Source organism: Pungitius pungitius, chromosome 18 (genome assembly GCF_949316345.1).
Source record: "Pungitius pungitius chromosome 18, fPunPun2.1, whole genome shotgun sequence".
Taxonomy (NCBI): domain Eukaryota; kingdom Metazoa; phylum Chordata; class Actinopteri; order Perciformes; family Gasterosteidae; genus Pungitius; species Pungitius pungitius.
The window spans coordinates 7,986,332-8,038,733 of NC_084917.1; the positions used below are offsets into that span (position 1 = coordinate 7,986,332).

A 52,402-nucleotide genomic window follows, 5' to 3' on the forward strand; every position below is an offset into this window, starting at 1 on the left:
CAGGGGCCTGCGGTTGGGGGGGCAGATGTGTTTTCTCGGTCCAGTGGGCCCGGTCAGCGACAGGTTCAGGAGTAAATAGATAATCAGATATATAAATATTATATAAGACATAATGAGGTTTGAAACCAGCAACCCACTGAGAGAAAGTACCATATTTCCCACCAATGAAAGGTTCAGAAGTCATCATTAGGCATCATTAGTGCTTCAGAGACAGTTGATAGAAAACAGAAAATATACAATTAAACTGGCACATTTGCAGGAAAAACTCTTAAGCACTGGTCTCCGCAGTGGTGACTATTTATAGATCAAGGACGTTTTGAGCAGGTTTTTAACATGCTCTACTTGTCCTAAAATACAAAGCAGACTCAAAGAACTAAGTGGATTTTAAATACTTGTTCGTTTGGAACAAAGCTTCACCCGCAAGTGACTATGGTTGATTGAGAACCTTTTATGTGACCATAATGAAGTTTTAAATTCAGAATAGACTTGTCACAGTCCAAGCGGGTTGTCAAGGAGATTATGAAGAAAGAGCTCTGAGACATTGGTTAAACGAGAGAGGTTTTGGGCTGACTAATCTCTCGTGAATGTCGTGCCTTTCTTGTTTTGTTATTTATCCTATAGGGAGTTTGTACAGCAAGCATGTGACCAATCCGTGGTTGTTTTTAAAAGGCGGGACAAAGCGGTGACAAAAGCGAGGCAGCCATGTTGCTTTCAGTCAAACAGACGAGAGGGGTTCAATTCTGGAAGATGTACTGTTTTTTATACGTTATATATGTGACATGCAGGTTTTTTTTTTTTTTTACAGCACAACAAGCCTGGAGTCGTTAAAATAGATCCACATTGATGGCACTGAGCTTCATACTCTCAGCTGGAAGCTGTCTACTAGAAGCAGTCTGCTGGTCACTGAGCAGCTCAACAAGGGCGCCTCAGTGGTGGTAATGAGGGAGGGGTAAGTGCTGCTTTTCATTTTCCAACTAAATTCCATCCGGTCCGGGGGATGGCAATGACGGTCACAGTGGTAAAATTGAAGATTTGTTTGGAACATACCGATCACAGAGATAGAGTTCATTGGGTTTAATACATTTATTTTCTGTGATTGCATTTCTCCTCAAGAGAGGAAGTTATAGTCTACGCCACCTACCAAGGTAAGCGGAAGGAATTTAAGTGGTTTCCTTAATGCATCTGTAAATCATGATCCGATCTTGTGCTTTCTTCCCCCCCCCCCTTTCCAATGTTGTGATGTAGCACAGTGGGTACGCGGGTACCACATTCACACTACATAAAACGTTTGTCTTTTTGTTAGGAGGTGATGTATTTTGTATGTTGTTTGATCACATGTGCAAACAACAAATTGACAGCATTCAGGCACTGCAGAGACACACACACACACACAAATCTGTGGTTTCCGAAACCACAACACTTACTCCAGGGCTAATCCCAAGTCTGTATGTTGTGTTTTGTCATGTTTACAGTCTCCAGTAATGATAGGGCCATTAGACATGAGACTTGGTCTCACATAAAAGGAGTCATCACGCTTCATCATCACAACGCTCTGTTGCCTGTGATGAGGACAGTGAGGCCTGGCTTCCCCGTGTTTAGCAGCTGACGTCTCGACTCATCGGTTCCTGGTTGAGCCGCACATTTCCCCATTGAAGATAAATCCCGCTATACTTTATGCCAGTGGTCCTCAACCTGAGGGGTGAGGACTCCCACACGGGACCACAGGTCTGACAACCCGCCCCCCCTCCCCAAAAAAATCATGTTTCTGCCACTCAAGTGTTTTTTTCAGGCTTGCATCTAATCTTTGTTTCCGTGATTCTGACTTTCTACCCGTTACTCTTTGAATAGACCACGTCAATCCTCACACTTGGACTATTCATTTTGAGCCGAGGCGACGTCTTGCATGTGTGAAGCTATCAGACTGACCCCTAAACGTTAAAAACACTCGACAAAGTACCGACACAGTGAAGGCTTGAACGAGTACAGAGTGTAGCTCGCTCCGTCACAGACCACGTCGGCCATCGTCCACAACAGAGAACAAAGCGTCCGCATTCAGATCTGCACATTCTCTTTCAGATAGGACACTGACCTCCAGTATTTGGAGCTCCGACAATTCGTTTTGTATTTCACATGGTGGCCAGTGCAACTGGCATGTTGACCACTATGTCATCAGCATGTCAGCTTTGAGCCAAGTTCCTCACATGGAAGCAAAACAAAAAGCATGCTCCTCTCTCAGCGGGCAACTTACTCTTTTCTGGAGTAATGCGCACACGTTACTCGTGACTATACAATACTCTTTTATTATAAAATAAAGTTAAAGGAGTGTCTGCTTTCTGCCAACTCTGCCTTTTTAGGGAGTTGACCAGAACTGTTTTGGATGAAGACCCAACTGAGTCCACATGTTTCCCGTGTAAATGAATAATGGCTAATAGAACAGAGAAAGATATACAAGCACCGCCAAAACAAAGGTCATGAACTTCATTCACAACAAAAAAACATGCCACATTTGTTTGTAAAGCTGTTTTGATTATTAATCATGCCTGAAATGTTTAGGAGTGATGAGGCAACATGGGAGCTTCCAGGGAGAAAAGAAACGCAGTGTTTGTACATTACCACTCGCATGTGTGTGTTACATCAGAAAATCACCACTGAGCTATGGCCTACTTGCTCACACCAGTGATACATTACCTAACACCTGCAAGTCATTTTAAGGAAACAAAAAGTACAAAGATTACAAATCTTTGCTAGGTTACAATATTTTTTATACAGTATAATAACAAATACTCTCCCAATCCTTATCCGCGTTATTCAGTTATTTGTCCTTGCCAAATTTTTTTTTCTGTTCTCCAAAAAAACGTGCGCATCGTTTTAATTAATATATTTAGGTTTCTAAATAAAAGAGTTGGCGTTCAAACAAACTCTCTCGTTAATGAAGCCGGTCCATCGACTGGGTGCCTGTGAGCCGGCTCACGGGTGAAAAAGTTGAATCGGGCTCATCTGTTGCTGCATGGCCTCACATACGGACATGCAAGCACGCAAAGGCAAAGCATTTTCTACCCCTTGATCACCGTGATGAAAGGTTACATAGTCTCTGCCATGATTACTTCAGAACGTCCTGTGTGAGCATCAGAGTACTATCTGATAAGCCTTTAAATACACGGTATCCTCTAGACTTCACAAAAGCTGCCTCCGACACAGATGATAGAGATGGAGAAACACCACGCTGCTCCCTCGGCCTCCTACGTCAACTCAACACAATCTAGTGAGATGTGGCAGGGTAACAACAGATTGGACGCACTCAAGTCACGCGGAGCAAGTAAGGCCGGCGTGGCATGTCTAACGCGCTAGCTTTAGCTTAGCATCACTGTTAAAGATGACAAATGAGCATGGTGAACCCGTGTCATCTGAGCCCCGTTAACTTGCTGCGGTCCTTTCTTCAACAGCAAGCCAAGCAGAAGTGGTTTCCTTCTCCCTTTGCCTTACGTTTTCACACAGTTGGCCTCGGTTTAACAGGTCAGATCAAGTGCATTTCAAGTGCTTCAAAGTATTTTCAAAACATTTTGTTGTTGTATCATCTAATGAATGTCATTGTCTTCTCTGTATGGACTCTTTTCCTTGCATGTCAAGACAGAATGCATTTCGTGGGGCTTTGAGTTGGCGGCTATTGTCTACCTGTGTACCTGGGGATGGTCGGGTGACTTCACCACATCACAGGGCTTTGTCTGCCTGAGTTTGTTCTCTCATCAGAGACCAGACATTATCGCCTTTCAACCCCCTTCGCCCTCTCTTCTCTTCTCTGATGTGTTGTGCGGGGAAGCTGGAACGTCTCTACCTGTCGGTATGTGGAGGGTGAAGCCCTGGTGGTCACCTGCTAACTGAGCCCGTGCAGAGAGGTTAGGAAAGGGGCGGGTGGGGGTTGTTCGGGTGCACGGGAATCTGATACCTGAAATTCAACCTCAGGACACGTGTCGGGTTCCAATGGCTTCAAGAGCCTTGTGAATTTTGGAAAGACCTGCCGGAACGTCCGATGTCTCAATCTTTCCTCTTGCCTCTCACCCGCATGTGGCATTGATGCAAATGTGTGTGTGTGTGTGAACATGTACGTGTGTATATGTTTATGTGTCAGCAAACGTGTAAGGTTGGAGCTGTGTGCATTTGCGGCAGCGTCAAGGTCAAGGGAGAGAGAGCGCTGAAAATTATCTTTAAAACTAAGCCGACTGTCGCCTTGTGAAGTCTAAAGCAGGCTTTCTGTGCTTGAAAGGTCTGGGAGCATTTTGGCATAAAAACTCTCATACACACACACACACACACACACACACACACACACACACACACACACACACACACACACACACACACACACACACACACACACACACACACACACACACACACACACACACACACACACGCACACACACGCACACACACGCACACACACACACACACACACACACACGCACACACACCTGGCCTCTATTTTAACTCCTGCGTGACGCAATTTAGCACGTCATGGCAACCACTCCATAGATGTGTCCCCTTCAAAAAGAGCTTACTGTGTTGCATGGGGCCACTGAAGAGACACACATCATGGCACTGGATGTAAAGCTGGGACAATTTTACAATTAATCTAGAACTGTTTTCATCTATTTGAATTATTTTTCAGACGGAAACTGAAAATATTTTGAGGGGGGAGGGGGGGTTGGACAAAAAAAAAGAAAAGAAAAGCTATATGAATACAGTGCCACCATTTTCAACATGTCTGCCTCTCGCTTGTTCCGTGTTTTAGGGAACCGGCATCTGATTGGTTCTGGCACTGCTCCCACCTCTAATGACGGCCATTGATCGGTCCCAGGCCTACTCTGCTTTCAACCTCCCGCCTGGTGAAATAAACAAGAAAGCCACGAGACACATCAGTCATCAAAGACGATTTCCCCCTCGTTCCCTTTATTTCTCCCGCTTCCCCTCCTCCGCCCCCCCCCCCCGACTGACTCATGCTGTATACCTTAATGCAGTCGCTCTTTAGCCGTGTCTGGCGTGTGACGGATGTGCCAGTTTATGCTAAATGTCAAACTTCATTATGGTCACGTAAAAGGTGCTCACTTAAGACTCTCAACTGTAACGTAGCAAAACATCTCGGCCAGATCTACGTGCACATCAACAACAACACTTTGGAGAGCGTGTGTTGAAATTTAAAAAAAAGTATCCATTTATGTGGTTTCTGTGTTATTCAAGTTTCCTCTTTTTGCCTTTAACTGTTTCTAGAAGATGTTTAGTGGATGGAAGTCGCTATATCAATCATTAACTTACCCATCCGGTCACTTTCTCTGAAACCAGAACTAATCCACCTGCTGCATTATTGACTTGGAACAGACACTCCTAGTCCTCACATCAATATTTCATTGAAGATCATGAACCTCCACTAGGCAGCATGGAGAAGTAGTTGTTGGTGTCAGTGGTGGAAAAAAGGTTTTGCCCACAGGAGTTTTGGTCTGAAATGAGCAGGGTGGAGACCAGTAGGTTTGGTTCTCCCTATTCAGCATTTAGTTGCAGCAATATTCAATCATTTGATACGTTATTTATCGAAAACCACACGTTGCCTTTATGGACATACATTTTTGAATGTTTAAATGTTTAAAGTTGAGCTGGGAGTGTATCTGCAGCCTCATTATCTGGCCGACCGGTTGAGTTTCTTCCCCATTATTCTCTTTGGAAAAGACATTACCAGGAAAAGAAAGTGAAGAACTCTAGAAATGATTGATTTAGGAATCATTTGCGTCAAAGAGTCTTCGGGTCAGTGAGTTTATTTCATTGGTGTTCAGGTCTTTGTTGCGAGTCAAGCTTAACAGCAGACACCTCATTTGTTAAATGCATCTTTAGAATTAGCATTCCAGTGGCAATTTTGTTTAGTATTTCAGTTTTTTTTTTAAGTCTCTGGGAACACGGTGATTACTTCCATGTTGCTTTCTTCCCAGTTATTCAAATATGGAAGCCATCTCGGCTTGAAGGAGCACTAATATAAAAAGCTGTCAGCAGAGCACCGGGCTGCATTTCAAAACTTTAGTTTACGTTTCAAAATGTAAACTCTGCGGTACAAGCGGCACCCATCTGATATGAGGAAATGCAGTTTGTAACTAAAGTTGCAGGTTGACAGATCAAGTATGAAACTCGCTGCAGTTGGATTCGATGACGTTGTAATGAGGGGTTGATGTGATTCCAATCTTCTTCTTTATTTATTATAATTGTGGGTGTGTTCGTGTAACAATGGTTTGTGTGTGTGTGTGTGTGTGTGTGTGTGTGTGGTTTGGGTCTCTGAACATGTACGATATTGACAATGAAACTCTGGTGACTTTGTCCTACCTGCAGACTCCCTCGCCCACCTACTGCAGCAACAACAACTCAGGACAACCGGCACATGAGTTACAGGCGTGCCCACAACAAGGGCTCTGATTGGCTGATTCTCCCAATAACGACAAGTAAAGTCTTTCATTACAAAGTTTTCTGACGTCAGACATTGAACCGGTCTGACTATATTCAATTGGGCCACAAAAAACTTTCCATTCCCACCATTTGAACTCCCTTGTTCACACGAGAGGAATTATTTATCCTAAACCATACCCAGCATTAGTGACGTATGCCAGAATGTGCCAACTTATGTATATATATATTATTATAGAATGTACATGTACATAGCCACCACCCTAAAGAAGAAACAAATACTTAAAATGGATGAGGTGGACGGACATTAATCAAATCAACACCTGCTGCACACACTGGTTTGACCCAATAGCTCATTATGGCATCAGTACTGTTGGTGATATATCTGCAGAGCAGATGTCGCGGTTATGTGTGTTTCGCAGACGTAAGGCTTGGTGTCTAAAAAACTAAAATATGGCAGCACTTTTCTTTGAATGTACAATTAGCTGCATTATGACTTCATATCAAGTCATCATTGTCGTAGCCCAGAGAAACAAACCATTGCTTCTCACTGTCGAATAGAGGACGGTGGTGGATGAAGAACAACAGCCGTTGCTTGTTTCCATTGGTAACCACCCTTTGGTTCTCGGACATACACAGGTATTTGAGATGGATAAGATGGAACATATTTTAAAATGCACTCAATCTCATCCATCTGGATCAGCCCCATAAGAGGAGAAAATAATCACATGTGGCTCATTTGGTGTTGGATGATTTCTAAACAATAAAAGGGTCAGAAAATGACAGAAACCAGACAGTCAAGTCTCTAATTCATTCTGCGTGACAACAGTGCTGCCTTTATGTGTCATTTGCAGCTTTGGGGAGAGACATGTTCATAATAATTATAAACACGGGTAGATCAAATCCAGCATTCTCATTGGTTGAGAGTGAGTCACAGGGGATGAATTATTAAAGAAATAAGGTACGAGGGGTAACAGTTCGAAGGTGTAGTTACAGATATATTATTGAAGAAAAAGTACTGTCTCAAGTACCTTATTTAGTCCACCTCAATTGTCCGGTTGCAAAAGCTCGCATTGCCTCAAAACGATAATTTCTGGGATTTTCGGGGGGTTTTCGACGATCGCCACGAGCTAAAAGCTAAAATGTCAACTAACGGTCCCTCAAAACCTAACCTGTTACTTTGATGTTGCAGTGATATGAAACGCTCGGCTCAATGTGAAAAGCAACTGTACTGATTATCGCTGATTATAACCTGGTCGTCTTTTTTTAATCACTATCAGAAGTACAGCGGCGTCTTAATCATGAAGAAAACCTTAAACCAAAGCACCAGTCTCATTATTTTATTACACCGTGAGAGAACATCTTTGTTTAAGATGGTTGTGTCTTTTCTTTCAGGAGTCTGGCATTCCTTCTGAGGCTGTTGGAGAGAGGTGTTTACTTTTGTTCCTCTTATTGATGCAGTTAACACGCTGATCCAAGTTTGTTTCCAATTCAATTGCAAATACATTCCAATGAAATGAGAAAAAAAACAGCACGAGGGACAGCAACGCACAGCTTTAAAAGAACTATTCTGATCCATTTCAAATCATGACATTAAATTGATATGATTGTTCAGAACAGATCTCATTCCAAGTGGCCCTGCATTATGAAGATTGTCACTGACGTTTTGCTTTCACTGAGAATCATCTGTTCAGCTGCTTGACCGTAACTGTAATGCATCCGTACGTTATCGCAAGACCCCCTTTTAGTCCGTAAGTGCTTTAATGTGTTTGTAATTAAAGTTAACTGCCAGGGACATTTCTGCAGAGTCGGTTTGAGGACTTTAATGCATTCAAAGCCACCAGCTCCACCGCAATGAAACAATTAGAACCACTGAGCCGAACTGCGCCTAATGCCCCTAATGGCGTTCTCCTCCTAGGCATCAGCAATCAGGCTTTTCCAAGGCATGGCCAGCGGAGCCAGAGGGGACACTGTGTCAGATCATCTGGAACCCGCTGACATTTACTGATCTGAAATCCGCCCCGCTTTTAAGGAACTTACAAGATTATTTGCCATTTGGTTTAGCTGCAGACCCCAGATCAGCGCTTCCACTGCCTTTGAAGTTTGCCCTTAGATTGCAATTCCAGTTTAAGGGGAATAGCACAATGAGATTAACTCATTTCTTTCTTATGGTGGGAAAAAGTAAAAAAAAAAAAAAAAAAAAGATATATATATATACATATACATAAACACACAAACATACAAGGAAAGAAACTTAAAAATCGGTTTTGCCGTGTTACCTATTTTCAAGCAAACAACATTTGAATTCCAACAGAGGGAAGCCCCATCAGCCTTTTTTAAAAGTTCAGGGGGAAAAAGACAAATATCCGGCGCTTCGCTGCATCCAACAAATTGGTTTCTGGTGTGACGAAAGATTTCTGTCCCTCGCGGACAACTGACTTCCAACATCTGAGTCTTGTTAGGACTGTTACACCGAACAACAAGACTGCGGGGCGAGGCAACGAAGAGTTCAGTCAGTAAATGATCGGCAGATGATAATTAGTTCAATAGTGATTCCTGCTAGAACAGTTTTGAATATTTCAAATCAGTGAAAGATGGCTCAGAGACATTCCATGTGTTTTTGTGTTTGTCCATGTATACTTGCGTGTTTTGTGTGTACAAGCAGCTACAGAGATTTCAACAAACTGTTCTTTCTCACTTTCACTTCATCTCTGTCTGTTTATCACTCGTTTGTTCTTTCACTTTTAATGCTTCACAAGTCCCCATTTATTTCTAAATCGTTTTGCCTTTAAATCAACAGTCATTCACTTTTGCGATCAGTGTCTATAATCACGAACCACCTAGAAATATATATTTCCCAGAAACCCCACCCCAAAAATGTAGGTTGACAATTCAAGACTTTTCAATCTTAAAATGTTCCTTTAAGTGAATGCCAGCTGAGTCCCTATTGACATTGGCCTACTAATGAAAGCAGTACCCACTAATACAATTTGCAGTATTACAAACTGGCTTTGTAACTTTCTTGGAAAAAGTGCAGTAGTATTTCTTTATTGTCAACACGCAAGCATGGTGGTGGCTTTTCTACCCGAGTCACAGTGTAAAAACACTTTGCTATTTTCTTCTTCAGGTATAATGAAGATGAACAGTCAATCCCGCCCCAAAAAAGTACCAAGGAAAATTAACGAGTTGTTCAATTACATCCGACATGATGAACTACATCGTCAAGTGCTGTCCGTGGTGCTGAACTTTGTCTGCAGGTGTATATGACAAATTGATAGCGTTTAATAATATTTCTAATTGAAGGGTCTAAACGAAGGAAGAAACCAGCAGAAAGGGATAACCCAAACCTATTCGTTGCATTTCTCGGATAGTCAGATTTTCCAGTAATAACTCAGAACGTATGTGCAGAGAAGAGAAAGCAGGTGGAAAGGTGGAAATACGGCTGTTGTCTGACAATGTGAAAAGGAAATTAAACAATACTGAAACCAGACAGCCGACCTGGATTCTTGAAAGGCAAAACACAGCAACACACGTAAGATACAACTCTCTTTTATCCAAACAAAGAGCAATGTTTACCTTCAAAATTAAGATCAGAGTTAAGAAGTCACTTCACAGTATCCTTCAAAATACCCAAAAGGGACGTGACTCAACTCAAAACTCATCTGCACTTCATCACATGGGGCACATTTTGGGAAATTGCCAGCCAAAGGGAACTGTGGGTCACGGAGAGTTGTTTTTTTTTTTAACATCGTCACAAACACCACATCGGGTAGTTTCACTAACCTGTGTCCACTACCCTGGGGAATCTGCTGAATGAAGGGTGGAGTGGTGCGGGGGGGGGGAGTAATAGTGTGAGGTGTCATGTTAATAATAGCCACACACCTGCAAGAATACTTTTGGATGTACGTACGCAAGTCGACTGGAGGCCGCAGAGCTGAGAACCAGCCTGGGATCGTGAAGCTTGAATAAAGCAGCTGGCACCAATCAGCCAGTGAACTAACCTTCCACTTCATCTCTTATGTATAGTTGAACTTTGAACTACTGTAATTTATTTACGTAACGTAATATAAACTGATAACGAGTGGAGACTAAATGCAAATGGGGACAGCTTTTTCTTTTATTGTTGCACAAGTACACAATGGAAATTATCGTCAGCATTTAACCCAGTAGGAGCAAAGTTGTGACAGACTTAACCACTGCCACCCTAATGCAAACAACCATATGCAAGATATGATGAAGCTTATTATTGTTTTGGATTAACTAATATAGTTCCCAGCTAGGCCCAGAGAATGAACAGAAAATGTCGGAAGGCGTCTTTGTACGGATGCTGACGTTTCGAATATTCAAATTAACTCTGCCATTTTAACACTAAACACTTGTGTTTAGGAAGCATTCTTGTGATACATAGTTATTTAATAGCCCTGGCTTCATGTGAAGCAGAGGACTTCGTAAACAAACATGCATATTTATGTGAATGAGGGCTATTTTGGTTTCGCAACTACCAAGATGAATATTAAAACAAAGTTAGTGCTGAACCAAAACTAACAATACTAATAAAGAGGAAGGAAATGAGAGACGCATTGATCAAGAGCCCTGTGAAAGCAGGGCGATATGAAGAATAGTTTTCTTTTGGACTTGCTCTGCTAATCGGTTGGGATTTAGTCTGTTAAGGGGAGGAGACAGAAAAGAGAGGGAGAGGGAGGGAAAGAGAAAACTGGGTGGGACAGACCCCCCCCACACACACACACACGCACGCACACACATGCACGCACACACAAAACACATGTAGGTGTGCAGACAAACATGCACACACACACACACACACAGCTCTTCAAAGCCAAGTGGTTTTCATAGACATCCAATTACACTAAGAGATAACATCTGGTGACCGGCAGCCGATAAATAAGGTGAAAGGAAAGACAAGATTCAGTCACCTCAGAGTAACTCCAGATAAGCAGAGAGCGCACCGCTGATAGAGAGAGAGGAGAGGCCAAGAAAAGAGGGAGGGGGCCAAAGGAGAGAGAGGGAGAGAGAGACACACACACACACACACACACACACACAGGAGGAAAGAGAGGCACCACACTGCTCCAGTGCTCAGACTCCCAGAACACAGAGCAGGGATAGAGAGCTCAGCTCACTGACAAGACGCACAACAAGAGACGGGGAGAAAGACGAGAGCTCCCGGGATCAGTTACACACTCAAGTAACTTCAGACCGGCTTTGACTATTCCAGAGAAACAAAGACAGGAACGAAAAGGAGGAAGGAACAAAGTCTGGATTCTGTGACTCTTCTTGATGTGGCGCGCCTTGCATGGATTTCTTGGGACATTTAATGAGAAGCAGCATTAATCCTTGATTTTACTATTTCTTTTTTCTTTTTTTCTTTTTTTTACTTTGGTTCAAGTTGTTCAGAGCAATTTGGCATCTTTTATCCAGACACCTCATCTGCCTTACGATTATATAGAGTGGAGCAAAAAAGCGGTTTATATACATTTATTGGGCCTTTTCGTATTTGGATGTGAGACTTAAAAGTGTCCATTGAAACTTTAATTGTGTGTGTGTGTGTGTGTGTGTGGGAGAGGCGGTAGTGAGCGCTCTTAGGGGGCGAACCGTTGCTTTTGTGAGGTGATCTGAGTTATGGACGTTGACGCATTCCTGCGGCGGCGCTGAGGAATAAACGGCACCGCAGACCGCGGCCCGAGGTCGGCCACAGCGCCGCAGGCTTCCCCACCACAAGCCGCCGCGACACCATCAACCATTACTGATAACGCGAGACCACGTCCACCGAGGCCGGCCATTCTGACACCTTCAGCCCCAACGAGGTCGTGGGCCCCCAAAGAGAGGAGGCGCAGTGGGTCAGTAAGGGGGAGTTGCTCCCGCTCTCGCTCCCTCTCCCTGCACCCTGCTCAGCATGCCCCAGCCCCTGAGCACCTCCACAGCTCTCCCAGCTCCACTACCATGTGTAGATGGACAGTGACACAAGGTGCACCGGTCGCCTGGTTCTCCGCCTGCCCCTGCTACAGACCCCCTTCGCTCCTCCTCTCCCTCGTCTTCCTCGCCCTGCTTCTCCTGCTGGAGCCCTCCGCGTCCTCGCCCGTGTCCGCCTCCTGGCCGGACTCTGAGAAGAACCACAATGCACCCCGAGGGACGCCCCCTCGCATCTTCATCTCGCACCGGCCGCCTCCCTCGTCGCCCTCACCGCCGCACGCATCCTCTGCGAGGTTGCCGAGGGCGACCAACGTGTCATCGTCCTCCGCGACTGTGGTCGGGCGCCACGTGCGGAGCAGCTACAACCATCTGCAGGGAGACGTGCGCAGGAGGAAACTGTTCTCCTTCCAGAAATTCTTCCTTCGCATTGATAAGAAAGGAAAAGTTAATGGCACCAAAACTGAGGATGATCCATACAGTAAGTCAACTTTTGCTTCACTTCTAAATGTGTTTTAGCACTTAAAAGAGCTAAAAAGGAAGGGCACAGTTGGATGTTTGCTATTGGCCGGGCCAAATGATGGACTGGTTTTCACCCACTTCATCTGGGCTTTTTATCTGCGCAGAGCAACGTTTCTGGTTTTCCTCCCACATTAAGACAGGTGACTCGGCAGAGGAACAAATAACAGAGCTGCATGCTTTTCAGCCTTTTCACCATGTAGAGGCAGGCCAGAGATAAAAGGAAACGGACAGAACGAGAGTGAGAAAGGGAAAAAACAAATGAGTAAGCAAGGAAGATGAAAGAAAAGAGAGAAGATCCACTGGAACAAATTAGAAACTGCCCGAGAGATTTCTTTTTTTCTTTTGAGGAAATATTTAAAACAGCTATTACCAAACCCCCGGGGAGAATGACAAGAACACTTACTCCTTGCTGCAGCTATATTGGTGGTGGGCATATGTAAAGTATGAGGTTGTAAGGACTCAGATGTAAAGTATTAACCATGCAATTTCTGCTCCTTTTGATGATTTTACATTTTGAGGGCTAAATAGGGCTGAAATATGATTTGAACCTTTGTGTATCCTGAGAAGGGTCACTGAGCACACATGCGCTTTTGTCAGCACCACCAAGTCTCAAATTCCCAGTTAAAGTTCTTCTCTTTCACACGGAGCAGACTCCCAGCACTCGGTCCTCCACTGAGGAACTCAACTAGTGCCTTTATTTCACCTTGAGAGGACTTCTCTTCAGTACGACATTTTGTGAAATTCCTTGTAAGTTAGTGGGAAAGAAGATAGATGTTGGATTACAATATACAATTCAGGTAAAATCTTTGTTTTCAGTTATTTAAAAACCATATGAATGATATGGCAGCAACAGAGGATCGATTCTTTACAACAGTAATATGAATATTTGTAATGACTTGTAAGGGGGTAAGGGCCATCATAGTAATTTAGGACCCACGGAGAGCCGAAAATCAACTGTTATTATTCTGAAGTCCACAACCTCATCTTTTAGTCAAACACATGTGGAATTTCCTGAGCAGTGCCACAGTCTTCTGGTAGCTGCATGGCCTCAGGGCACATTGACAGTAGTTGTTAAGGGAAACAGAACATTACTCCAAAATTCATCTGCCCACAGTTTCCCTCCCAGCTCATTGAATTAAATGAGAGACGTCCAAAACACAAGTTTATTTCTTCAAGCTTGTACAACCGGTTCATGATGCATTGAGTCTACTGTGTGTGTTTGGAATCGTGTGTGTGTGACTGCAATAATCTGCATAACTGGATCTTTGTCACGCTTCATGTACATGCCATGGGTTTGTATGCATCTGTCTGTGGGTCTGTGGTGCAGTCCAAGCCTCTCCTGCTAAGAGCACATACACTTGAGCACAGAGAGGCCAGTCTTGCACATGGCCTCCATATGGCAAAGCCCACTTTTATTAGGGCCAGGGCCAGCGTGAATATATGTGTGTGTGTGTGTGTGTGTGTGTGTGTGTGTGGGTGCCACTCAGACACCAAGGCTCTGCCAGACATGGTTGAAGGAATTTCAATTAGCGTCTCTTCCTCCCTCCCATTGCCTGCAGTCCTCTCTGACACACTCGCACACATGTGCACACACATGCACATAAAGAGCTCGGCCATTAGGGTGCAACGTGTCACTAGCTATAATGGCATCATGTCATGGAATTAGAAGCGCCATCAATCAATTTCAACAGCTATTGCCACTTGATTGTGGCGGGACGTAGAGAATGAGAGTAAGGAATGGGAAAATCGAAAAAATGAAAACTTGGGCATGAAGGCCGAATCTTTCAGGTTACATTTAGTCTTTATTTGTATATTTTGAGGACACTCCATGTCCAGATGTTTAACATGCTTTAGATTAAAATAATATGAGCGGAATATTGGAGATGAATCAGGGAGGTTTGCCTGTACTGGAACAACGATCAGATAATTAGTTGGTCTACAAAATATGTTTTATGTTCTATTATTCATTTTATGTATTTTCATCCACGCACAAGCTTGCATGTGGAGCAGTGTGTACGCTCATGTGCCACTTCCTGCTACTTTGTGCTCTAAAGTCTGCAGAGGATAAATTGTACCTTTCAAACTAAAACAAACCCCCCTAAAGTCAAACAGGGATAGGGTAATTGATTATATATATATATATATATAATTTAGTCAGTGTTTTTGCATGACCATTCCCACAGAGACAGAGTCTCTATGTACTTTAGCGCAAGTGTGTATCTTACAGCTTGTAACATTAATGATTTATACTTTGTACATTATTTAAGAGCCAGAAAACCAAAACAACCGCCTCAAAGCTGTTCAGACTTTTGGAGTAATTGGCTATTTAATGCAGTTTTCTGGACTTCATGTGCTCCTTAAGCACACATGGCTTTTTTGAGATGCAAAAATCAATGTAAAATGCTCTACATATAACATACTATATTATATCATAGACCTATGTAACGCAATGGAGACGGTCCACATTTCATAGCAAACTCCATTGTTGCAACAACTAGAATTTGACCCATGGTCATAATTGTCAAAACTCTCTCTACTCTCTTCGGAAAAAACATTACATGGAACGCTGGCGAGGGGGCAGTTGTTAGTGTCGTTATCGTGGTCTAGTAGTCTGGTAATGTTCAGGAGGTCAGATTGCAAATGACGGTCATTAGATGGTGTCAGAGGTGATGAAGTTTTAGCTTCAGCTTCGGGGTCGAGCCTTTCTAATCATCTGGCCAAAGCTCGGCGCAGTACACCATTCGTTCTTCAGGGCCCTGGATGCTCACTGGTGCGTGTCCCTGTTTGTGTATTTCTGCTCACGTGATGCCATTTCATCCATATCACCCCATAAGGCCGTCAAAACAAAGGCGCTCCCAGTCCAAATATAGACATCCAGGCAGAGCGTCGTGTGATCAGCATTCATCCTGCTGCAGGTTTGCCATCTCCAGGCTAATTACACAGGTCCGCCACCTCTGGTTTGACCTCTGGCTATTGACCCAAGTCAGGAAGCTTTGTTAACGATGAGGTCAACGCTACACATAGTGCATCACTCTGGGCCGTTCTGTTACTCTGCCACTGTTGGGTATGTGGCGTAGCTGGGGGATGCAAATCCCACATTGCTTTTACAAGACTAAGATACATTTATATTTCCAATGATAGCTTTAGATACATACATTGTTCTGGAGAAATGTATATGCCTAGTGCATATTCTCCATCATACAAAGCCATTTAGTATAATATGCTAAAATTTACAAAAACAATAAAAAATGTTTACTGAAATGTAGATTTTTTTTTTGCAACTGTGGTCAATGCCACAAAATCAGCACCAAGAGACTTATTGGGCATCTCTTTGCCTTTTAAAACACGCAGAATGAAAATGTGTGTCCTCTGATCTCCTAAACCTCAGGCACTTTGTAATACTTCTCCTCCGGATCCATAAACCTCCAACGTCTCGCAAGATGTATGAGGACAGAAAATGTGTCAATTGCTTGCCCTCCACGACCACCTTGAAATGAGTTCCAGCTTTCTCCCCTTTTTTCGGTCCCTGCGTGTCTTCGTTTGGCCGCCTTCCTCTCGCTGTTCCTCTCTGCTCTCTGTTTGATGAGCGTGTTTAGGGTTCTCATGGGAAAAGGTAACAGTGTGGCCAATAAAAGAGAGTTACGAGGAGGTCCTGGATGTACCAGAGTTTAGTGTCAGCATTGCGTTTCATTCAAAGAAACTTTGACATCTTCATGGACTCTTCTTTTCCAACAGTCGTAAATCAAAGTTAAGCCCAACGTCACCGCACAAGCTTGTTCTGGAAACCATGAAACATCACGCAGCGCTGCGCGTTTAAAATCAACAATTAACTTCAGCTGGGCTCCGAAAAACGTACAACAAACATATACTGGCTGCTCACGCCCTCGGATCCTCCTTCCGCTGGAATAAATAGGAAGCGCTCCCCACGGGCTGTAAATCAAAGTCATGAAGAAAACCATTCAAGGCGACAAGTAAAACTAGGCTCCTTTACTTAGAACCTCGTAACATCTTATGAGCAGCAATCTGCTGGTTTGGGGCGAACACATCATCAATTCATTTTCACGTGCCACTCTTCATAATGATGCTTTGTCATCAAATAATAGCAGTTTGGATTGATACGTTTTTTTTTACTGGAATCCACAGCGCAAAGTATATGTTATATAATAGCAATAATGAAACCAAGCATTGATAACATTGTTGTAGACCTTTGAGATTATTAAGCTGTTAACGGGTAACAAATTATTGCACAATCTCTGACTCCCGGAGTCTAAGTGGTTCAGTTTATCTCACACTTAATAAATGTCTCAGAAATCAGGCCATCAATAACTTAAACAGGAGAAGATAAGGAAAAATAAATGACTATTATGAAAGTACTACTAGGCGTCTCCCACACGGGGGTGAATGTGAAGGTCCAGCGATCCAGATGTACGAGTGCCTTTTGACCCTGAAACCACCCAACCCAAAGTTAATTTATGGACCATGTGTGTCTTGATGCTTTGGATGTCTTTGAAAGAAACATGAAATGCTGAAAATGATCAGATCATCTCTTCAGAGTAAATGAAAGTTTTCCGAGCAAGATGTAGATGAAGTGCAGTTGTTACACTTCTGACAGCATCCGTCTCGTGTCTGCGTCACTTTTCTATCAACGCTGCTTGACATTTACCCATCAACTTGCTGCCAACAAAACAGAAAAGAAAGATTCAAAACCTCAACCACCACCTTAAAAAAAACAGCAAGTCATGTTTCTGTAAGACCTTTCGGCTCTGAGTAGAAAATAGTTCCAAACATATGAGCGGATTATCATCCACCAATAAATTAAATCGGACACCCTCGTTTTGATGGACCGCCTTTTTTAATGTTTATGTTTTGTGGAGGATTGATGCAGAATACAAGGTGATAATATATTTGAGAGACTGCGATAATGAAAGAGGAACAGGGTGAGTACCGTGACTTGCAGGTAGTTCTCTCCCTAATCAGCCATTTAGTGTGAAACATCACCTCCATGTAGCTGCTATGTGCTAAATGAGTAAATGTGTAATAATATGGAATTTGTGTGGAAGTGTTGGAAGCATCTGGGGGAAATCTTTGAAGTTTTACATGCAGCCCAATGGGTCGGTTTCATTATCTTAGAAATGTTACCATATTTTTCACAGCTTCTCTTTTTTTCCCCCTATGGATCGATGATTTTAGCTGTAGTTTTAGCAAACTTGGAGCCGGTAATACTTTGTTTCTAGAAAGGATTTTATTACGAGGACAAATAAGAAAACTCCACCAACATCAATGTAAAATGAAAATTTCACATTGATTTTGCAGTTTGCAGTGGAAACGTTGTGTTGTTTAATTATTTAATCTGCTGTATAGTCGGATGTCCATCATCCTTGATACTGTGAAGAGGGCTGAACAGTGACCTCTTGTAGCAGGAGCCAGAATAACTCTGACGCAAAATAATAAGTAATCGATTGGCTGATGGACAGAAATGAATTAATTCAAGAAAATATTTTTAACTTTACAATATGATAATTCTGACTCAAAACATTTTTTAGCTGCAGCCTACGTCCTCAACAAACTTTGTTTAGGAAACCCCAAACCATCCCAAGGCTTTAAATGCATTGACAGGTTTCTACCAACAACTGTGCTACAAAAACGCAAAGAACGCCTTATACTAAAAGTGTCATTGTCTGCCTGCAGAATGCATGGCCTGTAAAGCAGCGGGAGGTGTAGAATAGCACCTGTGACAGATGACATCCAGAGCTGCTGCCATATACCCACCATATGCTCCAAGAAAAGCCCCACCCCTCCACCAAAAACACACATGTACTCGTCATGTTCCTGCCCCTACAAGCTCCCTCACTAACCCCTAGCCTGCTACACACATGCATGCATGCACACGCACACGCACGCACACACAGCATGAAAGTGAGGCTCTCAATGGAGTCATCAAAGGTAGAGCTGAGACCAGGGGGGCATCTGGACAGCCTGGCCGTTTGAACAGAGCAGCCAGGAATGCCAGCTAATTATGCTGCATTTGTGTGTGTGTGAGAATGAGAACTCTATGTGAGAGCAGAGACAAAGGCATTATGCACAAAGCAAAGACGGAAAACCGCATGTGTCACACCGAATAATATTTGTTGTTATTTCTTTATTGTAAAATATCAAGATTTTTGAAGCTAAATGTCCAACGCCATAAACTCCGACCACAAAGGGTTGGGCAATATCTCAGCGCGAGGTCTGTAACATGTTACGCTAAACTGGCCGCTTTGGCCCTTTCGCATGTCAGAAAGTCAGCTGTGTTCAAGGAATCACAATCCAAGGTGGATTTATTATTATTTTTTATACCATGAACATCACTACGAATTACGCTTGGTTTCCTCCAAGCGGCTCTTAAACCCGTGTGACATAACCTGCTGCGGTGGTGCTGTGGCGGGTAAAGCGATCTGAAGTGACGCAGCGGCAAAGACTAGATACCTGACGCCGTCTGCTGGCCGCGTGTTTACGCTCAGGTGATCCCGTTGGCTCGCTTTTGGAATTACCTGGGTTTGTTTTTCTTTTCGTTCCCCCGCCAGTTTTGAAATCACATACAGCTTGAAGAACAGTGTGTGGTTTCGGCTATTTCTGTCCAAAAAAAAAAAAAAAACACAGTGATGTGAGTGTTCTAGTCAGGAGAGGAAATAAAACCATGATGGGGGCGAGAATAAGATGAAAAAAAACGCACCGAGTGGAGGTCAAATCAACCCTGATAATGAAAAACATACATTGAACCCCATTCTACGCGGTGCAAAAGGTGTTCGATGTGAAACGGATGCATGATGTTTGTTTAATTCATTTATAAACCAGAAATGTAAAACAACTAGCGCTCATTTAAAAAGATGTGGTCCTTATTTTTGCTGATAAAATGAGACACAGGCCCCTGTTTATTAAGTGTTGGTCGTAACCGTCGGCCAGGCCGTCTTTGATGTTGCCACTTAGCGCAGGTCGATGCCGTTGTCCACCACACCAGTCCAAACCAAGACCTCAACGCATAACATACAGCAGTTCGCACTCCCAACACAATATCATCACCAAACAATCTGCACAACGGAGAATTGTTTGAATCTTGTAAAAGAAAAGACAACATATATAGACATACGTAAGCAGCAGAGGAGGCCATTGGCTGGTTGGTGGTTCATTCTTTTCCTATTTCAAAACTCTTTATTCTTTTCTATTGTATCTTTTGTATCTTTTTCTTGTAAACTCGTATTGTTATTTCCGGTGTAACAAGAGCCGTAATCAGAACCCTGATCCTGTCAAAATAAACACAAGACATAATTAGTCGCTCTCATGCAAGAGTTTTTTTTACCTCAAACAATGGAAAACAGATATTAACTCTTGAACAATATGTGCGGCGTGTTTGCTTCATGATGTTGTTGTTTTTGTTGTTCCTCGGACGAAGGATACCTTGTCAAGGTCAGATTGTGAACAAAAGTAGTATAATCTACAAAACAGTTTCCTGGATAAACAGTGGAAACATTTTCCTAACCCCCCCTCTTAACCTTTAGGTTCAGCTGGAGTCTCAACAAGTGTTTCTGCAAGGGGAGGGAAGGAGGAGGGGGGGGGGGTGCATTTGTTTGTGCATCTGTGACCATGTTATGTGTCGGACAAATGAGAATACCCTCTCAATCAGGTATTACACGAATAACTGGGTGAGGGTGAACCAGACCTTCTGTTGCAGTGAACACCACGAAGCGAGTGGGAAACGTATACTTAAAAGGTCAAACGTACAGGAAACAGTGACTGAGGACTGAAGGAGGTTAAGGAGCGAGACGACCAGACCTAAACAAAAAATGGATTTAACGTTAAAAACAGTCAATCTGTCGTTGCTACCCTGCAATAAATCAAACATCGCCTGTGTGTTTGGCATTATAAAAAAGGACAATTTCCACTGAAGTTAATGGTTTGACAGGGTCACATTGGAGTTAAACATCACCACACGGTGATCTTCAAGAAGTGGTTAATGAACCGCTTCTTACCGTCAGGAGGCTGAAAGTTGTGTTTATTTGTACTCGGAGCTCCGTTAGTGTCACAGTTTGTGTTTGGCTGGCAACGACCCTTTTGGCTCGGTTTATGAAAGTCGCCGTGTTGCCCTGCTGCAAGCAGGTGTTTGCCCTTGGTAGTTAAACAAATAAATAAAGAATGTTGATAGGGGAAAATGCCCATGCCTTTTATATTAACGGAGCGCTGTGCTCTTTGTGCTTTCATTGGGGTGTTACAAAACTGTTTTTCTCTTCACTTAAAAACCTAAATTCATGATTGAGATGGGCTGATGTCCAGTGGTCATTAGAGGGGGAGATCTTACACCAGAGTTGTGTAAGTGTAAGTGCATGACTGCATGTGTGTGTGCGTGTGTGTGTGTGTGTGTGTGTGTTTTCACGCTTCGGTCCTGTTTTTCTCCGTCTCTTTGCCACAAACTGTGTTGTTGCAATCCGAGGCTTTTGTTGCAGACGTGCCTTTTAACTCTCAGGCAGACCGGCTGCTTCTGGTAACTGGCAAAGGGGACATAAAAGAGCCCTGTGCTTTTTTTTTTCTTTCCTTTTTTGTTTAAACCACATCAAACTGGAGGAGGGAAGAAAGGATCGAACAGGTGGAGATACCTTTAGCGCAGCAGGTCTCATTCTGAAGGGTCACAGCATTGTGGATGAAGTCAACACGATGAGTTACAGAAACCTAGTTGAGGTTTAGAGGTTTAACGAGCCTTTGTTGACCAAAAAAAAAAAAGAACCGTGGGGATGGATTGATGCCAAAGGTTACATTTACAAAAAGAAAATGAGGCCACAAACAATTTGCAACAACAGCAACACTCGTACAAAAGAACATTGCTTGTAACTGCTGAAGATCAGGTTCTTTTGATGCCAGTTTTCTACATTTTAAACCGCAAAATGGCCTCCCGCTGGATGATAATATGGAGACAACGGGGGGGGGGACAAGAGTTACATATTGAAGTAGCAATGAATGTCTCCATCAAGTGAAGACTTTTCTACATCTAGAGGTTCAGCGTTAGGAAAGAGGAGTATTTTATAGAGCTCACTGCTGTGTATCCAATTTACCCTTTAACGGAGCAACGCAAATTCAATGGATGTTTGGCATCACATCATAAGCTGGTCCATGAAACACGACTCGACAAGCGGTCGAAGCCTGTCACTTTAAAATTTCAAGAATTACACCTCAATTGCTGCTCTCTTTCCTCTCCTCCGTTTGGCTACTACTACTACTCCTGCGACCACGCTCCTCTCCTCAGCGGGCCCCTTCGGCTAATCCTCTCAAACCCCCGGTAGTTTTACGGCTCGGTGTAACTGGCTCGAGGAAGCGAGAAGAAAGGCCCGGCGACCACAGCTTAAACCGGTAATTGTTTAATGCTTGAAAACCGATATGGACGCCGCGACCTCTTGCCAGTCTGGCAGCCAGAGGCCTCTCTCTCCGTCCCGTCCGTGAGCCTCAGCTCCCCTGGTCAGAAAAACAAACACGGGACGGAGAAATGTTTTTTTCCTGGCTTACACCTCGGTCCCAAGGCACGCAGCCCACAAAGTAACCAGCGAATGAACTGCGGGCAGGAGGGCCGGTCTGAGGTCTGACTGTCACAGAGCGAGGGAAAAAAAAGGAGGGGGGGGGGGGGGGGAGAGGAGACTGGGGTTCACTTGTGCAAATGAAACTGAGATGATTACGGGTTCTCCTGCAGTATTTGCAGTGGCTGCAGGTATATGCTGTAGTTGTAAGCTATTTTACAGCATTACTGGACCTAATTAAGAGCGAAGCATGCAGACCTGAAACCATGTATTAAAAAATCCCCTTTTAACCTTCTGTGCCAATGCGGGAAACTTCTGTTTTCTTGATCTTCAAGCCCTCCGATGACTTTTCAGACTTTCTTGGTAGCACTTGAATAAGTGAATGAACGGCAGCAGTCGTGCTAAAGGGTTTAGTCAGTTAATCAAACGGCTGAAATATTTTTATTTGTTATGACACAGGATTTATTATACACTAATATCTGTATCTAAACATGACTGTTTGAGCTGCTGGTTAATATCAATGACTAATGAAAAACACAATGTACCACAATGTAAGGTTTGGTGGCCGCACAAAAGGTTTCAATCGTCCGTCTCTCTTTCCCCACCGCACTAGGTATGTTGGAGATCAAGTCAGTGGAAGTGGGAGTCGTGGCCATCAGGGGCCTCAGCAGCAACTTCTACCTGGCAATCAGCGAGAAGGGAGAGCTGTACGGAGCGGTGAGTAGCCGCCCCAGTACCCTTTCACCAGCATTTTGATCACTTCTTCAAGGCGTTCAGTGTCCAACACTAATGCAGTCTCATGAGTGTTCATTTTGATTGCAGCTACGACATGAAATGTGTGTGGATATTATTGAAACATCGGCTCGCAAAGCTCCTTTTAAACCGGTGACCCGGCAGCTTTTGACTTCTCTTGAAAGCTTTTTAAAACAATGGAGAAGACTGTCTATTCTAGAAATAGGAACCACGGTTAGTCAATGAGGGCTCTCCTCCCTGCTCCCTACCTTCTCCATTCAGAAACAGGAAACCCAATCCCTCCGTTCATCAATTCTCCTTCAGTCCCTTTGGGGAGGGCAGCCCTCGTTTCATCCGTTGTTTCCCCTCTCCCTTCTTTTCTTTATCTCATTCGCTTACTTTGAAAGAGCCAAACTTTCAGCGTGTCTCTCTGGGATCCACACCGCAGATGAAATGACACACGGTAGAACGAGACAAGGAAGCATTCTGTTGCGCGGCCTGAAACTGAATTCCCATGACGTCTTCTGCCCGCTGCAACACAAGCCCGGGTAGCGCGCTGGTGAGGGGCTGGCGTTGGATTACACTCCGTGGGTTTACACAGTGACTTCTTTATCCGCTGGTGATCAAATGAAATCCTTGTTTTAGTACAGCGACGGACACGCCGATTTACAAAAGGATGGATCAATTCATCGTGTGGTCCCTGAAAAATGATTCACGTTCAGTGGATATTTCTCTAATAAATGTAGAGGTGGCGTTTAGATTTGTCCAGTTAAACAAAATAGCAGAAGTTTCCATAAGCCATTACCATAATTTGATGTCACTCATTTTGTATCGACATTTAAAATCGTTTTAATTCAAAGGCAGCCGGCAAAACACACACACACAGAGAAAAACTGACTTATAGTGAGCATGTGTGTGTGTGTGTGTGTGTCGAGTACACTGTTTAAGCGACGTTAGCACGAGGGCAGCTTCCAGTAAACTGGCCAACGCTACTCTCTCAGATCATTTTCTCTTTATTTACCAGTGGGCGGTCACTGCAGCAACGAAAGCCACAAACACAGAGTCACGCAGCCCGAACCTTTGAGATGTCACATGTCCTGCTAACCTCTCTCTCCATCACCTACTCCACTGGCACACACACACACACACACACATCGTCACGCACAAAGAGTTTCATCGGTTTGATCACACCAAGAGTTGCGCAGAAGATTCTTGAGCAACGGCGTACCATTTGTTGGTATGAAATCAACAAATATGGACGTGCTCTCAAAAGCATCAACCCGCAACAAATGATTGATTAACGTGTCCTTCAGTTTGTTGTCAAAAAGATACTACATTTACTGTTGTACAAGAAAAATGAAAAGCACACTAGAAACTGGACATGGCAGTAATACTCTAATGGTTTCAGGTCTTTCAATCTGACATTTACACTCTTTGCCTCCCCCCCCCAGAGGGACTTTGGTCCGGACTGCCATCTGACTGAACGCATCGAGGAGAACAAGTACAACACCTACGCTTCGGCAACGTGGCGCAACAAGAAAAAGCACATGTTTGTGGGACTGAACGCCAACGGCAAGCCGATGAGGGGGAAGAAGACACGCAGGAAAAACACCGCCACTCACTTCCTGCCCATCGTGGTGCAACCGAGATGAATGGACGCGAGGGAGCTCTGCCACGCGCAGGGTGTTGGACTTTTGGGGATTTACGGCGACAGCTACATTGGACAGATCTGAATCAGATCTGAATGATGCACTGAGAAGGAACACAATGGAAACCTATGGACATATTTATCTCTGATGGATAAAGACATTTCTATTTTGAAAGAAAGAAATATGATATATTGCCTTACAATTATTTTCAGTTTTAAGTTATCAAGTACATTTTCACAGTAGAAAATATGGAAAGAGATCTGTGCCAAAATGTGATTAGTAACTCAAATTTCTAGATTTGTGTAGATGTAATTTGCTTGACAGGGATGAAACAAAATGACAGAAATATGTGGGATGAAAGGAAAAAGACAAGAGGAGGTATAGATCAAAAACTGACTGACAGAAAAGGAGAAAATAAAACAGCAGTAAATCAAAAGAATGAGAAAGAAGCACCATAACAGAAAGTCTAACACCATCATATTTTTTCTTTAAATTTATTTATTTAGTGTATTATTTAATGAATAAGAAAAAAAACACAAAAAAGGATGAACTCTGTCTTTTTTTTTTTTTACCATTTATGCTTATCTTATTGAATACTTATCATTTAAACCTGAATAAATATATAAAATATATTTGTCTTTAAGCTGTTTGACAGACTGAATCTTTTTTTCATTGACAGTTTCACATTTCAATTATTGGTTGATATTGTAATTACACAGTAAAGAGGTATAAATAAACTAAATTTTCTAGCTTTTTCTGAAGATTTTAACTGCATCTTATGGTTTTTATTGGCAGACGGACCGTTTGTCTTTCAGTCTTTCATCGGCATTTCATAAAAGTGAAGAAATGATCCGGGCTCAAATATTCTAATAATAATCGTCTATAAGAAAATCTGTTTACAACAAATACTTTTCCATAAGTGTAAGAAATGATACAAGTCCCCCGCGCAGACAACCTGGTTGATGAGTTCAGAGGTTTTCATTTTCTCGCCGCAAAGTCCTCTCCTCTTACAAGTCCACCTGGCAAACATGGCTTCCAGGAGGATAAACACTGTCTTTTATGTGATAACAACAAAGACAAAAAAGGCTTTAGAAACGGCTGACACGCACACAGGCGGCTGGGTAAAGCGATGTGCGCATCAGTGTGGTCCAACAGCTGGGAAAAGCCTCCTCCTTGACCTTACTTGTCTGAAACCTGTTGCTGTGCCCCCCCAGAGGCAGAAAGACACATGGAACAAGGCATGTGGTGTAACGTAAATATTACTCCCTTGTTTATCACCTGATTCTAATTAAATATGATGTCATGTTTTCTTTATTCTTCCCTCGCTTTCCCTCTTCTGTTCTTAAACTCCCTTTCTAGTGTCTTAGAAATGCACTTTCCTCCAGCGCTGCATTCCCTTATTCCCCCCCCTTGTTTTTCAAACTTTTGTCATGTCTCGGTAAAATTTAGATTTCAGCATTTAGCAAGAGCAGACCTAGAGTAAGGTTAACACACACACACACACACACACATACACACTCTCCAGGGCTTCACCAATTGTAATGTGTTCATTGCATCCATCACCTTCAACTCTCTGCCATCTGTCCCTGTGTGTGTGTGTGTGTGTGTGTGTGTGTGTGTGTGTGTGTGTGTGTGTGTGTGTGTGTGTGTGTGTGTGTGTGTGTGTGTGTGTGTGTGTGTGTAAAAGGTAATTTCTCAGCATGGTGGAGTCCTCAAGAGTCCGTCAATCCCGCTGTGTTTACTACAAAAAAGGTTCTCGATCCTCTTTTTGGGTCCCAGGAACCCTCAGTTCTTAACTCTCATGTCGAAACGAGTAAGTATGATGCATCAGGGGGAGATTTTAAATTTCCTTTCATCCGCCCAGGGCATCTAGTCCTTTGTTTATATGATTACTTGGGTGTTCTGTAAACGACATATCATGTACAATTACTTTGAAATGTTTTCAAGACACTGATCCCCCCCCCATCTACACACACACACACACACCTCCGCCCCCCCCACCCCACCCCATCTCCCTCCGTCATAGAGTTCAAGGCCTGGCATTCCTACCCTGACATTTCTTTATTATCTGGTGGTACAACTTCAGCGCTTGGGTCCTTTTATGAACTCGAGTATCTGGAATTATCTGGTTATCGAGACAAATTTGTTCATCCAGGGAACTTGGACTGAAGACTCCATACAGTAAACCACGTGTGTAGACCTCTTGGAATACCTTGATGTTTTTTTTATTGCGACTTTAACATGAGTTAATGTGCTCTTGCCTTTTAATAGCGGGGCATTCATCCAAGACAGATGTTTCACACTGATTATCTCCCCAGTGACATCTGAGTGAGTCTGCTCAGCGGCACCCAGCCAGGCATCATTTCTCCCGTTTCTGCAGTGTGCCCAACATGTTGCTAAAAGCTGTTTGCCAATGTCATTTTTTATTTTTTTTTTAGTGTTGTGCTTGGGTATGTTTGGTTGGTGTTTGGTTTGTTGAGGCATGTGGCGAGGCTCAGTATGCGGTTTCTGTTTTGACTACATCAGGATCTATCGGACCTGTGTCGGACCTCAAATGAAACGTACACCATTGGCTTCACACGTTCACAGCTCCTCTGTTTGCTCACAGAGTCTTGTGGCCGTGCGACCCGACCGCAGCGGCAGCTGTGAATATTTTACTTCCCGGGGAGAGGGGCGGAGGGGAGAAGAGGGGTAGGGGTGGGGGAGACGGGGGGGGGTTGCAAGCTCTGAATTAGAGAAAGACGTGTGGGTTTGGAGAAGAGGTGAATAACTGAAAGGACCATATAGTCCTGGGGGCATTTACGGCAGTCAAATGGGGGGGGGGGGGGGGTAGAAAGAAAGGGAGGAGGGGAGTTGTTTGCGAGAGGGCAGCAGTTTGGACGGGATGCCGAAGGCTGAAAGGAGGGGGGTGAGTGGTTGGGAGGAAGAAGGGGTGATGGGGGCTATTAAAGGAGTTGCCAGAAGTTTGGAGGGTTGGGGGGTGGTTTAAACGGGTATTTGCAGAGGTAAAGAGGGTCGGGGGGGCAAAGGGGCTCGGGGGTAATCATTGGAAGCAGACCAAGGGAGTTCCTGGAACCGAGGAGGTGAAGCAGGAGTCCTCCTCCTCCTTGTATGTCCAGCTCCTTTTACTGAATTTCCTTTTTTTTTTAAAGAATAATTTAGTCCTTTGCTGCTTAACGTTCTCGCTCCAATAACACATTTACCCCTAAACCCATGGAACATAATTGATAGGCGGCATCAAAACAATGAATCACTAAGCATTAACTATGAAGCTACAGTTATATCTTTTTTTAGATGTTGGTGGAGACCAAAACAGAGCCATGAGGGGGGTCAACCATGAGTTCGCTAGAAAACTGAATCCAACAGATGACATAATAAAACAGAAAAGCGCACAAATACCCACCCAAACCCGGGGAATGACAGAAGGATCCCTCTCATCACTTGAGTGATGATAGGGATGAGAAGGGGAGTATGAGTACAATTTGGGAAATGTTCTTGGGACTAGTAATTCAACTTTAAAAATTGTAACGGGAGAGAATAAAATGAGTAAAGCAGGGATAAACAAAAGAGCAAAATAAGTGTTTATCCATAAGCACAATGATTCTACTCACTCTGTTCAGTCATCAGCCAACAAGCACTTGTTTCAAATATAAAAATAATCCCAGCATCTCATTTGTAAATGGCTTATCTCTCAGTTTCTCTCTCAAACACACACACACACACACACAAACATTAACACACACAAACCCTCACATCAGGTGGTTCACCCCCCGCCTGTGCGTTGACACACACACACACACACACACTGTGTATTTTCCGTTGCCCTTTCTGTGCTGGTTGAGGGGCGACCTGGAGCGCGGCCTGAGCTCCAGCTCCATCTTCACATCTCCTGAGGGCTTCAAGTTTCCTACAACAGGTGGCTCAAACATTTGCCTTGGCCTGCACTGAGGTGAGGCCTCTGTTTATCGATTCAGAAAAAGAAGAGTTCGGAGGAGGACATTTAGGACGGGGAGGGCGAGACAGAAATAAAACGAAAGAGGAAAGAAAAAGAAAACAGAAGATGTAAAAGTTACCAGAGCCTGTAGTTGAATATGTTACATGTTCATTTGATTAATGAGAGCATGTACTTTGTAAAAAATATTTCAGGGATGATAAAACTATGAAACATTTTCCAGAGCCGGAGTCAGACAAAATTAGTCTCATCTCCTCCCTCTCTTCTCTTGATCCATGTTGGTTCCCCCTTCTCTCCTCAGCTTTGCTTTCCTCACCTTTCCTCTCCCGCAGCTTCCTTCACCCTCTTCTCCCGAGAGGAATATGGCTGCAGTCTAAATGAAAATATATTTGCTGTTGTCGTTGGCCCGCTCTCCTCCAACTGCACTGGCGTGATTGAGCTTCAGACCCGGGGTTGCTGGAAGCGGCTCCGGCAGCAGAAAGCTTCTATTAGTCCTTGATCACTGGCTGCCTGACAGCGGAGTCAACAAGCAGGGCATTACGGCCTGACGCGGGATCAAATAAAGGCTAATTTACTGGGTGTCTGCATACAGCAATACCACATTAACCTTTCCCTCCCGTGGTTTGGTTTTTCAATAACTAAAATTAGCTGTCAATTAAAGAACAAGTTCTATAATTCGATTTCAGCTCAAATGAAATATCATATAATGCTATTATCCGATCAAAATAGCTTCATTTAAAAAGGCAACATGACTGCCATCCACTTTTCTTTTTCCATTGGGAGGCGTGATTGCTGTTTTAAAAAAAAAGAGACTTTACTTAAAATGTCTTGTTTACATTGCAAGGTCAAGATCTTGATTTAAAGCACTACAAGCTGAGAAGAATACCTTCACCATCTGCTATTGGTTCATGTAGAAAAGTGTCATCAAACCTATTGAAATCAAACCATCACTCTCCCTGAGGGAACATTTAATTGCACAGACCTCCGAACGTGATGTGAAGGTGTTTGTCGGATGGATTAAATTTAGACATCACTGTTGTGAGCTAGAATTACCCAAAAAACTCAGAGATAAAGGTTACACAAGCTTTTACAAGGTCGCATATTTTCTAAACTGTCTCTGTTCTTCGTCACAAACCAAGTACTGTACCCCAGTATCAAATACACTCAGTGGATTTATTTTTCATTCTATACACAACCTTTTCTCTCACTTTTGTTCAACAAGTGCAACCTGTCATTTTGGTCTTTGTGGACTAATATTAGTAGTAAATATTTATTTTGTATGCCTCTTCATGCTGAATTACCCCAAGACACTTAGTTTCACTTAATGTCTCTGGTTAATACACAAGTGGTTCTTTTGTTTGATTTATTGTGGAGGAAAGTTAGTTTTACAGATTAGGTCATTAAATCAACAAATTGATTCGTTGACAAAGTAGTTTTTAGTTTATTAGACTGGGATTGTGCGGCCTTGGTGGACATGTGCCTTCTCTGAGCGTTTTTCCAGTTCTTGATGGTTTTCTTGGTTTTCTGACAACACGTGTAGTTGTGAATTATGGCTAACCGAGCCGGTTTTTCGGGTCAGAGCGTTGGTAATATGAGGGGTTGCAGCTGAGGTTGGTGGTTGGTGAGTTTTATGTGTGGTGGGAGTGTGTTTTAAAGCAAGAACAGACACGAGCAAAGGTGGCAAAGGGAGGGGAAGGGTTTTTTCCTGCGGCAGTGTGGGGAGATTGGTGAGGTATGGGCCTTTATCGGGGGGGGAGGGCGGGGCTGGTATGGATCAAGCTATTTTAGGGGGGGCTGCATGCGTTTGTGTGCTGAAGCTCACCAAGCACATGATTTAAAAAAGGAAAAATGTTAAATGCAATAGATAATAAGGGGAATATATTCTCTTTTAAACACAACCCTTTTTGAATGTTTACTTTTCACAGGAATAAAAATCTTAGTCTTGCTGAACCATGCTCGAATAAAATGTTATTAGTTACGGACCAAATACATTTGATATTTTCGTTTTTTTTGGCCCAAACTTATCATCATGATCTCGGAAATCTCTACTGCTCAATAATGTCTGTGTGAGTTACTAAAAAAGATGTATTTGTTCAGTCGGTGCTCGTTTACTCCCACTGGCTCTTACTACAATTGAGCTCATTCTTGGAGACTCTTGGACTACTTTGTGACACACAAGCCAAGAAAATCAACACATTTAAAAAAATAAATTAAAAAAAGGACACTCATTTGGCGAGTCTTGAAACCTTTCAATCATGATCATTGGCACGGACTCTTGGGCCCAAGCGTCCCTCCAATCCCGGAGTTCAGCTCGACGTTGGGAATCAGCGTGAAAGAAGACGGATGGTTACGCTTGTGTGGTGGCAAAAGGTTTTGTACCAAGCGGGGTCCGTGTGCCTGCACCACATCAGGGGGTACAAATATCAGATTGGATCCTACGGTCTGCAGGAACATCAGCTTTGGGGCTGTTTGCTCGCTGTGGATGACCGTGTTGTACAAGCAGCAAAGATCTTTCTCACCAATCACCTCGAACACAGTTTCACGAGGAAACCAGATTTACTGCAATGGGTGAACAGCGGTAGATACGCGCAGCGTCGTTTTTGTAGTATTGTATTAGGGCGGTGGGACAATTGTGTCAGCAGTGTCTTCAGAACGCAGCATTTCCGTTTGCTGGATACTTTGAGAAGGAGTAAAGTCCAGGCAACTATTTAATAAAAGACTCTTTAGTGTGACAGCCAACAATTGGCTTCCAGTCAAAGAGAGACGTTAGCATCATAGCCACAGCAACACATGGACTATTTGTTATTCTGTTTATAAGTTTCATTATTAGTAATTAATAGTAATTGAGTTGGAAAAATTTAAGACAAACAACGCAATATCAATACTGAGTCAAGATAACCTGCTTTGGAACCGACTTGTTGTGTAGTGACCCTGAATAAATAATCCATTTCAGCATGAAACACCTCGGTAAAACCAACAATGTCAGGTTCAACTCTCTCCTCTCGGCTTCAGACTAATGCAACGCCTTTTTCATTTTAAAAAGCCTTCTCCTTCTCCTTAGCTTCATTAAGGGGAAATCATGAAGAAGAGTCCTGTGCACGCACACACACACACAGTGAACCCCACCAGTACAGAGCCCACAGACACATTGATGAGGCTTTCATTGATGCACTTTGCCTTTCAGCACGGTACAAGACGTTCTATTGATGTCCTATTATGCAAGTGCCCCATGCCAGTGTCTCATCATGATTCAAATACATTATAATACAGGTTCAAGATGTTAAGAGAAACAGGGCGGGCCTTTATATGGCTCCAAATCAGTGATTTGTAAAGAATGTTTTGGATACTGGAGGACACTGAACTAGAATTGTGTACACAAATAGTCGAACCACAATCAAAGGCAGCAAAATACATTAACTCGATGAATTAAGATTGCATTTACTCCGTGTCAACATCTGATCCGCACTACTTCATAACGAGAGAAAGATGTCATTTAAAACTTAAATGTATTAATTTTCCCTTCTATTTTAAATATGAGTTTAACTAACAAATGATAGCAGAGCAGTAGAAGCAGTGTCATTGTGTCACAATGGAGCACCCTGATAGTACATATTGCTGTAAAAAGACATTCTCCTGCCAAATGTGAAACACATGTTGGCTCCATGCGAAAGCAATAAACAGCTTCTGGCCCCATGTCCCCAGTTCCAGCCGTCATACAGGCCGAGTGTAGATAATAGCATTGATGACTGCCCAAAACTCATTTATTGCATTTAATTATTTAGTACGGTGCTTTCAAGTCCGCGAGGGTATATACGAGACAGTCACTTGCTATTAATCATCCAGCTTGAAATCGTAATCATTGTCATGTGTGAAAAGCTTGGTGCATTTTAGTAATGAGTAGATGTTTGTATAAATAGATTGCCCGTAGTGGTAGATCGCCGTGATGGCATATTGCATATGGTGAAATGCTACATTTCAATAAAAAGTTCAATTGTATTTCTCTTTCAATGCGGGTGACTTGGTGACAATGTGTTGTGTGCGCGTGCTGCCATAGTGTGTCCTTAGGAGACACTGCAGCGCCCTGAGGGTGGACCCCCACTGTCTGGCAACCCGATTCACACAATGACACACACACACACACACATATCACCACTGATCCAGCTTTTACAAATAAAATGAAAGACAAGCACTTCCACAGCACATTCCTGCTCGTGTTTTTCCTAGACGTTGCGGACAATAGCATCAGGCGTTAGCTTCAAGCTTCAAACCAAGCGGAAAAAAACAACAGGAGAAGCCCTTCCTGAGAGATTTGGCTTTATTAGACTGTCAAAAGTGATGGCCGGCTATGAACCGCAGGTCTGTGGAGACTCTGTGGCCCGTCTTACAGTCAGTGCCTTCGACTGGCGGTCACGGCAAGGCGAGGCTGGGACAGGCGACCGCAACGTCACTCGCAAACCCCTGCTAGGACTAGCGTTCTCCGTCTGTACCCCCCGCTACAGATCCAGATGGGAGATAACTGGCAACCTACAGCGACTCTTTTGACGGGGGACCGCCAGCAGTTAAAAGTGTTTTCAGTTTGCAGCTGCTGAATTTGGCGGCTAGAGTTCTTCTTCTGGAATTAGTCAACCTGCATTGCACTAATGTGTCGAATTAGACTTTCTTGGGATTGTTTTTATAACTTGTCTGTGTGTGCGCGCGCCGCAGAAAGGATGTCAGACTCCTCTCATGAAGGGAACCAAGCCGTATGGGGCGGAGGAGAAAGATGCTTTCCTTCCCTCTGGTTACTGTCCAACATCCTTGGTGGGTGTGCGTATGTGTGTGCGCGTGCGAGGGTACTCCGTCTTCTGCGGAAGTCAAGTCCAGTCTGTTTGCAAATCTCCACACGGCGTGTGTTGATGATGTTTTGATTTTTTTCGTTTTGCACGAGATGGTTCGGATGGAGTTGATGACGACACCAGGTGGCAAATGCAGGCACGTGTACAGGATTCAAAAGAAGATACGGACACACAATTATCACTCACATGAGGCCAGACCTAGGGCCTAGACCAACCCCTTCCTGTGTCTCACTCCCATAATGCTCCACCAAGTTTTAGTCTGAATGGATTCACTGACCAGAGACTTTTCTTAACTGTTAAACTCACTCGGAGTTACCAGCTTTCCTGGTTTAACATTCTTGAGCAATCAAATTCAAAGTAGCAAATTGTACGTTGACCCTTCTCAGAGTACAAAGATCTTCTTTTCCCCTCCAAAGTAACCTTATTTTTGTTGGAGAGTATCCTGCCTAAGAAGTGGGGGTCTAAAACACTGGCTCACATTTCTATGTTTCTAGTTTTAATCACTCCTTCGTTCTTCATCCCGCCTCCTTGTGCTCATCTGCTCTCATCTTCTCGTCGCTTGCTCGCCCTGCCTTGCCCGTCGCTGTCCTCAACCAGACTTCCTCCCGGCACTCTCTCCTCCTGTGTCTCTGTCTCGTTGCTTTAGAGGTCTCCCTGACAGATGGACTCCATAGAAAGAGTTTAACTTACCTCCGCTTTAAAGCTCGGGTCCGCCACGTGATTAAAAAGAGTCAGGGACTGAGGGCAGACTTCAAAAGAAGGGATGAGGGACCCGCAGCAAGAGAAAGAGGGGTTTTTATGTGCGAATCCACCCCGGCCACTTAAACTGCTTGCCATCACCAAAGAGAAGAAAAAAAGTGAATGTCTCTTTGTTAATACAGAATATGATAGAAGGGCGAGTATTTATAAGAGCATACTCGGCTTTTAGTTTATTAAGTACGCTTAATCCACCAGTAGGTGAAAGGTCACCGTACAAAAAGCAAATCAGCACTGAACCAGTCCGGTCTATGCAACATTAAGATGTTATTCAGCACCCTGTCTGTTCACATCATCCCACCACAAACTGTCGTTGTGCAAATTGTCCATTAAACCAGTTTATAAACGGGTATTCCACAAAGGGTACCCTTGCTCCCTTTCAATTCTTACATGTATATGGTCACAAACATTGAGGTGTCTTTGAGTATTGAACAAAGGTGGGTGAATAAATGAAAGTCCCTACTCGGTGGGCATCTCTAATGCATGATTTGAGAAGCAGGCAGAATGGAAGCAAAGCGGATCATGGGGTAACTGGTCCGCTTTGTGCAGCGTGATGCCCCTGCACGCTGCTGTGAGGACTGTTGCAGCGTGGACTCATTGTATCTCAATCTTATGCTTTGGGTTGTGGAGACACTGAATGTGGCTATGCATTGGACACAGAGCTACTGGGAGGTTCATGCATTTTAACTGAAGTGAGAAGCAGTCTTCTCTTACAAATTTGACAAACGTCCAGTCAGAATTTAATGCGCGGGGACGACATGCTATATTTCAACAGGTCTCGAAGAAGGTGCTGCCACGAGCTAATGCAATTTCATAAGTGGATGGAGAGTTGTGCAGTTTGGCTTTTATTACCCCACTCTGTGTAGTGGATGGACTCACTAAACTTCAGCCTTTATTCATTCTATAAAACCAATAAAAGAAAAGAAGACAAAACATTGAAACTAAACATTAACCGTCTCTAAATGACCCTCATGAATCCTTATATATTTAAGATAGAAGGAAAATTGACATTTACTTGTATAGCTCCTTTCTTGTCTTTACTACCTAATGTCGTTCATCCAGGGACACAATTTGATTTACCAGTTTGGGTTAAGGCACTTTGGCATTGACTGCGGTAGGGGATCGATGCCGCTCCATGTTGAGTATAAAACCAAACTGCGGTCTCACAACAGCTGTGCGGCCGGGTGATTAATGAGGGCCGAGAGCCTGATAGCGAACCTAAAACCCAGATCCTCACTAATGCACCGAGTAATACAAACTGCAGCAGGTAAATAGAGAGGTTTCTTAGCTGAACACGACACACGTTACATGCAAACATCTGGCCAATGTCATGTTGGCTGGTGGAAGCCAAGAATATTTATTTTTGTGATGATGATGATTCCAGTCTGTTTGGATGTGCGTTCGGATGTGTGTCCAAGTACACCTTGATGTGTTCAAATGAATATGTATACCTGATATCAAGTAATGGATCAGTAAAAACAGGGTTTGGCAATAATACAAGATTATTAAAAATGAGGCAGGGTGAATGGAAATGTTGCAAGTCTTGCCATGCTGTTGTTGTGCTTGAGGGGACATCAAATGATTATAATAATATATTTTATGCTTAAAGAAAATCAAGTGTAGACACAAGCGTAAAGTGATCTGCTCCAAAATGACGCATCTTAAGTCAACGATATGCAGCTGGATTTTCAAATGCCTCTTTTCCCAGCAGCATCACAAAACTGCAGACCAAGTTCTCATTAGAATTAAATTCTAGACAGATGGAACACCTGGATAACCCAAAAGACCCAAACTTTGGGGTTCACCTTGGTTTTAAATCTACTGTGTCATGTGGCGTGTCCTGGCGCTGCTAAATTTATCAGAGCGAATAGAACTATTGTGATGACCAAGGAAAAGCAGCTAACCATCAAATTAGAGGTCATTTGATCTTTAAAAGATGTATGGTGAGGTGACATTAATGTTTAAGAATTGTTCGGTCAATCAAGTAACTGAATAATCAACCAGCTGTTTTTTCTTTCTGGCAGGAAACGGTTCTTTTTCAGAATCTTTGGTTGAGTGTTTGCTGCATTGCTTCGGCATTGTGGAAAAGATCTATTTGAAACAGTCAGAAAAGACAGATGTCACACTGACCTGAATTTGTGTTTGGGCTACTATTTCTTTCTTGAAACAATGATTCGTGGGAATAAATGTGAAACCCGTGGAAAGCCTGTTTATTTCCCTTTTAAACGGTTCCACATTTGTAAGGGACATGCGTTTGTGTGACGAGCGCCAGAGCGAAGTTTGTGGGTTGCGCCCATGAAAGATTTGTCAAATCTTCTTTGCCGTTCGTGTGCCTGACTGGATTATTGAAGTCTCAAGAAACAACTTATTTTGGCAATAAATGAATTTAACAATGTATTGATTTAACTAAACAGGAGCCGTAGCAGCGTTTGGAAGAACCACACAAAGCCACAACAGCCCCCGCCCCCCCCCCCCCACACAGGTCACCAGCCTGGTCACACCCTGCAGCGGGATGGCCTCGCATTCTCCCAAAAAGGCGCATTTATCCAGCCCTACGGCGCCCCCGCAGCATCATGCTGCCCCCACCAAAAGACTTTGACCCAACCGCGCCTTCCAAATGTGGCACCATTAAAGAGAGAATCAAACAGGCTTTAAAACGGTTTAAGTTTTATCGCCACAAAGACTTGCTGCGTGAAAGAAATAATCAACCAAACACAAATTCCCTTCCTTGTACATTAGCTTCATATCACGGCCGTAGGGTGGCGTTACGCCTTCTATACATCAGGCGGGACAAGTCGTCCAAGTGTGAAGCTTCTAGCTCGGTGCCTTAGACCTGCTCATCAAAGACAGAAGGGGAATTACACCGGCCTGGTGAACACACACACACTTGTACACCCATAAACAAAGGCACACAGACACACACATTCAGACAAACACAGACACAGGTCTAATGAGTGCCAGGTGTGAATGGTTGCGTGATACAGCAGGCCATGTTGACCTACTAAACAGAGCGAGAGACGCTGACAGGCAGATAGAAAGATGACGACAGCCTTTCGAGACGTTCGCACACTGAATGACTTACGACAGTACAAAGCGACAACCCTGTGTACCCGCTAACAGATTACAGACACTTTGCTGAGCACTGTGTCCGCCGAAAAATCAAGTGAATTACGGCACATGGTCTAATCCCTCGACAGCTGTTGGTGGGATGCAAAACATGTCATCTTCATCTCTGTTGAAAAGCCCCTTACTATAGAGAAAAGACTCTCTTAACAGAATCACCATGCGTTACTCAGGGAGCTCTTTGCACGCATTGTGAACAGGAAGATGTCTCTTGAAATCAGAGTAATTAAAAAAAGAACTCAAGGTCTAATGTTTGAACTTCACTTTGCATCCTTCATGTCACTGGGATGTTCCAGAGAATGGGCCCATATCCACATAAATATTTCCCTCTGTGCCGTCAGGGCCCTTGAAGTCCGTTTTTCATTATCTGTCCACCAAGGACCAACTGTTGTCTCTGTAAGTTAAAGTTTCTTGACTGAACATTAAATACAGCATGTTTTGGTCATGTCATTTTAGTGTGTTTAACCTAGAGAATCTAGAAAAGTCCAATTGGAGAAAAGCTTCCCAGGCTTGAGACACTTGGTGAGGGTCATACAACAATCGAGACGACTGGGCGCTCTCTCCTCATCCAAAGAGGCCCTTGTGTATTCATCTATAATTTTTTTTATCTGTCTATCAACAGATCATCATCAGATAACTACTTTTCTTATTATTCATTTTAGCAAAGAATCAAGTAATGGTACATAGTGATAGGGCTGCAACAACGAATGGATGAAATCGATTCGTTGTGTCGCGCGACTATAATGTTTGAGTATTAAAAAAAAGTTGCGCGCGCCGCGCAGAGCTGAGAAGAAAAAAAGTTGCGCGCTCGCGCAGCAGAACAGATAAGAAAAAAGCATTAGCATTGCTAAGAAAAATAAATAAAAAAGAGCAGAGCTGAGGTAGAGGACCCGTAAAACTGTTCTGAAACATGCAGAGGAAGAGCAACCAATGCGACCTAAATCCTCCCAGGTATGACAATATTTCACACTGAAATGGGGGGGGGGGGGGGGTGCTAGCGGTTTTCTTTGCAGTGCCAGTCGTTTTCTGTTCTAATCGCCGCGCTTGACTTCAAGGAGAAATTCGGGAGTCTCCCGGAAAAATCGGGAGGGTTGACATGTCTGATTGTAAGATATGCAAAAGCGACATGGCCTGGCACGGGAGCACCACGGCGATGATTCAGCACCTTAAATGGAAACATGTTGGAAAAATCGAATCTAAATATTTTTTGTGCCTAATATATTTAATTTGGCAGCTGTAAAGTATACATCATGCGATGTGTGTATGTTTTTTGTGTTAGTCCATTTTATTTGCTTACTTAGGGATGTTGAAGGAGCAATCTGTTTGTGCACTTTCTAAATATTTTTTGCACTGTCAGTTCTATTTTTCAATAAACGGTTGGAAATTAATGTTTTAAAATTTTTAATTTTTTTATCCAATTCATCGATTAATCGAACAAATAATCAGATTAATCGATTATTAAAATAATCGTTAGTTGCAGCTCTACATAGTGATTATATAAACTAAAAGAAAACACCATGTTTTGAAAGTCCACACAAGTTACGTGCCTAATAGATAGAGCCATTAAAAAGCCAGTCAAGCTGTGTGGGTGAATAAGGAAAACCACGTTTTCTGAAGTTCTGAAGTTGCCAGCAATGACTTGGTGACATCATTGTGCTCCTATAATGTGAAGGATGAACATCACACTGCCTGACTTTTTGACTTCACACGAAGGATTGGTCATCTTACATTTTGCTAAATACAAATACCAAGAGTATTAATAAGGTCTTTATGTACATTGATGTGGCGCTACCCTGCACCTGTCAATAGGTCAACACACAAGCTGGCTGAGATAAACACCTGCCACATTGCAACACTGTAAAACAACAAACAAATACAGTGATAATCACCTCCCCAGGAACATTTTAAGAGGTGAAGTCAACCACACCACAGCAGCTGGTCAAACCAGGTCAAAACACACACAGATATGTGTGATAAACACAAGCAGATATATAATAACTCTAATAGTTAGGCACTCAACACACACACACAGACACACAAAGACAATGAAGCTTTCTGACTTGGCCCTCCATCATTCATCCAGCTAATAGGCGCTGGATTTTTTTTTTTTTTTTTTTTTTTTTTATGTGTGGAGTAAATAGAGCTTTAAAAACAACAACAAGTCACTTGTGAAATATTTTACGTTTGCAGCAGCTCTGTGGACTAATAAACTTTGTATTAGCAGGTGACTTTATTAAGCCCTCGGGGGGGAAATGGGTGGAACAGTTTGCACGTGGAATACAACAGGGACCAGACAGCCATCGACCTGGGGAGCGTTACAAACACACACAGAGTCACAATCACGCCTCCTTATTGACATAAAGATTAACACAAAAAAGCGCCAGAATTTCATCACCTGATGCACTGAAAAATTTGAATCAATATGTAGGATGAGAGGCTGAGAACGTCATCCAGCAGAAGAACTGAAACCGCCTCAACTTTTGCAACCGCTATGGTGCAAAGTCAACCACAACGCGTGTCGAGTTGTTTTGAGTTTTTCTACTGCGGCTATCGCGATGGAAGAAACAGTTGTTGCTCAGATAACCAAGTCGTCTCATCGCATTATGAATCACTGCCGTTTAGACATCTGAGAAGCCTGAAAATGTTCCGGATGCATCAAACAAACCGGTCTTCCAGGATTATATTTGACTTTCAGCAAAAACAATAATTAAGCTCCTTAACTTGTTTTTTTTGTTTGACAAAAAAGCTCTCTGGCACACATTGTTAGAAATAAATATACAAAAAACACAAAAGTGCCTCTTTTTTAAACCATTTGAGCAACAAAGAAATTACTGTGATTTTTTGTGTTATAAAATTACATTATGAATGAATGAAACCCCAGATATTCATTAAATTTAAGTCTTGCTGTCTGCAAAGTTGTATTTAAAAATACAACAGTTCATACATTACTTGGATGATGGGTTGTCATGACATTTTGCATTAACAAAGACGACAATAAAATAGTTTTTAAAAAAGTGTAGTGGTTTAAAAGTGACAATGAATTTTGTGCATTGATTATATGAATATTGAATGTATTTTCTCAGTTTTAAATGTTATCTAAACTATATTAACCCCAATAAACAGACTCACACAGCAGTGTCCAGTTAACCCAGCTCAGCACAGTCTCCACAGACCGGGGTAGAGATGAAGTAATGTTCACACTGACTAAGAAAAAACACTCTCCATCCAAAGAATGAATAGCGAAAACAGGCAAGCAGCCAGCGAGGTGGAAAACAACTCCTCACACAAAGAATCAGCACAAAAGGGAGACTGCGGGATGTAGCCACAAAATCCCTGGCTCCCAAAACCACATAAAAAACAATAACTGTTGATCTTTTGCAGGCAAGAAAACTCTGCTCCAAATGGGTTTTAATGCAAAATGGTGAAATTAGAATGTCTGTCTTGGAATATCGGCCGTTTTTTTCTTAATCCGGGAGAGCAGCGCCAATATTAATACACCTCTTAGAGCACGGAGTCCATGTTATTTCATCTGGATGTTGAGTATGTGCACGCGTGTGTGTGCAAAATTACATCTAGGAATAGCTCAAGTGACCCCGAAAAGCAAAGTATAAAACACACACACACACACACACACACACACACACACCTGTACTATGCTTGTTTTGTTTTAATTCCAGACCCCCAGGACGAGGGCAGACAAGACAGTGGAACAGGAGCTGAACAAGGGCCAGACACCGAAAGAAAGGAGACCAAAGAGGTGCACTTTGTCCGTCATATTCAAAGCATTCTTACAGTCGCTTTGTGCAGAGCTTTCCTTTTAAGCCTAGTCTGCACTAAAGAAGGTTGTTTTAGAGTCTTCTCGCGGCAGAAGTGATAACATTTACAAATCGGTAACATTACAGAAACACACAATCTTTTACAGTCTATAATATTGTTTAAAATTCAAATTGGTTCATATACAAAAATGTGGGAGGGTTTGAAAACATTGGCACAATATTGTGGTTAAAATTGGAATATGAGAAAAAAAAAATCTATTCCATTGTGAAATAAAACGTTTTTTTTAAAACAAGGCCAGATGGCCTTGAAATGCCATGAACCGTACCGGTAAAAGTGGGAGACTGATTGGGAAAAAAGCCCTCAAATAGATATTTTGACCTTTACCTGAGCTAAGTAGCACTTGTTAGCGTGTATGATGGCACCTACTTATAGCACTTTGTAGCTTTTTCAATAAATTGTACTCTCTTTATTATGAATGTTCTGAGTCTGTACCCTATTGTTTGAATGCAGTTATTGTAAGTTGCTTTGGATAAAAAAAGTCTGCTAAATGAAAAATGTAATTGTCACAGCATGAAATGTCCAGGTCAATTGAAATGTCCCAGCCGGCCATAACATTGAGAGAGCATGTCAGGTCAGGACACTGAATCTCCAGCAGCCATCATTCATTTGATTTTTCACCTCGTAAAAAGAGAGAAGCTTGGCCAACCTGACCCTTGAGTAAGACATTCCTCACATCATGGCCTGATACGCACCACAAACAATTGCAATTATCCCGGACCAAGTTACACTTTGAAGATGATCAGAATTGATTGCACCTTCATGTGAAAGCCTGCTGAAAATCCTGCCAGATGCAGAAGGACAATTTAACCCCTCATCATTGCTTTTACAAAGTAGCAACCAGTGCAACTATTCGACTATAATTTGGATTTTATTTGTATTAACTTGTGTTGAGAAAGCTACATTCATGAGCTTGTTTTTTGGCCTTTATATCTATCAGCCGTTGAAGTTTTTCAGCTTGCGAATGGGGCTCCGTTTTGGACCTCAGTGGTTACAAGTCAACGCAACAAACTTTCATGTCATCTCCAGGGATAAATAACCCTAAGAGTTCTTTGGGTTTCTTTGGGCAGGGACCTTGAGCAGAGTCCTCTGCAAAACAACGCTGATTTTGAACAAAGCTTACTGATGGGAGGGCAGCAATCATCTGGGCTTCTCCACATCCAAACAGACAGGCAGGTAATTTTAGACCCTGGGAGAACAAATTGGCCCGTTTCACCCACTCAAGTCAATCAAGAGAGTGTGGGGGAAAGGAAGAAGAGACAGACAGAGAGGGTAAAACAAGAACAAGATACACAAAGATGTGTTGATGAGAAAATGATGGAATCAATGATGAAAACGGTAAAAAGGATGGGATTCAAAATGTGGAAGAAAAAAAAAAAAAAAAAGATGCCTGCATCCCCATCCTCCCACTGGTGGTCCATGTTCCCACCGGGGACTCTCCTGATTTAATTGCCCGGGTAGGAGTGAGATCAGAGCAGCAGTTCAGCACCAGGCTTTTATCGGAATTGAGAGGCAACAACAAATATGCAAATTAAAGACATGACAGAGAGAAAAAGGACAAGCTAGGAAAGACCAGAAACACGGTGAGGCACGATGAAAAGGCAGAAAATAGCTCAAAGTTTGAACACAGGGAGGAAGATTGAAGTGAAGAGACGTGAACGAAAGAAAGGGAGGGACAGAGCAGAGGAGAGCCGGTGGTCCATTTCCTTCTTTTTGGCAAATTTAATTACCCAAGTAGGAGTAAGTTCAGTAGATCAGTAGTAGGAGTAGCAGGCCCTCATCAAAGCAGCAGTCACTGCTTATTAGCATATTATTACAGAACAGCAGCAGGCAGCCAGTGGGCTGATTACTGACTGCGTCCGATGGGAGGCCTCATTTGACTGGAATGTATGGAGGCTGAAATGGAGAACAGGGATAAACACAGAAATACCATTTATAGAATAAGCGTTTTTATAAGCTTTTATTAACAAAAATTGTCCACAGGAGTGATACTAAAAAAAGAAAGTTTGTTTATATACACTGTAGGGGCTTTTTTTAAATGGCTTTTGACATTTCGTCCATCTTTTCCTCTACAAAAGTCCCCCCACAAAAAATAAAGCAGTGACCATCTTTGAAAGTTGCAGCAAAAATAGTCTGAAAAGTATCAAATTATTGGATATTTGAAATTGCTCAAATCTGCCGGTGATCAATGGTATTTTGGTCAGTTTGTGGCAGATGATTCCATAAATGTTGGTTCAACTTTATTGCAAGCTGTAACATACTTAGGAGGAAAACTACATCCAGCAGATAAAGAAAAGCCCTGAGTCACAATGCAAGACTCACGCCACTTCCATCGTGAAGGAATTGGATGAAAGTAATGATGAGTTTTTAAGTCATATCCACATTTTGCCACTTTGCATGTTTTTCCCCTCATACACATTTGTTTCAGGAGAACAGCATGCTGGGTAGTTAACATTACCAAGAGGAATTCAGATCTCATCTCCTCCAATCAGGGCCCACACTGAACTCAGGTTGATTAGTTGGTTATTAGCCAGAGCTGTTTCTTTATCCTCAGATCTGATATAGCTGGTTGGTACAGGCTCTGCAGAGTAACGCACACATGCACACAAACACACACACACATTACATCCCTTCCGAACGCACACCTAGTGTGGTCCAACCAACGACCACCGTGACAGAGAGCGGTACAAACACACAAACCACAAGCATCCAGTGGTTCCCGACGGAGAAAATGTCAAGGTGCATTTTGTACACTGCAGAAAGTGATTTACCCCAGTGGGAACTGCTATGTACTTGTACTCATCTATTTCACAGTTTTATGTTTGAATGTAATGGGAACGTAGTTAACGGAGTCTTTTTTTATAATCATGCTCTAAAAAAAAAAAAAAAAATGTTTTCAAAGTTTCATAAAACTAGGATCAAGCAAAAATATTTACATATATGACAAACTGACAGAAGGAGGAAATTTATTCTTTTTTTCCCCCCCAGACTTTTTGGAAGTACATAGTCCCAACTGCCTCGCCAAGTTGGATATCCACTATTTGGCTTGTTTGTACTAATACGACTTGGATCATAAGTTTAATTCCCATTCTCGCCAAAAACCACACCGTTGTCAGCCGGGTTGGTTTGCTGAATTTTTAGAGAATTATGTCTGGGATTTTCACTGTCCTGCTTTTACTCTCCGCAAAATAACAGTATGAAGCAAAAATGACAAATAAATTAAATGCAGCACTTCCAAGGAAATAAATCAACGTCCCCCTCTTTTTCTTTCTTTATCCATTTAGTACAAACACACACTGCATTATCAAGAAAACATACCCAAGATGAGCTGGCAGGGATTGTGAGAGTGTGTAGATGTGTGTGTGTGTGTGTGTGTGTGTTGTAGGCGTTGAGTGAGTCAAGGTTGGCCTAATTGGAGGTTGTTTGTATGTCTGGTAGAACGTGTAAATGATAGATGTAAGGGAATGAAGGAAATGGAGGGAGCAGGTGGCCTCTTTCATCTGGACCACAGCTGTACGCAGCATGACTCACGCACTCCTACCTTGACCAAAAGAGACACACACACACACATATATACCCTCACAAACACAAACATGTATGAAACACCTTTGCGCACATACATGCTCCAACACAAAAAGCCCTTGAGACCTCCGCGTCACTCTTTGACGCTTTGATGTGGCAGAAAACACACCGGATCAGTCATTTCATGACAACATGTACATTCTCGACGCAGCACTCGCCATTATGCAACAAGGCGTCTCTCACTAAGCTACAAAGTGTTTGTTAGGATCCGGGAGCTCTCGTCATTATTTTTGTGCAACATCATCCTAAACTTTCTAACAGCTAAAAGGTCAAGCGGTGCTGTTTTGCTGAGGAATAAACACCATTCAAGCCTGCTGCCCTAAAAGCAAGTCGATTATTAATCTCACTCTGGGTATTTTTGACAACAGTCAAAAGTACACTTAAAAAAAATAAAAGAGTCATCTCATGGACTCATGGGTACTCTACGAGCAAATTAAAAGTGCTTGGGTCACTTTGTTTCATTCAGCTCTTCAGTCATGCTTAACAGGCAGCTGGCAGCTCTGCTCTCTCTCTGGAGCTCTCGCATGGCCTACAGGTTAGTTCGCAGTGAGTGTGCGTCTGTGTGGGCGTGTGTGCATCTGTGTGGGCGTGTGTCTGTGTGTGTGCGTGTGTGTGTGTGAGAGAGAGTCAACGTGGAGGGGACAGGGGGCTGCTTGCACTTCGGGGCGTTGTTAAGCTCCTTCGGAGCTCGAGCTTTTTTTTTCCCTCTCATTTTACTTTGATTCCTGGAACACTTAACGTTGCACATGCATCAGCACTCGCTCACTCACACAGACATTAAAACACACACACACACACACACTAGATATATGGCCGCTTTTCTGACAATGTTGGGCAAGAGCTCAAACGCTGTATTCAGTTAAAGTGGTAAGTGACACACTGACTTTACTTTTACTCCCACTCTGATTTACTGGCAACTATGAGGATGCCGCTTATAATCAAAATTGCAGCATTGTAGAATCTTAAATTCATGGTGAAATAAATTATTACTACGTTTTCTTTGACGGGAACTTGAGCTGCTGATTTACATGTCTTCCCAATAATGTGGGTTTATTTGAAAATGTGGGGATGCATTTCTTTGATTTCAAATGTGTAATGAGTCATTAGTTAGAAAGGACTAAAGCATAATTGGTTCGGGGGTCAAATTTACTACAAATTAATTAAAAAGTCTTTTTGATTTATCTTGTATAAAATATGAATAATTTGTTGATCTGATATCTTCATCCCATTGCGAAAAAAAAGATTAGATATCATAGAAAAATAGCTTTCAAAAAAATGGTCCTAATTGATAGATTACAGAATTAGAAAGTGTGCGGTGTGCTGCTATAAGCTAAAAGCCAGAAACGTAAACAAATAAGGCACAGGGTCCCCCAGACCCCATCTGAAGATTCCTTTCTGTCTCCCTGCAGATGTTTTTTCTCATTATTTAGCAGTCTCACAACATTCTTCATGGCTTGTTGAGATTCCATCTCCTGGATTGTGGTTTCCCTTTGCCATGATGGTTGTTTCACTGAAACTTGGAATTGCTGCTATTTTGAATTCTTGACATGCTCTTTACAAGGCCGGAGCATGATTTTATTTTGCATTGTCACAGAGAGCCTATAGGAAGGAGGCTTGCTTTTAACTTACGGAGTTCAAAACAGAGGCACCATTAGTTATTTATTGATGAATGAAAAGCTTGACAACCTTCTTTACAAACATCCCAGACACGGTGCAGTAAAGCATAAAACCTACGTGCTGAAACACTGATTATGACTAAAGTTACAATGACGTGGCAGGTTGTTATCAATTAGCCTTAGAGGTTAGAGGTAAAGGACGTGTTTAACTTGCTTTTACTCGCTGTGTGTATTATAAAACAAACAAAGCAAATATAGGCTGCATCATGCAGACACAGTACGACCCAAAAAAAGCTTGTGCATAACTGCATTTTATGGACTTGGCAAACAAACGCTCCATCCGAGTCTGGATGTAGTCAAGTTCAGTGACAGTAAGGAACACAAACAGGCCGGAACAGAAGCAGCACCACGAGGAATTTAAAGATGTGGAACCCAAATGTCACATGTGCATTTTAGTCGCCCTGAATGAACAAATAGTCTTTGATTTCTCCTTGTAAGGGAAGATTGCTGGAGTCTTAATTTGGCTGCTTATGTGCACGTGTGCAAGGGTTTGGTCTTGGAAAAGCCACGATCTAAGTTTAGCATTCCGGAGGACATCCACAAGAATCTATTGAACTTTAAGCTGCATGAATCAGCAAATTCCAACGGAATTTCTTTAAGGAGGCAATTTTAAGATCACAAACTTTGATTCACCAAGTGACAGAAAGACACTTAGTCCAACAGCCTGTTTCGCAATGCTCCCCGACCTGACTGGAAAAACAGTGGTGGATGAAACTGACAATCCTGTTCAAATGTTTGCAAGATTTGGACATTTTCTAATTTTTAGTCACCTTCACTTTTTTGTCCGGAACCCGCTGCTCCACTAAACTCTGTGAACCTTCCCTTAAGAGGACTTGTTTGAATGATCCCACGGCGCCGGAGGCTTCTCTTTTTTCCTCTCAGCAGAGTATCATCCGGCCACTTCAATAGGATATATGGACTGTATGAAACCAGAAAAATTGATAACCGAGCTGCCAGCTGTGCTTTGGAAGAATTGTCACTGTCACCTGAGGCCAGCGTAAACATCTTAACATCCAGACGCTGGTTCCAGTAACGTATTACTCAAACCAACATTGTGTAAAGAAAAAAAAAAAAAAAAAAAGGAGACTTAACTCAAAGCCACGCTGGAAACTATTTGTTTGTGTTAATTTAATCTCGTGGCTAAATTCTGCACTGACCTTTCTCATGTTAATAAAAGTCAGTGTAATCATTATCATCGAAGAGTATAAACATTGCTACATCTCCAACACTTTAAATCAAGACGAATGTGTTGTTGTCCGGGAGACAAGGAGAATTCAGGCTTTGTATTAAGTTGTGTATTTAATAGCGGCAGTCGCCTCTTTCTTACCGTTATTCGCTTCTCAGAATAGTAAAAGGTAATCTGCCTGGAATCAGTGTTACGGACAGTTTTATCAATATTGATATAATCTCAAACTAAACACTAGTGTTGGAATGGAAAGTTTTCCGCTTCCAGCCTGCATCCGAAACCCCCGCGCTTCTTCCTTCCCACTCACCAAAATAAAACTGCACATTCAGAAGGCAGGACATTGGAAAACAAGGTACATTTTGTTTATCTTCAGTGGAACGTCTCGTGTTTCCCCTGGTGTGAAGACTACAGCATTCATTTCAATAGTTTATTTTGATTCACATTTTTCCACCTGCCTTTGCCTCGTCAACCCTCTTCCCATCGCACAATCTGTTTTTCCGAGCTTTCTCCGTGGTTATGTCATTCCACTCCCCTCCGCATTGCCCACTCCCCCTATCTGCTCTTGGCCCTTTACCACATTCCCATACTTCCCTCTTCTCTCCCCACCCGACCATCCTTTTTCACCGTCACTCCCACAGTCCCATCAGTGCCTTTCTGAGTCCAGGCTTGTAAATCCATTAGTCAGTGTTATCTTCATGTCAACAGTTCCTCTCAAATATTTACAATAGTCCCCAGAGAGAGAGGGGGGGGGGGGGGATAGGCTTCTAGCAAGGGGTGGGATGATTCACCCTTTGTTAACAGTCACCACAAAGCACTTGGAAATATATGAACATGCGTAAAAAGTGTCCCAAACAATGTTTTGGGACACTTTGTGCCTTTTTACTCATGCCCTGTGTCCTTTGATGGGAGGTAAATACAGAATGGATCAATCCGGAATGTAGCACAAAGGTAATGAGCACCTACGTGTGTCTAGTATGATTAAACACACAGCATGATGATGTATTTTAAACAAGTCAATTTGCAAAAACAATCGAGAGACGACGATGACAGACGCGGAGGCCGAGATTTAAAGCAATAAATGAAATGAGTCATGATCATTGTTACCAAATCCACATGATGGTGGTCGGTAAATACGGAGGTCAAAGATTCTTGACTTTATGTAAGACACTAAAAATTCCATATTTGGTATGGTCTAAATATCTGGAATTGAACCTACAAGCAAATCAACAAACTTGTGTTGACTTTACATGATAACCAAAAAGTACAATGAGAAAACAAACTATTCTCCCGACTGTCCCGTCCATGCTTTATTCCGGTCGTGCCCAACCTGCGAAGTTTGAGATCCACATTTCTTTTAACCCAATGCCAGACCACAAGTGAGTAGCTGAACCAAGAAAACAATGTAGAGAAACGCTCCCACTGACGACACACACGGAGGGCGTGAAAATAACCAAATACTGCTAATGTACACACAAATGTACACAAGCAAACGTGAGCCGGATGCAACTAATAAATTGGCAGTAAAGTGATAGAGAGAGAGCATTGTTTATCTGTCTGTTTAAGAGTTGGGACTAGTCAAAGCTGTTCAGGGAAACACAAACAAAAGAATGACACAAAAAAATGTGTACGCACACAAGGACACGGACATTGCTTCATGGAAAGAGGAAATGCAGTAAGTCAGTCTGTGCTTTCCTCGTGGAGTGGTTGCAGAGGTTCAGTCCCGTTATCATACCAACTTGAAGGACTCACCGAAAAGAATAAATTCAGTCAGCTCTGTTAAGCTTTTCTGGATCTGAGAAGCATGTGACTGAGTTTCTTTCTATAAAACCCAAATGATCCTTTTTAGAGTGTTCCTTGTAAACTCAAGTTGAAACAAACCTGAATAACACAACAACACTGGTATGTCCCCAGAAGCTTGTAGTTAACGGTATAAAGAGCTATGAGAGTAGAAACAGGTCTAAACCTCTGACACCCTAAAGAACTTCTATTGATGATCGTTGTAAATGTGGATCAATGAAGAACGTCGGTTCAGTTTGGGTGATTTCAATGCCCCTTCCAGTGAAGTCTTTCAGCCAATATTTAACCTTATACTTCCATGGACTACAGGGTAATCAAGGAACACACACACACACACACACGTGTACTTTGTCCTGGCCTGAAGATGAGCTGGCAAGTGTAGCGCTCCATGTGCAGGCTCGGGTGTGAGGGGTAACGTTTCAAAACACACTGCCAATTCTGCTCAGGAACAAAGATGAAGATTAAATACCCGTATACAGGGACACACATCTGCATTGGGGAAAAACACATCAAATTCCAGGTGTGGAGGATTTGGAATAAACATCCAGAACTAATGTGAGCAGATGATGGAAGAATTATGTATCTGGCAGCAAATAATAAACATTAGCCTTATTCTAATTTGATTGATTGTCTTAATAGTTACAAAAAGCTTAAAGGCATTTCAAAAATATGAAATATTGACCCAAGTATGCAAGTTTGGTTTGAAAAATAACTTTAAAACTTGGAATTCGTACAATCTCCATCACAGTTCGGCTCAGTCAGCCTTCAAATTGTACAGTAAATCAATTCCATGATCACATACGGTGTAATACGATATCACCGTTGGTTAAACAAGTTCAAAACCTGCCTCTCAAAACATTATTAACAAAGTCATGCCTATCTTGTTTCTAACGTTTGGAGAGACTCGCTCATCTTGAAATACATACATACCACCCCTCCACAATCACAGCACCAACCATCATTAATCTCACTGTGTCTGTGGCTGCTGGTGTGCATGCAGACTGCGTGGAGCAGGATCCCTTCTGCATCTGGTTTGGAAGATCTAACAGCTAGTTTTGCTCAATCTTATTTTTGTGTCTCGAAAAAAGCTACATTGAAAAGACAAGTGTTACTGTAGCTCCAGCTTTGGCCTCAAGAATTGATAATGGCCTTTGGGTTCAATCCAACAGCAGGAAAGACAATGGAAGGAATTAAATGGTTTTATGCGTATCGGCATCCAGACAAACCGCATTAGAAATCCCAGTCATGGTTTTAAATGATTAACAGTCAGTAGGACTGCGGACCATGAACATCTGTACAAAATAATGGCACTCCGCAAAATTGCAAGGTCTGTCTCGACCAAAGCACACACACCAAATGTGACCCCTCCTAACCCAAGCATTATTTTGGGTGCAAGGGAAAGAAACTGAGTCGTATAACTCATCACTATTTTGCAGTCTCAAGCGCGACCGACCAGGCCTCAGTTATGCTGTACTTTGTGTTCAGGGTCCACAATCACCCAAACCAAAACAAGCCTTCAAACTACAGCCCTTACAAGTAAACAGACCTACTTTATCAGCTTTTTTCCTTAAATCAAAAGGTTATTCCTTGCTACTAAGCAGTCCACTTTCAAAAGAAGTCAACTGAAGAGCATCCTGAGGAGGTCCGGACTATCAGGCAAGCGGCAGCCGCACGATAAGTGTAATCGAGCGTAGTCAAATAGTAAAATAATCGGTGTGCAATTCAACTCTGGCCAGCTCATCTTCAGCGTGACCTCCATCCTTCCTCTGCAACAGCTGAGGAACGTCTCACGCTGATGCGGTAACATACACAGAAACTGAACACACACACACACACAAAATTAAACCCACACCCATTCAAACATGCACGGACACACACACACAGGTCATATTCATATTTATGAACGGTTGGTTTTCTTGGCAGACTGAGCTGTCCCTGCTGCTGTGTGTGGCCCGGCTGCAAAAACAGTTTCGTTAAGTTTTATTACATTTTTAAGAGGTGATTCATTAAGCTGTTACGTTAATGACGGGTCCCCCTATTTTTCCCCTATTTAATCTGCGTCTGTTTATTTCTTCATGCTAGTGTGTCCGTCTTTGAGATTTCCTGGCCCTTAGTCGTTGTCATGCTCGTTCAATACCACACGATGTAACAATTGAATGATCGTGCCAGACCATCCTCACCAGCAGACAACAGCAGCGATTGTTCATTCAAGCGTTGAATCGACCCATCTTTCCTCCTTTCAAGTGACGTGCCGTCGCCACCGCGGGGAAACGTCGTCCTCCCAGAGTCGCAGAGGTCGAAGCGTCTTTGGGGACGGGTTGCGGGGGAATTTGGGGGTAAAAATGGAGACTCCGGGTCGCAGCGGCTCCCCTACGTTGGGATTGATTCATTGGCAGACACCGGCGAAATGACTTACAAATGAGGACCAATCCAAGCCACAGTCAAACTGCTCCACGCCTCCGTGAAATTTTCACATAGCGTTCAATACGGATGAAGAAGTTATGCAAATATAGTGAAAGACAGCTACGCTGAGTACGAGAGAATGCATAACAAAACTCTCTTTGAGAGCAGAAACGATAAAAAAATAAATAATTAAGAATTGATCAACCAACAAAGAGAGAGAGACAGACATACTTATGCTGAAAACATCTGGCAGAACATCTCCAATCTGAGGAATTTATTTCAATACTTGCTTTATTGTCTTGCACAATTCAACCACTGTTATTTTTTAGTTCTGTTATGTTCAAAAATGAAGAACCACCGGACGGACAGAGGACATCTTGGTAATGAACAGTTAAAATAAAAAAAAAAATGTAATAAAGAATAAGTGTTGTGCTAAAAAGAACATCTCAGCTG

At 42.7% G+C, this 52,402-nt stretch overlaps 1 protein-coding gene across 1 annotated transcript; it reads left to right on the forward strand.

The window, feature by feature from the left end:
- The first annotated feature begins 12,115 nt into the window (after positions 1-12,115).
- On the forward strand, positions 12,116-25,390 carry fgf10a (fibroblast growth factor 10a). The gene is made up of 3 exons (XM_037485474.2): positions 12,116-12,847; positions 23,038-23,141; positions 24,608-25,390. Exons 1-3 carry the CDS (start codon positions 12,400-12,402, stop codon positions 24,806-24,808), a joined length of 753 nt encoding a protein of 250 aa, XP_037341371.2. The 5' UTR covers positions 12,116-12,399; the 3' UTR covers positions 24,809-25,390.
- The last annotated feature ends 27,012 nt before the right edge of the window (positions 25,391-52,402 follow it).

What these genes read in the sequence shown, in the direction of transcription:
- fgf10a (XM_037485474.2), top strand. Translation starts at nt 12,400, where the DNA reads ATGTGTAGATGGACAGTGACACAAGGTGCACCGGTCGCCTGGTTCTCC. An exon ending in AACTGAGGATGATCCATACA is followed by an intron (nt 12,848 to 23,037) that starts GTAAGTCAACTT and finishes CCACCGCACTAG; the next exon opens with GTATGTTGGAGATCAAGTCA. An exon ending in AGGGAGAGCTGTACGGAGCG is followed by an intron (nt 23,142 to 24,607) that starts GTGAGTAGCCGC and finishes TCCCCCCCCCAG; the next exon opens with AGGGACTTTGGTCCGGACTG.